Here is a 62,023-nt window from a genome sequence, read left to right as displayed (position 1 = left end):
GCGCGGTGCCGGGCCGGGCGCGGTGCTGGGCCGGGAGACGGGGGGCGCGGTGCCGAGCCGGGGGCGCAGTGCCGGGCCGGGAACCGGGGGCGCAGTGCCGGGCCGGGGGCGCAAGGCCGGGCTGGGGTCCGAGGTCCGGGGTCGCAGGGCCGGGCGGGTCCGGGGTCGTGGAGCCGGGGTCGCCGGGCCGGGAGCCAGGCCGGGGTCCAGGAGCCAGGCACGCGGGGCCGGGCGCGCAGTCCCAGGCCGGGCCAGGAACCGGGGGCGCAGTCCCAGGCCGGGCCGGGGGCCAGGCCGGGCCAGGAGCCAGGGTCGCAGTGCCGGGCCAGGCGTGGTGTTGGGCCGGGAGCCGGGGGCGCGTGGCCGAGCCGGGGTCACGGGGCCGGCCCGGGGTCGCGGGGCCAGGCCAGGAGCCAGTGCCCCAGGGCCCGAGCCAAGCCGGGCGGGAGACGCCGGGGCCAGAGCCTCTTGGCCTGGGCCGGCCAGCCGGCCGCCGAAGATAGCCGCTCGGCCAGGAGTGCCGGACTGAGCCGCACCGCACCCCGCCCCAGCCTACCTGCTGCCTCCCTGTTTCAGGCTTCCCGTGAACATTTGATTCGTGGGAAGCAGGGGAGGGGGAGGAGCAGAGGGCAGAGCGTTCAGGGGAGGGGGCAGTTGGGGCGGGGCTGAGGGCGGGAAGGGGCGGGGTTGGGGCGGGGCCAGGGCCCCATGGAGTGTCCTCCTTTTTAAAAACTAAAAGATGGTAACCCTAGTTCATCCCACCCTGAAATCCCTGTTCAACCATGTTAATTTATCCACAACAAATTTTCCATTGTATAACTATTAACAAATACTTCCCTCATTTAGGCCTGATCCTATTCACAGTGAAGTCAATAGTAAATGCTCATCGACTCAACTGGGAACAGGATTTGGCCCTTAATTATAATTTTTAGGAGATTGAAAAGGTATTTTTCCTTCTGAATGTTAGCAAGCCAAATGGAACACAAACATGTGCAATCACCTCCTAGGCCAACCCAGGCTACTCTATATCTCCTCTGTTTGAAATTACAGAGGTAAAAGACATCCTGTGTGTTTCAGAGATGAGTTTGTGGATGGTGTATGTTAGGGAAGTTCTTTCCTGCCTATTTCAGAGACAATATGATCTTTGGAGACTTTCATCTCCAGGAGTGATCTTATCTCTTTTAGATGATGATTAATCTCTCGTCTATGTCAAATGAGAACCTACCCCCCTTTGTTTCAGAATTTTGGTGCCATAGGAGCTTTAGAGGCAATACTGTCTCCTGCATGTTTCACTAAAGATCTCCTTTCCTCCATATGTCTCCTGGCTTGTCTGGATCCCACATTCTGTCTATTCTATAATCATTCCTCCTCCCAGTGCTGTATGATCCATGAGCCTTTCAATACAATCAGTCACAATCTATGGGACCATTATATTCCCCTTATATCAACTATGTCTCACATACCCTCCTGTGATATGATCCATACTATCTTCCCAAATGATCCAGAGATCTAATTTTTTTGCATTATGGTATAAGTACAAATATACATCTTGGCTCTAAGTAAGTGTGCTTTCCCTAATAACAGTTCCTGTTAGCCACATTCCAAATAGAATTGAATTCTATGTTTTGCAGGAGATTTTTACCTGTCTTCTGGGTTAAACCCATACACCACATTCCACATGTTGTCACTTTACTGTGTGATTATATGCTAGAATCAACAGCTAAGTCTGAATCTTTTGTCTTTATAGTAAAAAGCTACTAAAAACTGCTTTGTGTCTTTTCTTTCTCTCTCCCCTTGCATGTTCCAGCGTTCTGTGATTCACCAGCCTCTTTTATGTCTTAACAATGCCAGGCAGGCAGTTTCATGTGCACACATGTGCACTCATAGTAACTCAGCATGCTTCTGTGATTCCCAGAGACTGCATTCTTGTGTGCCCATGTCGGCTGTCAAACTGGTGCCTTGGACTCACATCCCCACTGCCAAAACCAATCTTAACCTAACTTGCAGCTCTCCACAGGTCTTCAGAATGATCCCACCATCAGTTTTCTTCTCTTTAGGCTCATGTTACACATGCTAAGGGAAACCTGGGTGGTATTTCTAGAGAACAGGCTTTCCCCTGAAGTAGTAGTGTGATTATGTGTCTTTTTTTCTACAACTTACTGATTGAGGCTCTGCTCCATCTCACATAGTTCAAATATCGCCTAACAGATTTCGAAGTGTGGACAGCCCTCCTGAGGTATTTAAAAGAAAATGGAGACAGAAGCCATTCAAAACAATCTTTCACACGCAGTGAAGATTGAAAAATAAAACCTAAACTTAAACCCATCTGCCTTTCCACTTGTTTTCTAATTTCCTTCCTAAAACTGCTAAATGATTTCTCTGAGTTCGTGTCTGTCACTCTCACTCTCCCTGGACCCAACTCTCCAGTGCCTTGCACCCCATACTCATTGGCACAGTTGCAAAGGTAGAGTAAAATGCTACCATTCTCATTATGTATCACTTTATATCCACTTTGTAGAAGTGTGAATGACGACACAAGGCATCACATTGTGGAGAATCAGTCTCTCTGTCTTTGTTGCCCCCCTTCTGAGCTGAATTCAGCAAAGATCAGGATGGGATGGCCAAAGTGGCTTTAGGCCACCTTTGCAGATCCCTGGATTATGAAGGCAGCTGGGGACCATTCCAGTCCTTGGTGTAAGTTAGGCTATGTCTACACTGGTAATTGAACGACAAAACTTTTGTCTTTCAGAAGTGTTAAAAAAACCAACCACTCCTGAAAGACAAGTTTTGCTGTGATAAGCGCCAGTGTTAACAGCACATTGTCAGCGGGAGCGCTCTCCTGCTGACAACGCTAACGCCACTCGGGTGAGGAAGTTGTTTGTCGCTAAAAGCTGTGTAGTGTAGACATAGCCTTAGAGTTGCCCAGGGAATTCTCTAACTTTTGCCAGCCTAACATGGCCCCCATATAGGCCATTACAGCATCCAGGAATAGCCAGAGCATAGTTCACTCTGACCTTGGCCTTCCCTCCCCCAACACACTCCCTGACCACAGCTTTGGCAAGCCCTTAAGCCAGGAGCTGCAAGGGGAAAGGAGCAGTGCAGAGCTGTTTCCACAGCTGTAGTCCAAGAGAGAAGCTCCCTCATACCAGGGGATTTCACTGTAGCTATTTCCATCCTCAACAGACCACACGTCACCCAGAATTGGGGCCTGTGTCACTTTCTAAAGTAAATTCTCTGGTTTGAAATCATTGTTGCCAAACTTTTTTGTGCCATCATAACCCGCCTGTATAACATCACATATCAGAAATGGTTCCACTGTGATCTATAAGAGAAACTGAAGGAGCAAGTGGTGGGAGATTAAAGTGAAAGTGCCTGTTCGAAACAACCTTGTCCTAAACAAGCAATTTGTGGGAGAGTAGAAAAAAATAACTGGCCACAAACAGACATGTCTATCCTACTGAAATGTTTGACTAATAAAAATATTCTGCGTTTACACAGGATCGTTCATGCAAGAATCTCAAAGGACTTTAGAAAAAGTGAGTCAAATTTTATTATCCCCATTTTATTGATGAGGAAATGGAACCACAGAGGTTCCTGACTTGCCCCAGCAAATTACTGATGGAGTCAAAATATGTTACGTGTCTTGATCCCGATTCCCTTGTTTATGTACATTATTTTACATCTAGCCCCTCAGTTTACTCGCACTAGAATGCAGGTTATGGGAAAGGCAGTTCTGAAACAGTCAGAAATGTGTGTTCTACAACATAAAGACAAGATGCTCCTTGTGGAATTCAAATGAAGAATACCATGAAGCCAGATGTTTTCTGTGTAGTTCTGAACCCTCCATTTCCTTGGCTCTGCTCTGCGAGAGAGGATAACTCTTACTCCATATACATTCACAGTGCGTGGAGTGGAGGGATATGATAACAAAAGCTGTGAAAGAACTCCATCAGGAAAGTCCTTTCAGTCCCCATTTCCATCAGCTCATAAAAGAAACTGCCAGTGCCCACATGCTGGTCTCTGCTAAGGCTGCTCCAGCTCTTCATTTGCAAGAGAAATGATCCATTCATTTCCCTCTGACCTCTTCAAACACTTCAGACTGCTGACCTCATCTGGGATGGCTCCCACAACTACTGCTTGCTGGGACGGCTCCCTCAAACAGGTGTTGCCAGACAAAACAGCCCAACCCTTCCCATCCACCTTAGTTGCTGCAATTTCAAATCCACTGTACTCAGGAGTGTACTTCCTTGAGGCCGTTCCATGAATATTCTGAGTGGGGCTGATTTTCAGTCCCTGAACTGTTTATTTCTAATCCAGAAAGGTGGAGGCAACCTGAGCAATGGGGTACAGATGAGATGGGACAGATGAGAGGAGGCAATTTGACTCTGTGGCAGATGAAGAAAAAGATATGTTTGGGAGGTTTTGTGCTGGACAACACATCTAATCTCTGATGCAAGTGCTGTTTGCAGTTGCCCCTCAAATCTATGTGTGGTTGAAGAAGAAAGTCTTGTGGTTCCGGGATGGGACTGGGGGGAGGGAGATCTGGGTTCTACTCTTGGCTCCGCCACAGGTTCTCTGCCTCACTTCCCTATCTGTGAAAGGGAGAGGAGTGTCATGAGCCTTAGTTCATTAATGCTGGTAACAAACTTTGAGAGGCCCAGGAAGGCAAAGTGTTACTACTGAGGGGCTTTGTCTTTATGGAGACACCAGCAAAGGAATGTACAAGGTTTTGTTCTGTGATCTGATTTACTCTGTTACCTTGAGATAGTCATGTAGCCTCTCAGTGCCTCGGTTCTAAATCTGCAAAATGGAGATGGGGTAGCAAAGTACCTCCACTGCATTCTGAGAATACATTTAAGTCCACATCTCCTCTTTACCAGCATCCATCCAGGTACTTACAAGGCCCTATCATGACAGGACCCAGAAATCTCACAGTGCTCAGTGGACTTTTACTCTCACAACACCTTTGTCAGGTAGGAAGTATTATCCCCATTTTACAGATGGGGAACTGAGGCACCAGGTCATTTAATTCACTTACCTAAAGTTTGTTGCTGAGCTGGGACTCTAAATCATGCCTCCTGGGGTCAAATCCCATGCTCTGTCTACTGGCCACCCTGTCTATGTGTACAATAACACTCCTCTGCCTCATAGGGGAACCTGGCAGCTTAATATATGTGTAGTGTTTTGGGCCCTCAAATGGAAGTCTGTAGATGTGCACAGTAAATCCAGCAGGTATAAGTGAATGGGTTAACCTGACTTAAAACAAAACTAGTATTAAACAAACACATAAAACTAACTCAGTTGGCTTAACCTGTGGTCCCCGGGGAGCACCTGCTCTGTTTGTGAGAACAAGCATAACCTTTCCCCATGGGAAGAAACCTAGTCTGGAAGCTGATCTCGTTCACTCCCAGTTGGCAGCATCATAAATGCAGCAGCTCAGCTGGAAGAGGAAGAAGAGGCCTCTGCAGAAACACTCTCCCAAGGTTCTGATACAAGAAAAACTTGGGTGTCTCAAACTGCTTTCCCTAGCAGAGAACAACACTCTTAGCTTGAGAAAGCCTCCTGCCTGCTTTCTCTCAGAGTAATTAAGAGTGAAATCCTCCTCTCGATGACCCCAATGCTCCCAGCCTGGACTGATTTACACATGAAAGGAGCCCTCTGAGGGGCTTTCTCCCTTTCACATTCACAAAGAGGCAGGGCCTATAAATAAAACCTTTCTGAAAACAAGAGCTTTTTAAAATGTCTGTGTGTGTGGGAAAGAGAATGGATGTGTGTGTGACAGAGAGAGAATGTGTGTGTGTGCATGAGAATGTATGTAAAGAAGAGTGAGAGCTTGTGTGAGGGAAGAGTGTGTATTCTTGGGTGTGCAGTGAGAGTGTACTCAAAACAGTATGTGTTTACATGTGAGTGTGTGTGCAGGTGTGAAAGTATGGGAACGTGTGTGTGAGAGAAAGAGAGACAGAGTGTGTGTGTAAAGGGGCTACATTCTGATCTTAGTTACCCCAGTGTAAACCCAGAATAAGTTCACTGAAGCCAGTGGAGTCACTCTGGAGTTACACAGGTGTAACTGAGATCAGAATCTGGCCCCACATGTATTTCTGAGTGTGTGAGAGACAGACAGAGGACCCGATTCACTCACTTGCAATGTAGTCATTTACACCTGTGCAACGTAGTTGAAATGGCAACATTTTACACTTGCATCAGACAGGCTTAAATAGCTACATAAAGTGCAAGGCCGTGGAGAATCAGACCCAGTGGTTTGTGTGCGTGTACATGTGTGAGAGTGACAGTGAATATGTGTGTGGTTTCAAAAAAGCACAATCTCCCCCTGAGATTCAGGAGTGAGCAAATGGTGCAGGGATTTACTGATTTGTCCTCGTTCGAAGGCCATTTTTACAGTTTGTTGATAAAAAAAAAAGGTTCACAAAACAAACTGTACAGCTGTTGTCACTTCTAGAATGGAAAATGAGCATCAGAAAGTCAGGCAGAAAAGAGTGTCCACGGATGTCTTGATGTGGACTTCTTTGTGTGAAATGCACAATTTGATTCTCCACTCACGGTCCCCGATATCCCCGGTCACCCATGTCTCTCGGATATTTCCCTTCACATGAAGCCTGAGAAGGACCCAACACAGTTTCCAGAAAACTGGCAGCTATTGTGACCCTGTCTCAATACAAAACAGGTGACACGGAACCCTGAGCCAAGCCAGGGCAGAGCAGACTGTAGGGATTCATAAAACAGGTACTGGACTCTGTCATTGTTCCTGATAAGAGAGGGCTTTTAAGAAGCTGGCTAAAGCGTGAGTTTGAGAAGTATAGAACTGTTTTACTCCATTGCTCCTGAACAGCTTAACCATTTGCTTACTGACACTGTCTATGAAGTGGTATATAAATGCCAACAGCCATCTACACTAGCACTCCCACAGCTGCTCACATAATAGGAGTTGCACCACTGTTAACAAATGGTGGGAGATTTTCAGGTAAAGTTCAATATAGACAAGGTGAGAGAAGGGAGACTGTGGAGGCTACACTAAAGTGTACAGATTTAACAACTTTTACATATGCCTTTTAGACTCCCCCAGATTCTCCTGCAAGAACAACAGGCAGCAGCAGAGAAACACACAGGACAGTTACACATGGGAATGAGAACAAATCCTCCCATGCATGCACAATGCATGAAATGTTTCTTCAGCCAGTGAAAAACAACAGCCCACTTCTTAGCTACTTGCACTGGGCAGGAGTGTGTGTTGTGTGACCAGAGATGCAGAGCTCCCCCTCCTCCAGAGTTTGCAGTTAAACTCCTCCCCCAGTTCCCAGGGTCTTCAAATGAAGATTTGCATAGTACTTCCAGATCATTCCTGAGAGAAGGGACAATGGCTTTCTGCCCTCCCCATTTTCCTCTCCTGCCTTACCATACAAAGCTGACAATGCTCTGGTGATGAGACAGACAAAGAATTTGGGGATGACTGAATATTTATTTCTGATCAGTCATTTTTCTGAGCTGTAGGGAGATTAAGTGCTCCCTGAAACTCTGTGCCTAAACGTCAAACTTCACAATCATTGTAGTATGGTCTCTGCACTGGTCAGGTCAGTATCCCTTCCCATAGCTGACTTTGGACAGGTTGGTTTTCTGGAAGTCTGGTCATTTCTCTCCAAACTTGAAAATGCACAAAACTGAGATTGCCACTTTGAAAATCCCACTGTGCCATTTGTGAGTGGCCTTGGAGTTCCAAAATCCCCACTGAATGCATAGGTTGCCACCATGTGGAACACGGACGTACTACACCCTGATAATACTACTTTGTACTTGTATAGTGCCTTCCATCTGAGGATTTTCAAAGTGGTTTTGGAATTTTAGTTTATTCTCACATTACACCAGTGAGGTATGGGAGTATCATTATCCCCACTTACAGGTAGGGAAAATAAGACACAGAAAGATCAAAGCCAACACTGTAAAATGTGATCTTTGATTCGGATAGTATCAGGGGGTAGCCATATTAATCTGTATCCACAAAAACAAGGAGTCCAATGGCACTTTAAAGACTAACAGATTAACAGATTTATTTGGGCATAAGCCACCAGACTCCTTGTTGTTTTTCTTTGATTCGGAGTTACTCAATGTTTGGATGACAAATTAAAGACACTTGAAGCCAGATTATCGAAAGAGCTCATGGGCATATTTTCCAGGACTCAGTATCCACAACTGGAACCAAATTTTCAAGCATGCTCAGCACCCAGAACTTCCCATGGTGATACTTATGGTCAGATTTTTAAGAGCTCAGCACCCAACATTCATCTGAATTGTGGGATTTTTGAAACACTAGCCCAATTTATGAGTAGCGAACCCTTCTGAAAAGGTGATCAGAAGCTCCCAGTAGCTCCCACATCAGACCCAAGATCTCATTTTGGATGCCCAAAAATGGAGGCACCCATAAGCAGGCCACTTGTGAGAATACTGGCCTAAGTGTCTTCTGCAAGGTCACGTAGCGTGCTAGGGAATCCAAATGGCAGTTCACACGCCACATTTCTCTAAGGTAGAAGAACCTAGTGAGTCAGTGGCAGAGCTGGAACCCCTTGTCCATTGATTCTCTGTCCTGTGCCTTTGAGGAACTCATGCAATATGAGGCACAGTCATGATGATGCTAATAATAATACCTTACACAACTATAGCACCTTTTATCCAACCATAATGCTCAGAATGCTTTTCCAAATTCAGGAATTTAGGTCCAGATATGCTATATAACAGAAGAATGGCCAGCCAGAGTCAGACCAATGGTCCATCTAGCCCAGCATCCTGTCCTCCAACAGTGGCCAGTGCCAAATGCATGAGAGAGAATTAACAGAACAGGGCAATTACGGAGCGATCCATCCCCTGCCATTCAGAGGTTAGGTTTAGGGACACCCAGAGCATGGGGTTATGTCCCTGACTATCTTGGCTAATGGCCATTGATAGACCTACTGTATCCTCCATGAACTTATCTAGTTCTTTTTTAAATCCAGTTATACTTTTGACCTTCACAATATCCGCTGGCAACAAGTTCCACGGATTGACTGTGTGTTGTGTGAAGAAGTACTTCCTTATGTTAGTTTTAAATCTGCTGCCTATTAATTTCATTGGATGACTCCTGGTTCTTTTGTTATGTGAAGGGGGTAAATAATGCTTCCTTATTCACTTTTTCCACTCACTTAGTTGTCTCTCTTTTCTAAGCTCTCACTTACAAGGGGTTTTACATTGACAGGTTTCCAGTGACTTCAGAGAAAAGCCACAAGAATGGTTAAAGAATCAGAGAAAATGCCTTATTGTAATAGCCTCAAGAGTTCAATTTAGCTTAACAAGGAAAAAGGTACCGGGGAATACTCACCATCAGTGTTGCCCAGTGGTCAGGCAGAGGTATGGCAAGTTGTCTTCCTCCCAGACATTCCCCTTTCTCATTGTAACTCCACTCGGTGGTAGGTTGTCATTTTAGTGACTCCATCCTCTGGCCAGGTCACACATTCAAGACCACCCTTCAGGATACATATAAAGAGTTAAATAATGTGGAAGTCCTCAGAAGTCAGCAAGGGATTCAGGGCTTTCCCCTTGGTTCGGGATCTTGGGGCCTGGACCCTTCAACCTTCAGGGTATTCCCCAACTTGGTTCCCTGTCAAGGTATAGACTTCTGTCATTGTCCCCTCTTTAGAGGTTGATAGGGGAGTCCAGGTCCACCCTCTCCACAAGGCTCTGATCCAGGGCCCAATGATAGGCAGCTAAGCCTTAGGGTGCTATGCAGCTGCCTCCCAGGAGCACTTCCTACCAGTGCCCCTCTTCCCACAAGGTAAAATAAAAACTGAACACGAAAATAATGTTTCTGACCTTCAAAAGTCACTAGTTCCTCCTTTGCAGCTGCAGGTTTGTTTAAGTCAGCACTACCAGACCTCAAACAACAAGAGCTCCTATGGTGCTCCTTCCCAGGAGCACAGGTCATCTTACCTCCCCGCTCTGCCTTCCAGCGAGCTACTCTGCTTCCCTTTTTAAGCTCTTCCCCTACCTTGCGCAGGCTTTACAGGTATGGTGGGTAGGGGCTGCCTGGGCCCAGAGCAGGTTCATAACCCTCCTTCTACAGTGTGGGATTTGTATACCCCACCACATCTGATCACTATGTGTAAGTACCTACATTGGGAACAAATATTTGATAACGGGCTCTTCAGTCTAGTAGACAAATGTATACTAAGATTCAAGGGCTAAAAATTGAAATTAGACAAATTCAGACTAGAAATAAGGTGTACATTTTTAACAGTGAGGGTTATTAACCACTGGAACAATCTACCAGGGGTCATGGTGGATTCTCCATTCCTGGCAATTTTTAAATCAAGATTGGATTTTTTTAAAGATACATTCTAGTTCAAAAGGAATTATTTTGGGGAAGTTTTATGCAGGAGGTCAGACTAGATGATCACACTGGTCTCTTCTGGCCTTGGAATCTATGAATCAGTGACATTTCTCTTGATTTATCCCACTGACCGTAAGTGAGAAGGGAATCAGGCCTTTGAGTCTCCCAACATCCCTAACAAATATGGATAAGAACTATCATCCTCATTTATACAGACAGGAGTGCTGATTCACCTCTACAGTACTTCAATTTTAAACCAATGTAATACACAGATTTCTATGGAGTCAAACCAGCACAATGCAGAGGAACACATGGTAGTGAATCAGATTCACGATAGCTAAGCCACAGAAGGCCAGATTCATATTTGGAAATTGGTATCCTAGGGCTATACTAGTCTATATCAGAGATGACAATCCCAAATAGCAAAGGGAGCTGATAGCAATCTGGCCCAGAATGACCTGCCCAAGATGACACAGAATCGGTGGTAGAGGTGGGAACAGAACCGCAAACTCTTACGTCTGTTCTCGAACCACTAGATGGAGCACACATCTATCCTTCCATTTTATGTTCTGGACTGGATAGATTACTTCCAGCATTAGAGAGATCAGTTTCCTTGTCCCTTGAGACTCTTAACCTGCTAGATTAATAAAGGTGCCAAGTACTATCAGTGCCAAGAGCAGGTTAGTTTTTGTGGTGTCGATACCTGTTCACTAGATAATGAACTGAAACCCATCAAACACGTCACACAAGCCACCCAACAGTCAAATGGTAACAATTTGTGGTCATTACAAATGTGGGCCATGTATGAACCACTGATATGGAAGTGAAAGAGTTCTTATTTCATGAGCAATTATTTGAGTTATTCAACTCAGATAATGCCAAGTGATTGAAACTGCCACCTAAAGAAAATGTGAACCCCAAAGTCTGGTAAAAAATTGTGACTAATGGGGGAAGATACCAATAATAATGAACAATGACTAATTACATTCTATTAACAAAGTGCCACTCTCCCCTTGCCAGGGATTGCTGTACATCAATAAAGAAATTAGAAAGCATAATTACATTTAAAAAACTCTCTAAACTAAAACCCCTAAAACCAAACATTGAGAGTAATATGAGAGGGAAGGGAAAAAGGAAGATTCTACCCCTAAGGTCAAAAGTGCCCATGATACACAAAAAAAAACAGCTTTGAAACAGAAAAGCATTCAAGTGTTTCTTAAAAGTGGGGAGGTATGACATCCACTCTAGATGTCAGTCTAATCGGGATTCAACATACATTACTGAAACCTGAGCACATTTAAGCCCTTGAATGTGTGATGAAATGGCCTAGGACTCTACCCAGAGCACTAAGATCTTCAAACTTTGGCTCATACAGCTACTTTGAATACTCCCATTTTATGCTTCTCCTCTGATCATGGTGGAGCAACTTGCTGTTGGTTTAGCTAATTCACCTGTCTCTCCTTTTTCTTTGCTCAACTGGTTCCATTTGTATGGCCAGCACTGATGTTATCCAGAGTCTGGTTTGAAAGGGTAGATGTCTGTGTCTGTTACTTCTTTACCTTCCTCTTCTCTGGCTGTAAATATAGGAGTGTAATGTCTATATGGAACTTGCTATACAAATGGTATTTTGTTTTATAACTATAATAAAGCACTTAATCTTGGTCTATTCATTTAAACAACACTATAAAATATGTACCTTCTGTTCATAAAAATATTAATTTCAAAACCTCTTATTAGAGCCTGATCCTGCAAGCTTGCCACATGCTGACCTCCATATGAAATCAAATGGGAGCTCTGTATTTGGAGGAGCTGCAATATCCAGGCCCCAAATCCGCAAAGAGTTTAAGAAGGTAATAATCCCATCCCGATTCAGCAAAGACTTAAGCATGTGCATAAATGCTTTGCTGAATCAGGGCCCAAGTCCTTAGTGTACAAATGTGTATTAATCAGGGGCATGCAACGTACTTTGAAGAATAATGGACAGGGTCTTACAACATAGCTAGTGAACTACTGTGTAATAAAATAATCTCGACAAAATTTGCCTATGTATTTGGGTCCTCACTGTTCTTTCTTTCTGCGCCCCATAATTTCTCACAGACTTTTTTCAGCAGATACCAGCACCTCTTTTTCTCTTAGGAAGTGGGCATCCCTTTTTTTCCATTTGAACTGTCAGGATGGATGGAAAATCTGGTTCCTTCTCCATCATTCACACACAGATCAAACCTTGCTGCTGTCCTTGGTTTGAACTCCCCAGCTTCTCTACTTTCCCTGTTCTCTGTTGCTATCTGTACTACCAAGAACAGGAATCCTCTCAGTTTACTGCAGAGTAGATGAGTCTTTGAAACTGTATCTGCTCTGTTTACATGGCTTCTCCCTGAGGTCACATGGGCATCAGTCAGACTCCACTAAATGGTACTCCCAGAAGAGAACTGAGGAACTGTGCTGGTTAAGCACACAAAACTGTGTTGGGGCCAAATTCAGACACTGGTAAGCAGGCACAACAGCCTTTGACTTCAATGGAAGCTGAATTCACTTACAGCAGGGCTAAATTTGGCCCTTGAAATTTAATACAAAGGATTAGTGATTCATTCAAGGGTGGACAGAGAAGAATGGGTTTTCTCTTTTAAATTTAGTTCTAAAATAGCAGCCAGCAAGGTAGAAAGCAGTGTTTGTGACTTTTTTTTCTTGTGATCCTCTATCCCAAAATCTTTTGCACTTTCAATCAATAAACCAACAAACCCCAAATGCTATACTTAAAAATCAAAATTGTGCCATATAGGGCCTGTAATACGGTGACTTGATGTATGGGCTGGAGCGCCTGGGGCTAAGTAAATCCTTCTTACAGGATGAGCCCCACCTGAGAGGAATCCAGTGATTCCAGTATACAAGAACCATGATGTTGCAGTTGAAAGGGTAGGAGGAGGTGCTCAGGAAGCTGTGGTAGAAACTACCAAGTGAAGAAAGCTCTCTAGGCAGGATGGGCTGGGAGAAAATCTGACTAAGTAGGAAAGTGACTGCAAAGGTCCCAGACAGGAAAGCCTGGGAGGAGGAAGAAAAACTTTGGGTTGTGTGGACTTAAATGGACTTTGTTCATGGAGTTTATTTGATATTAATAAACCCAATCCCCAAGGAGGAGTATTCTGACCAAGAAAAAGCCTTAAGTGAAGTTTATTTGAATAGTCCAAGAGGAGAAACTGAGTTGGACTGCCTCTAGCATGATCCTAGACCAAAAGGGGGCACGTGGGAGACAGCTGGGCAGGTTACAAGGCCTATGTAGACATTTACATTCCATGGTTCAAATTCTATTCTTGTTTACATCAGTGTAAACCTGAAGTAACTCCACTGACTTCAATGCAATTCCTTAGGATTTACCTCCATGTTGCAGAATGCAGCGTTTAGGCCAATATATATACAGCTGATAATTTCATATTGTACAAACAGTATCAGAATGTATAATTTATATATTCTTTAGGAAAATGTCATAAAATACACAGGTTCCAGCCCTATATATTCATTAGACTTAAGTGCTGCAGCTATTTGATTTCAGTATGTTTTCTTTGCAACCACAGGGGGTAGAATTTTTTTTAAATGAAAACACAGGATGTAGAAAATAAAACAAAAACCAGAAAAGTTTAATGATCCATGTCCACTCCAAAGACGAGAACCACTTCTTTACTTCTGTCTAGTTGTAAAAGGGGCAAAAGATTGCATACTTCTTTTAGACTGTAAATTTATTCTATTAATGTCATCAAATATACATTAGAACCAGCACATGGACCAATATATTAGAAATAAATCAATGGGGTCTGTAAGAGTACGTTCATTAAGAAAATGTACTTTTACTGCCATAGTCAGAGCAGTCTTCACATCCCAAAGTGAGGAGTTAGGGCCTAGCAGAGCAGTGGGTACAGAGGCAAATGCAGCAGCCATTCTGCACTCAGAAGTGGCTCACACAGAGCTGTGAGCATTGTGATCTCTTTCAATGGACTAGAACCAGGGCACCAGGATTTTCTTCTACTCTTCCAGAGTGCTTGAATAGACCAAAGTTCCACCTTGATTGCTAGAGACTGTCCGGTTTGGCCAATGTACATGGCAGAGGGGCATTGCTGGCACATGATGGCATATATCACATTGATAGATGTGCACGTGAACGAGCCCCTGATGGTATGGCTGATGTGATTAGGTCCTATGATGATGTCACTTGAATAGATATGTGGACAGAGTTGGCATCGGGCTTTGTTACAAGCATAGGTTCCTGGGTCAGTGTTTTTGTTCAGTGATGTGTGGTTGCTAGTGAGTATTTGCTTTAGGTTGGGGGGTTGTCTGTAAGCGAGGACAGGTCTGTCTCCCAAGATCTGTGAGAGTAAAGGATCATCTTTCAGGATAGGTTGTAGATCTCTGATGATGCGCTGGAGAGGTTTTAGTTGGGGGCTGAAGGTGACAGCTAGTGGTGTTCTGTTATTTTCTTTGTTGGGCCTGTCTTGTAGGAGGTGACTTCTGGGTACTCGTCTGGCTCTGTCAATCTGTTTTCTCACTTCAGCAGGTGGGTATTGTAGTTTTAAGAATGCTTGATAGAGATCTTGTAGGTGCTTGTCTCTATCTGAGGGATTGGAGCAAATGCGGTTATATCTTAGAGCTTGGCTGTAAACAATGGATCGTGTGGTGTGTCCTGGATGGAAGCTGGAGGCATGTAGGTAAGTGTAGCAGTCAGTAGGTTTCCGGTATAGGGTGGTATTTATGTGACCATCGCTTATTAGCACAGTTGTGTCCAGGAAATGGACCGCTTGTGTGGATTGATCTAGACTGAGGTTGATGGTGGGATGGAAATTATTTAAATCATGGTGGAATTCCTCAAGGGCTTCTTTTCCCTGGGTCCAGATGATGAAGATGTCATCAATGTAGCGCAAGTAGAGTAGGGGCGTTAGGGAACGAGAGCTAAGGAAGCGTTGTTCTAAGTCAGCCATAAAAATGTTGGCATACTGTGGGCCATGCGAGTACCCATAGCAGTGCCGCTGACTTGAAGGTATATATTGTCCCCAAATGTGAAATAGTTGTGGGTGAGGACAAAGTCACAAAGTTCAGCCACCAGCAGTAGCCCACGAAAGCTTATGCTCTAATAAATTTGTTAGTCTCTAAGGTGCCACAAGTGCTCCTGTTCTTTTTATTGATACCTGGAGTTCCAAGAGTCAGGCTCTTCTTCAGCTCCCGCGCCTCTAGAACCCCGCAGTGCTCTTCTGGAGCCATCTCCCGCCTCACTGCTCTCCCCCACGCTGCTCCAGAACACCCCCTCAGTCCCGCCCTTAGCAACCCGTTTCACTGCCCACAGCACCTTCCGCCCCAAGGCCTGCTGCTCTAGCGCCCGCCCTTCCCTGCTCTAGACCCTCCAGCCTGCTGCTCTAGAACCACCCCATGCTGCCTAGAGCCACCATCCTCGCGCTCCACGATCCTCTCCGGTTCCAGCCATGGCGCTCGGCGGCTATACACGCGGGGGCGCTCTCCGTCTAGCTGAGTACACCGCGCAGCGCAGGTCCCCCCTCAGCCGGTGCCGCGGACAGCTCGACGTCCAAACGTCCAAAACGTCTGTCAGCCAGGAAACGCGCCAAAAGGAACCACGTGACTGATGAGAGGCCTCCCATTAGCGCATGCGCAGTAAGGAGGCCTTTGACCACAGCAGATTGCAATCCTCAATGTCAGCCTCGAGGTAGAACCCGTTCGGAGCAGGGCGCATGCTCAGTACGAGTCTAGGGGCAATCCTCGCGTGGGTCCGGATGTGGTAGATGGCGCTCGGATTGGAGCACATGCGCATGGTGTGCCGGTGTGTCCCACGCAGGCCGCCGTCTTCCCGCCCATTTCCTGTCTGGTTATTGCCTCTTCCGGTGTTTGGTGAAGCTACCCCACCCACAGACTAGTCTGAGCGGTAGAGATGGCGGCGCTCGCAAGAGTCTCCCAGCTGCTTCTCGCCGGCGCTCCCCGGACCCCGTTGGGGCGGTTTATGTCAGCAGTGGCTCACGGGGAGGCCGGGGCAGGTAACGGGGGAGCCGCGACCGGGCGGGGCTGGCGATGACCCGGTGACCTTGCGCTGAGCGAACCCCCCCTCAGGCCAAGGGGAACGGGAACGGGCTTGAGGCCGTAAGCCGCCGTTCGAGCCAGTCCTTGGGCCGGGGGCATTTCCCCGTTGGCGGGGGAGACGCCGCTCCCCTGCCCCTCCCCAAGTCTGCGTCCCCCTCCTGCTGGGCTAGGGGAAGGGGTCTCTGAATGCCCCTTGTGTAAAAAATCACAAGGGTGTTAGTCCTCCTTGGTACGAGGGCCTGCCGCCATTAGGGACTCTGCAATGGTGTGCTTACATTGGTGCAAAGCCCTAATGCACCAGAGAAGTATTCCCTGGTGCAAGGGTTTGCACCGATTGGTGTAATCTCTGCTGTAATTGTCCTTACGTAGACAGGCCGTACTATATGTGCACTTGTGGGGTTATAGTATGTGTTTATAAGGTGCTGTGTACACCTGTGGAGACAGGAAAAAGGGAGTCAAGGGGCTACTTCACAAGAGATCCTAACTGCACCATACAACCACATCCAGTCCTCCTTAGCCACGTTCTGCATAGTTCTCTAAGTGCATCGATTTGCTGATAAGGAAAGTGTTTCTAGAACATTGATAGTACTGTTTGAAAACTATTGCATTAGAAGATATCTGTCCAGAGTGTTTGTCAGCTGAATTGGTGCAGCACAGATGTAGGAAATATTCAGGGAGCTAGTGCAGTATAAGAAGCTTGCTACGGTCTCAGAAACTGTTAATTAGAGCTGATCAGAAAATATTAATTACAAGTCTTCTGCCAAAACACTGTCGACTAAACCAACTTTTTTTCACAAAACTGAAGACTTTGAAAACATTTTGAAGGGAAGTTTCAACACAATTTGTTTTAGAAAACTTGTAAAATAGAATTTTTGAATATATTTGTTATTTTCTAGGTAATACCAGATGCTATATCATGTGAAATCATGTCCCTACTGCTTTCATATAAAAATTGAAAACAAATTTTGAAAAATTGTTCAAACAAATCTCAAATTATCCAAAACCACAGTATTTTCAGAATTGAGATTATGAAAACTTTTCATTCTAATTCAAAACAGATTTTGAAATGCATGACCACATAGAAATTCTCATTTTTTGACTAGCTGTACTGTTGACTATCTTCACTGTATTTTATTTCCTTCATTAGCTCGGACATGGAAGATCCTGTCTTTTGTGGTTGCTCTTCCTGGTGTTGCTGTATGCATGCTGAACTGCTACTTAAAGATGCAGCATGAACATGAAAGAGAAGAGTTTGTTCCTTATGCTCACCTCCGCATCAGGACCAAGGTATATGCAACAATGCTTTTAAAGATGCTCTTATCTTCTCCAATCACTGAATTATTTATTCCAAGATTACTACAGCTTTTTTTTTTTTTTTTTTTTTGCAGTAGGTATAAGTGATGGGAGATAGAACTGACTGATGGGAAAATATCTGTGCATTTGTAATGTCATGAATCAAAAGCTCACTTCTGTTGAGGCAGGGGGAGAGCTTTTAGGCTGTCAGATGTGGTATTTATATGTAGATGTTGAGTTCTCCTTCCATCTTAAAGTGTCTTACACTCAGGCATGTGTAAGAAACATTAAACATCAAGGTTTTGGTCATAAATAGTTTCCCCCTTAACTTACATTCACGCAGATCAAAGGGCGGCATTGTCATGAATGAAAGGGTAGAAGGAACTGGAGCATGGGTTCTCAGCCAAGGGGTCTCTCACAGGTGTCAGGTTGATATCACCCTGTCTTTCCAAAATTGCTAAATGGGAGGGGAGGGCTTGCTATGAAAACTATTGAGAATCCCTGAAGTGATGTCAAATAACTTATTCCTAGCAGAAGCGATTGATAAAAGAACCCTAATGGGGTGGAAGTAGTGGTGGGCTCTTTATAGTTCTTGAATCTACTGCTACTTATTTTTTAAGTAGAATGAATTTGTAATAAGCTGCCTCTAATATTTAATTCAAAGTACCATGGTTTAGTCTTGGGATACTGGTAAATCAAACTCACTTCTACACTTAAGTGTCTTTTTACCACAGTTACTTGTACACATTGCAAGAGGTGCAGTGCTGACTAGACTATCACATCTTTAGAATTGTAGATTTATCCAAGCGTTGAAGAAAGAGTTCTGCTGTCTTTCCACAAGTAGTGGGTGTAAATTCAGCTTCAACTTACTTACTCCAGGCTTCCAAATTCTGTAATACGTACAGACTCAAACATTGTTATAGGAGTTGACTTCTTGTGCTCTAGCAGATTTGTCAAGCAGTTACCAAGCAAACTTATCAATTACTTCTTTCAACAGCCCTTCCCATGGGGAGATGGGAACAAAACTCTGTTTCACAATCCTCATACTAATCCTCTCCCGACTGGCTATGAAGAGGATCACTGAACACTTGAATCACAGCAGCAATTTGGACCACTGCTCTATTTGGACCAGAACATTGTCTGGGACCCTCAAACTAAACAATATTCTGCATTCCTTGTACTGTCTACTTATAAATGGCATTCTGACCTTTAGCCCTGTACTTGAAGTGGAGGTCACTTAACATAAATAAATCCTTACTTACCATTTGTGTGTGGACCTTTGTAAAGAACTGGAAATCCTTGATCTAGTCTTTTCCCAATACTGTTTACAGATAGTTTATTGCTAACAAACTCTGCTTGAGTGGCTGGAAAGAGTTTTGTAGGCAATAGTGTAGTGAGAGGGATTTAATTGCTGCTTATCTCCTTTATGTAGCCATGACAGGTAGGAGTGTCTACTGCTTTATGGCCGATAACAGACTAATGGTAAGAATGCAAACTAGAAAACCAAACTCTTATGTAAGCAACAGAATTGGATCTAAACCATAATTTTTTTTCTCCCTAAGCCATTAATCATGTTGAAAGGAGCATAAGTGCTAGATAAAATTCTTGAAAGCTACTGAACTGAAGTTGTTTAATGGGAACTGCCATCCCATAGCAGAGTAGTGGTCCATCTAATATAGTGGGTGATCAGCAACTAACTACTGTTTTTAAAGGAAGATGCAAGAAATCCTACACTGGATAACTCTAGAACATTAATGCATCTAGAGGTCTACTCTAGTAGACATCACTGTCTTACCTACTGTAATGCTCCTGTAGTGTGACAGAGCGAAGTTCTACTCTTGCAGCATCCTGAAGAATTTGCACTGCTCCGCACCCCTGCCAGTACTTCTCGTGCCTTGTTTTCCCTGTGCAATTTTGCCAAATGGCTTTATAATCTAATACTGCTTCATACATATGTTACTACATAAGTTAGGGCCTAACGTACCCAAATAGGAGTGAGGTGCTGTGCATGTTCATAACTAAGCTGTCCATCATGGACAACAAAGCAGCAACACACCTGTGCAAGAAGCTGCCTTTTAATTCTAACTAGTGTGTTCTGAAGCAGCAGCATTTTCATATTCTACCATAAATACAAAGTGTTCTCCTACAGCAGTTGAAGATATTCAAAAATAAGTTCTAGGAGTGAGTTCTTTAGTTAAGACTGTGTAGTACTAACAATCTATGCTGTAATGCAGACAATTCAATTTAGCCAAAGCTCAATCCTTCTTGGCCTTACACCTTCCATGAATAGGTCCCACCCATTCATTGTGGCAAACTTAAAAAAAATAAAACAAGCTTAATTCAAAAATGAATGGTGGTACTACATAGATGATGCAATGGAGAAACAGCTTGTTTTCTACTACATTTCTGTACTTACCAGTCACTTTAGCAGAGTCTTATTTCACTACTGCTCCTTTAGAACATTAAAAGCTAAAGCACAGGTCAGGAGTATTCTAGCTGCAGAGTTTGACAGACAACTGTCTGACTACATATAGAACATAATATAGGCCAGAAACTTATTCTGCAGGGACTGAAGGCTTTGACCTCACCATGAGTAAGTTAATTATAAAAATAAGTTGTAGAAGTAAGTATATATTCCCCAATACAGTAAAAGGAAAAGCTAATTTATCCTGCTCAGGGATCAGTACTACCCTTCTCTAAAGAGTTTCAGCTATCCTATTCCTACTTATCTTCTAGCTGGAGGGAGAATGGCAAATGATCAGCCAATACAAGAAAAATTCTACAGTGAACATGACAAGACACTATTTCCCCCCATTTCACAATATTTATTTCATCCCCATTATCACAGCCCACACAGCATCTTAGCAGAATACATGTGGTGTTAAAGCAAGCTTCCCCCTATGTTAAAGCTCAGTATAAGGCACTTTCTGGCTTAATCGCATTAGCTGATGAAACTGTTTTTCCACAGTTGGGATAGTAATACTCTTAACACTAGCATGACCACCTCTTTCCTCCTACCGAAGACACTTCACGGAGGTGAAGTGCAAGCTGCAGCCAGGGACTAGAGTGCACATTATCCTTACAGAATGTTAAAAGTTATCTCTCAAACAGCATCCCCAACCAACATTCATTCTGCCTCAAACAATGCCACCCTACCACCTCCCTTTCTCTGCATGGAATGCTCCACAGAAAACTGTCTTTATAGCTTGTTTCATCTCTAAATGCCTGATATTTATTGGTGACTTTTACCATGCTATTTTTTTTTCATGTTAGCTCTCAGTCTGGGTGTATGAGGCTGAAATATAAGCTAGTGCTCTTTCTAATAATACTTGGAGAACAGGGTGCTAGCCCCTTACAGGATCAAACTGATTCCATCTACGTTTTTGCTGTAGGAAGCTGAATGCCCTCAGCAGCTAGCAGAATCAGGCCCATACTGAAGACAGTGGGAATGATTGGCTCCCATATGCTATGCTTAATTTTTTGGGGTGCTATGTATGGCCATAGCACCCTTAAGGTATTCTAAATGTTATGGTCACTGGGCTAATGAAACTTTTGAATACATAATATCATAGGAGTTCCCTATTCTGAGAGCATCACTAAGGCAGTTAAGGTAGAAAAGGGACTTTGAGAACTGCAACCTTAACTGTATTTTCTGGAGGTTTTTTAATGGTAGTATGTACTTACAGCAATTAAATAGCTGAAATATTAACTCCATCTTACTGAAGTTATGGAAATTTCTTTGTTTTTTTAAATTGTTATGAGGATTAGTAAATAAACTCAGTTTCTGCAAACTCTAGTGACCTACAATAGTAGGCACACTGCAGCCTCCAGAAAGTCCAGAAGATAAGTCTGCTTTAATCTGTTGGTCAAAAGTCTCATGTATCATCTTCTGCACCACAGTATGGTAGCTGCAGTTCTCCTCTAGTCTGTAATAAAGAAGCTCGAATTCTTACAAAAAGTCTCATTAAGATAAAGGTTTTTCCCCATGTTTAGAACCTAGAAGGTGCCTAGGAACAGAGCTCCTGTCCTATTAACTAACTCCTTTCCAAAGGACTGAAACCCTCCTATGGTCCAACAGAATGGCAACAGTTTTTAACACATCTGGTGGAGAGGAGACTCCTTTTCTCACTCCTTCAACTGCTCCCTTTGCTCATGATGGGTTCATGGGGAGGAAACTCCCTCCCTCAACTCTTTCATAAGGTTCTGGGGAGGATTTTCTCTTTTTGCAAACCTTAGGTTCAGAGAAGGGGAAACTGCTGTTCTGAATCACCCACACCTCTTGCTTTCTCCAGTTACATTAAGGTCTAGAGAAAAAAAGATCCATTCTTGAAGACCTCCAGAGGGATTTAGAAAGGAAGGGCTGGGGGCAGGAGGGGAAGCTTTGTTTTTCATAGACTTCAGGTTGACTTGAGTTAAAACGCACCATCAGGAGCTTCCTTATGGAAAAATCTTTTTCAGTAGGAAGGCTAGAGGCAAGATGCATTGCTGTAAGGAAGAAGGCTAAACAAAAAAGTCTCTAAAGAAATTTGGAAAGCAAGTTAGTTCTTGACTAATCCTTTACATGCTACACTAAGATCACCATTCAACAGTTCCTGATATTACTAAATCAAAAATGTAAATAACTCTTGACTTCAGCCAGCTAAATTTTGGTTTAGGACATTAGTTTTCATGCAGGGATATATCAAAGTTGCATTTCTCCCTCTCCTTTCAGATTTCTTATTATTACAAAGCGGGAAGACAAACTTCCAACTGACTGTTGGGTACTGTTTTAGGGCATCATAAGGCAGGAACCCCTTAGATATTTGAATTAGACAACTTAAGCTGACATCTAACTTCATGATTTTGAGGCTAATCTGTGGAGGATTTTTGGGCACCTCGGGGGTGCCTGTTGGAGAAGGACAACTGAAGTGTAATTGAATTGCTGTTGAAGCTTTATTTATGGGGCAACAGCCATTCAGTAGCAGAGTTAAATTCAAGGTTGTGTCAGTGCCTTTCAAATCCGCATAGACTGCCTGAGGCTGTTGAAAGTACCTTCTGAAAGCAGTTGCTCCTGTTCATTTCTGGGACAGGCTAGCCCCTTTCCATCTTAAAGGGCACAGGCAGGTTTAATTGGACAGTTGTCTCATTTAGTCAAGCATAACTTTACTTAACAGATGCGTATTCTATATTAAAACAACACCTTGTGTATTCAAACAAAAATCATTGCAACTCCAGCAGTGGTATTTCTATGACACCACTACAGTTGCACAATAAGAAGCAAAGCTGTAGCACATCAGTTTTCAGGAAAACTGAAACCAACTCTATCCCCATAAAAATCCAGCAGCACACTCCCATAAGTAAATTAACGCCTTTCACATTAATTTCAGCATTTAAAATTGTCTATTATAATATAAATAAAAAAGCAACTGATCATAGACCAGCTAATATCTAAACCCATTTCAATAAATATTCCCCTGTTCAGAGTACATTCACTTATGATCATAGATTGATAAAAAGGCTTTTCACACACCGCATGATGCCAGACCACCAACAACATTCATTTAAGATGAAACAGTAATTGCCACACAACCTAGCTGAAAGGAACTGCAGAAAAGACTTCTTGCTTCTTAAAAAGCCAGGCAGAAATAACAGCTAATCCAAGGCAATCTTCTTGTCTTTGTGAGGTTCTTTTTCCAAGTCCAAAAGGTCATTGTAATGGCACAATATGCCTAAACAAGGTCAGGAGGAGTTTTCAGCTTTTCCTTTACTGGGACCCATGAATTCCAGTCCTTCAATGGGTATGTCTTTCTCCTTAATAGCTTTCTAGGAGAAAAGAAAAAAAAAAAAAAAGGCAAATTTGTTTTAATAATGTTTTGTGGTTCTACATGAAGACATGTTCCCTGCCTGATATAATTTAAGACCAATCAAGGTTGCTATTAAGGTTTCCATCAAAATATACCATCAGACATGCTCAAAGAGATACTGCGAACATAGTATGAATTGTAGCCAACACTCCATCAGATAAATTTATTCAAGCCCTTGACCAAACACTTCTCATCCATATGTTAGAGGAATTACACCTGATGCGATGAGTGAAAGAGAAGCTAGAGGGACCTGAAGACCATGTTTCAGTGCTGTAAGCAGAACCACCAAGGCAACAGATCAAGTTTTCATTGGGTACTGCATTGTGAAGGGAATTGACAGGATGACTGTTACAAAAGCACCGACGGCCTGTTCTTCCAACTTGAATATCAATAATAGTCTGTAAAGCTTCATGTAGGAGGGACGTGGAAGAAAGGGAGAAAAGAACTATTACGTTAAAAATATGTATATATGGAGAAAAAACACAAGTAAAGGTGACTGCAATTAAGCTTTATAGGAGAGGTTAAGGAACGTACAGACTGTTTTATATCACAGAAATGTAGGACTGGAAGGAACTTTGAGATGTCATGAAGTCCAGCGCCTTGCGCTGCACCAGGACCAAGTAAACCAACATCTCTAACAAGTGTTTGTCAGACTGTTCTTAAAAAAAAATCTTCAGTAATGTGGATTCCATAATCCCCCTTTGAAGCCTATTCCACAGTTTAAATGGCTGACAGAAAGTCTCCACACCCCCACCCCCCAATATCTATTCTAGATCTCCTTTGCTGCAGATTAAGTCCATTATTTCTTGCCCTACCTTCAGTGGACATGGAGAACAATTCATCACCATCCTTTTTATAAGAGCCCTTAACATATCGAAGTTTTATCAGGCCACCCTTCCCCCTCTTTCAAGAAGACACACACACACAGTTTTTTTAACCTTTCCTCATAGGTCAGATTTTCTAGGTATTTTATCATTTTTGTTACACTCCTCCTGATGAAGCCATATTGGCCTCTTACTATTCTTATCGTTCCTTCCCATGGGGATAGTTTGTCTCCTGGAGAAACTGCCAGGACTCCTGATCGATCACACACACACACTTTAGATTTTCTTCCCATGGGACCTTACCTATCAGTTCTTTGAGTTTGTTAAAGTCTGCTTTTTAAAATCCTTTTTCCTTATTCTGCTGCTCTCACTCCTTCCTTGCCTTAGGATCAAGAAATCCATAATTTCATGATCATTTTCACCCAAATTGCATTTCATTTTCAGATTCACTACCAATTCCTCCCCATTAAATCAGAATCAAATCTAAAATGGCTGTCCTCCTGCTTTACTTCCTCTGCTTTCTGGGGAAAAAAAGTTGTCCCCAATACTTTCCAGTAACTAATTGGAAGTTTTGTATTTTGTCATATTACTTTTCCAACAGATGTCCACATAGTTCAAGTCCCAGGATACTACTAGGTATTTTGGATATGGAGATGTCTGCTTCATTTATAAATGTCTTATTCCACCTTCTCTTCCTGATTTAGAGGTCTATAGTAGACCTCTACCATGTCGTTCATGTCCCTCTCTCCCCCCCCCTTTTTTTTTTAAACACACACACACCTTTTTTCTTTACCCAGAGATTCTCAAGTGAGCTGCCTCCCATTTTCTTTTAGACCTCAGAACACGTGTGTGTAATACATATACTGTAAGACAATGAAAGTACGAAAAGCTGCGCACTCCGGTGGATCAAAGCAAGTTCGATATAACGCGGTTTCACCTATAACGCGATAAGATTTTTTGGCTCCCGAGGACAGTGTTATATCGAGGTAGAGGTATATATCGGAATTGGAAGATGTTCAGAAAAGGGCAACAAAAATGATTAGGGGTATGGAACAGCTGCTGTAAGAAAAGACAATAATAAGACTGACTTTTCAGCTTGGAAAAAAGACGACTAAGAGGGGATATGATGATAGAGGTCTATCAAATTATGACAGTGTGGAGAAAGTGAATAAGGAAGTGTTATTTACTCCTTCTCGTAACACAAGAACTAGGGTGTTGTGAAGGCCAAGACTGTAAAAGGGTTTAAAAAAGAACTAGATAACTTAATGGAGGATAGGTCCATCAGTGGCTATTAGCCCAGATGGGTAGGGATAGCGTCCCTAGCCTCTGTTTGCCAGAAGCTGGGAATGGGCAACAAGGGATGGATCACTTGATACCTGTTCTGTTCATTCCCTCTGGTGCATCTGGCATTAGCCACTGTCAGAAGACAGGATACTGGGCTAGATCAACCTTTGGTCTGAACCCATAGGGCCATTCTTATGTCTGAAAGTTAAATTCCCCCTGCATGAGAAGCAATTAAAGAGAGGGGAAAGAGAGGTCATCACTAATGTTTGAGAATTTAATACTGTATGAGTGAGTGAAATATTCTATCAGTACTGACAGTAATAAAACAGGATACACACACACTGTGGTAATTATGAATAGAGTCTCTATAACATCAAGTCTCTCCGATTAACGTGGGTCTCAAATGAAGGGAAGTTTTGAAGAAAATGAGTCAAATCTGACTGATGCTTGTCCCCAAGAAGCCTTGAAAATTATGAACATTTTAATAAGATTTTAAATTTCTCATCACAAGTGATTTTCTTCAAAATGATACTTAATACTTAGACCTACTGTAATACCTGGATCTCAAAACATTAAGGAATTTATCTTCATAACACTAACTTTCTGAGGTGTGTAAGTTTATCCCCATTTCACAGATAGTTTATCTGAGTGCTGGTTTTGCTAAACGATTTCACCAGGGGAACACAGCAAGCCATCCTCTTCCCTCTATTGTACTCCCCAGTCACTTTGCCCCAGTAATGCCCAACGTAACCAAGCCATCGCAGCCTGCTCAAGGGCAGGCGGGGCCTGAGCGCCGCCGGCTGAGACACCAACTTGCCCAATGCAGCGCTTGGCTGGGCAGGGTTTGTGCGGGGGAGGGGGCCCCTTACCCCAGTGATGGAAGAGGAAGCCCGATGACCCCCCCCCCACTCGGCCCGCCCCCACGGCAGCTCGCTGCCCCCCCACCTGCACGCAGAGCTGGTAGCGCTTGAAGAGCTGCACGCAGGGGTCCCCCGCGTTGTCCCCCTTCAGGAACTTCTCGGCGAACCAGCGGTTGAAGCACTGGTCATACTCGCGCTTCAGCTCCGTGCAGGCCTCCCCCACGCTGTTCATGACGGAGCCGCGGGCCCGGGGAAGCGACCGGGCCTCACGTCGCCCTTCCCCAGAACGGAGCCGCCGCTGCTGCTAAGAAATGCGGCGTTCCCAACTGACGTGTTTCCCGTTCTCTTAGGACGCTGGTAAGCGCAGCACGATGACGCACATCCGCTCAGCTGCGTCCCCGGATGCGGAAGTCGGGGGGGGAGGAGAATGTGGAGTCTGCGGTTCGGCCGCTCCATTAGGGGCGCTGCCTCGGGAGGAGCCTCGCACTGGGGCGGCCTTTCCCCGGGAAGCCGCTTCACGCAGGCTGGTGCGGGAGGGAGTGACGGCCGGCAGGAAGCGGCGGGGGACCCACGGCGGAGGGGCTGGGTGAGACCCCGGAGCCACACAGGAGGGGCTTCGGTTCGCTCCCATGATGTATCCGATGGGAGTCGCGCATCCAGGGGCTTCATCCATTGCAGGCTTTATAGCAAGACACTTGGGACTATCAGCCACCCGCGCCAGGAGGGAAGAAGAATCGGGGATCCTGTCATGAATGGGATGTTTAATCGACTGCCCCCATCCAACCTCCCTCCAGGCGGTGACAGTAGCGAAGAGACGCCTTGTAGGAGTAGTGGGCAATGGGTGACAGTTACAAGCGGGAGCCTAGCATTATGACAGCAGAATACATAACACTGGATATGTCTGTCTACCAGAGCGACTCCCAAAGCTACATACAGGAATCAGGATCCATTCAAGGGGCTACACTTAGTGTATTGTCACATACAAATACAGCAAGGAGACTGTAGCTAGAAGACAGAGTTTATAATGTATCTAATTTTCAAAACTTTTATTAGTCAAATTAAAAGCTGCAAAACAATAGATTACAAAATATAATCCACTTTTTACATTAATCAGGAGTAAGAGGAACACGAGTAATAAATCAGCTAGCAAGTTCCAGGCAGCAAATATTGTTTAATGTTTAAAGCATGAGACTAGGAATTAGACTCCTGGATTCTGTACCACAATCTTATTTGTCCCTTTGGCAAATCACAATGTCAGTAGGCTTCCCTGTCCTTAAAGCATTCGGACATGCCCTGAGGTGCAAAAGTGCAAAGTATATTTTGTTTTGCATCAACTGATTCATCACTACAGCCAATCTTTCCACTTTATTTCTTGGTACATGTGGGTTTGGTTTCATTCTCCTCTCTAGGGCTAATTTCCCCTACAAAATATAATCCATTTATAAGTATTTTAGACAATGTGTCTATGATCTGAGATTATTCACCCTAAATATTCAAACTGCTGTTGCATATTTATCACTGCTGACCTTTTCCACTTTAGGTCTACCAGAATCCAACATGGCAGCATGCAGAACAGAGACCACTCCCTGAGGTATGGTGAATTCAGCAAAACATTTAAACAGACCTGGTCAACGTAACTTTCCTCTGTTAGCTAGTAACTGCAAATTTGAGAGTAAATAATGATACAATTAATTACATCCCTCCAAATCAAAACTCAGGACAGTTTCTCTAAACCCTATACCCAACAGTGCTGCCATGTTAGTGCAAATTGAAACTTGGAAGACAGAGCTACACAAAATAAGTTGTCATTAATTTTCATATTAAACTGAAATAATTAAACTAACCCTACGGTGTTCTGGGGCAGCATTTGTTTAAATCAAGTGTTCTTGTGATAGCATTAAAGTTCATAGGTCACTCAAACTTACAGAGGCAGATCTCAGCTGCTATAAATTGTCAGGCTCCACTGAAGTCAACAGAACAATGACAATTTACTCAAGTTGAGGATCTCCCCCACATTGCTAGATCTATGGAGAGAAGACCAATGGCTGCGATAATGCATTCTTTGGCTCCTCTAGCCCAGTGGTTCTCAACCAGGGGTACGTAGAGGTCTTCCAAGAGGTACATCAACTCATCTAGTTATTTGCCTAGTTTTACAACAGGCTACTTAAAAAGCACTGTCAAAGTTAGCATAAACTAAAATTTCACACAGACAATGACTTGTTTATGTTGCTCTATATACACTATAAACTAAAATGTAAGTACAATATTTATATTCCAATGGATTTATAAGGTTAAAATGAGAAAGTAAGCAATTTTTCAGTAATAGTGTGGTGTGACACTTTTGTATTTTTATGTCTGATTTTGTAGGCAAGTAGTTTTTAAGTGAGGTGAATCTTGGGGGTACTCAAGACAAATCAGACTCCTGAAAGTGGTACAGTGTTCTGGAAAGGTTGAGAGCCATTGCTGTAGTCAGTTGGAGTTGTGTGTATTGGTTATAAGAGTAACAGGTCTTTTGACTTACCTCTGCTAAACACCAAATGAGGAGAGGAAAGACACCAAATGAGGAGGGGAATCTGATTCATACAAACAGCTGGGCACTCGTGCTACTTTGTTGTATCCATTCGGCAGTGTGCTTTTTAGGAGCTTCTAATCTGGTTTCACTAAAAAGATGAGGAAATATAAAATACAGCAAAATATCAAGATGCTCAAATATAATACAATAGTTATTTCTTGAACAAGAAATGCTTTTACTCTAAAGAATTTTAGCAGCAATATTTATAGCTTACTCATCTCTGCCCACACCAACTCATCAGTATGTGGCAGTCTCCTTCTAGGACCTAGATCTGTGACTTTGTTTCCTTCTTTTTGCAGAAAAAAGTAACTGTAGAGGTGCTTGATCACCTGGAACGTCTGGCACTAGTTGACTTCCGCAACTGGGAGGGTGTACAACGGCTGGAGAAAGCAATCCAATTTGCTGATCAACTTCATGCTGTTAACACAGAAGGGGTAGAACCAATGGATTCAGTACTAGAGGACAGGTAACAAATCATGGCTAGTGACCTGCTTATCTGTTAACTTACCAAGTTGTTTATTACACCCATAGTCTCAACAGAAACACTGTTTTCACTAATCATCCCAGCTATGAAACTGGTCCCTTTTCCACAAAAACTTTATCTAGTGTTCTACATCAATGTGGTTCTATGTAGGAAAAACGTCTGTGTGATGTCCCTGATCTAGGCACAGAAGCATAACAAAGATGTACTCCAATTCCTTTATGTATCTTGCACGGAGTCTTCATATCACAACATGCTGTCCCCCAAATGCCCTGGAACAAGATCCCGAGTCACTTCAAAATGTGTTTATCCCTGCTGCTCTTGATACACAGGCTGCCTGCTTTGTATTGCTGTCACTTCTTCTGCAGCTTTACTTGGTCAAGAAGTCAGCTTGACTGTACACTTTCATATAGGGTTTGTCTCACTCAGCTTTTAACAAAGTAGTGCCAATAATCTTGAGCAGTAAGTCCAATGCAGCGCTTCTGTGCTTGTGGCCATGTACAGCTCAGTGCTGAAGGTCCTGCTGATTTGAAGACATTGGGAAATTTCCCAAGGTTTCACTGTAGTTTACAATAGATCATTTGTATGGTTATATGTGGAGCCTGGTCGGCTAACTGAGCTATAGGACAGGCAGGAGGGAAGTTGAGATTGCTCACCTATGTAAGATATGCTAATAGCATTTTGAACTGGAACAAGCTTAGAAAATTAATGTTAATTGTTTGAGAACCAGGCAATCTCCCCCTGGCTCTAGGGGCATGACTTTATAGCCAGTACCAGATGCTCCTGTACTTAGTTGGCAAAGAAGGTAGTCTCAGAAATTGCTAGTCGTCTCCTGTGCTCCTCAGATGTCTGTATCTCAGAGAAGATAACATCACAGAAGGCAACTGCACTGAGGAGCTGCTGCAAAATGCCAGAGAAACAGTTGAGGAATATTTCATAGCCCCACCAGGTACCATCTTTTTATATATAACTCATTTGGACTTGATAAAGCCCAGGTAGATGGCTTGAGCTGGTTTGAGAGATGTAACCTGCCACAGTTGAATGCACTGGCCAGTAGCAGAAAGATACTGAAGTAGGGCAATGATAGCAAGTAAAGGGTTTTATCCTACCCTAATGTTATTGCACACATTTGACTTGTTCTAAGAGATAACTGTCTGTAAATTAAAGTGGAGCTTGTTTGCAGGGGAAAAGCTAGTCAGCTGTAAGTTTTTAAAGCGAGCCACATGGGCAAGTGTATGTTTAGTAGTAGGAATGACTAAATAACGAGCAGTTTGTCTCATGCTATCATTGTTTGTTTTGTTTGCTAATAGGTAACATCCCTTTACCAAAGCTAGAGGAGCGAGATACTTTTCTGCAAGTATCCGAGTGAAAGTCAAGGTCTGGAATGCCACTTCAGCTTTTAAGTCATCTGTGACAATTGACATATATGCAACCATGGCTGTGGAATATCTTGATGCAAGTGTCTAATCCCAAGAATAACACCCTCACATAATTATTTGATTTTTCTTCCTTCTTTTCTTCTGTAAAATTACTTTGAAGTTAAAGGTTTGGAGTATTTTTCTAGTATATACAAAGGTGGAAGGCTATGGGCCAATTACAAATCTAGAAATTTGGCCTCAGTGCCTCTGATTAGTCTGTATTTGGTGAAGCTTTCCAAATGTCAACCTTGAAAATATCATGCACAGTTAGCACTCTAGACACAACAGCTGCCTCCATCAACCCTGCTGATTGGGGGAGGGAAACTGGTATTATTTTACTGTCAAATTACTTAAGCAGAATGAGTAGAACGTTGCAGTACTTAGATTAATTTGGAGCTTCTCTCATCTTGTCACTCAGTGATCTGATACTTACCCAAAGTCCCACATAGGAGAATGTTACATAAAACTGCTTTTTGCCACTACTCACTTTTCCCTACAGACTAAGAAAGCACTTGATTTATTAGATGCTGCAATCTTTATGAACATTTTTGCCTCTACCAAGTACCTCCATGTCAATGCTGTATCTTGTTCCATATTTATATACACTGCACTCTATCCAGTGCTTCGTCCAGTTTTGTGCTTGTAAATTAGTTACCTAAAATTCTATTTAGGTTGTATAGGAAACGTGCCGGTTCCTTAAGTGAAATAATGGCTTTAAGCTGGAGATCCTTGCTCAGACAGAAAATTAGAAAGATTCTAGGGCCATTATGAAAGTGTATTCAAAAGACCAGTTGCCCTGGTACAAATGAAGTCCCACTGCTTTCTGTCCACATTGATAGCATGGTGAGCTGGTGCAGGATGCAACCATTGTGGGCTTTGCTCAGAGTGAGTGTAACTGCAGTAATGCTGCTAGTGTCTGTCCACCACTAAAAGCACTTCTATGGGATACAAAAGGTGTTAAGCATCACAATTGCTTGCACTGCTGAAATGCTCTAGCATAGCTTAGCCTTCCTATCACAGGCTGAGGCAGCAAAACTGTCATTTATGTTAAATAACTCCACTACATGGAAGCTAGACATCACGTGAAGTCAGGTGTGAAATAAAGATGCACAGTAACTTTTTTGGTCACACATCAGAGCAGATTTTAGAAAATTAAGCAGTCTATCAAGCTTCTGTAGCCCAGGTAGACACTGAGCCACGAGCTCAAAGAGAAGTCTCCGCTAGAAGCAGTGTGCTCGTGGTTAGAGCCATGGACTGGGATTCATTGGACCTAGGTTCTATTCCCAGCTCTACTACTACTCTCCTGGATGACCCTTGGCAAGTCACTTCACCTCTGTGCCTCACATATGCTATCTGTAAAATGGGGATAATGATACCAGCCTCCTCTGTAAAGCACTTTGAGATCTGTGGATGAAAAGTACTCCTAGTATTATTATTTAGAGGAAATTTTAGTAGAACAGCCATGGCTCCTGGACTTTATTTGTCCTATCATTGACTCCTGACTTCATATAAATCACTCTGGCTGCATTGTGATTTTAGGCATTTGTAAAACAAGCAGTACTTTTGCATAAGAGTAGAGATGCTTGATAAATACATACAGCACTTTGAGAAGGTGCTATAGCACAATTTTATTTTCCCTTTTTTTCTCACTAAGTTATTGTAAAGGGGAGAAAGCCAGCTCATTAAGAGTAACACCTTCCCGTGTGAAAATGCCCTCGGGCAGTTCAGCCCTCCTCCACCTGCCATTCTAGAGTGACTGTTCTGATGCTGCAAGGGAAAACCACTCTCTCAGTACATATTTAGGCACCTACCAGCCCACGACCTCAGAGTTGCTTGCACCTGCTCCCACCTCCTCTTAATGCAATGATCTTCCTCTAATTGTACAAAAGACAACCACTGCTTGTGAGTTACTAAAACATTTAAATATATTTCTACACAACAGGCTAAGTCATACAGTCACTCCATTGCTTTTTATCACCGTCCTGCAGACAAGCCACCAATAGTTACTGCGCTAATTCTCAAGCTTATTTTTCCTCAGTTAGGAGGGAAAAAAGTACACTTGACATTTTCCAAACCAAAAACAAGACTGAACTGCAGAGGTTCAAAATATTTCATTACCAACATTTCCCTAGTAAAAACTGGAAGTCGTTAAAAAAAAGATTTTTATTGAATAAAAAGGAAAAACAAAGAGCTCCTACGAAAGACTATATCCATCAGTTTTGGAATGTAAATTCCGAGCAAAAAAGAGGCTCAGTTCACATTTTTAAAAAGTCCCTGTTGGATGCAATCAGTATGGCCTGAAGGGGGATGAGTAGCGTGGTGATCCCCTGCTTTGGTAGGGAGAATCGCGACCCCTTGAACCAGAACGGGACCGCGAGTAGCCATAGCTGGTACTTCTTTCGGGACAGACTCTGATATAGGAAGTTTCACCCTGAAATTTAAACAAAGAAGAAAACCCAAACATTTACATAGCATCCTGATTAACAGTCCTCCACTAATATGAATAACACCAAATGGAGTTTAAGACCAAAGCATAAATAACCAAAGACTGGAGTTTCCACAAAGAGGGCAGTATAAATCCATCTACTGCTGCTCGGGTCAAACTCTGCGCTGGCACTTGATGCCTTGAAGAGGTTCGTTACAAAACAGTATTGTGCATGTACTAGTGAGAAATACCTTGCTAGCCATCATCATCTGCAAGGGCAGAGGCGCAGCAGCCAGAAGAGGACCGTGGACAAGTGCCTCCCACATCCAACCACAAAGGAAGAGGCTGTGGCAACCAGTATAGCCAGAGGGTGAAGGTCCCAATGGTCTGACTCCATCCTTAACTGCTGGAGGGAAATAACTATAGATACTAGTACAGTCCTTCAGCACAGTAAGGAGAGGCCAAACTCTCAGGTCACGATCATATATCAGCACCTCAAGTTCTGTAAGGAAATCTCCACAGCAAGCACACTCAGCCTTCAGCTGAGGGGATGGTTGGAGCAGAACAGCTCAGCCACTGGAAGGTGGTTGCAATGAAGTAGCACAGCTCCAAGAATGAAAAAGCTGTGGTTTACTGGCTCAGACACCAGGAGACCACCAGAAGAAGAGGCTCCATGCTGGGGCATGGGAAAAACAGCTATAGAAACCAACACAGCTGTTCACCAGCTTGTTCTTTGGGAGAGTACTGTAGTTTGCTGACAAAGCCCCCAGCTGGCACAGGCAACATGAGTTGGCTTAGTTGAAAGGAGAAGGCTGTGAGCCACTGTGGCCAAAGGGAGAATGCCACAGCAAGCTAGCTTACCCTGTAGAAGTCAGAGGCAAGCAGTCCAAATTCTTGGCTTCCAGGTAATGAAGGGTGCAGCCAACAGTACAGCTCTCAGCTAGGACAAACGGGCTTGTCTGAGCCCCGCCCCTTCCAAATGTTATATTTTTAAAACATCCAATATTAGTTACTTCACGCACTGAGCCAAGACCCTAACATGCCAAGCCACAGTGGGGTATGTGTCACAAAAGGTAAGAAGGACCCTTTATATTATTGTAATAGGTCACTATTAACCACCAACTCCAACGTTATCACTAGGTTCTGTTCTTATGCCTCCTGAGAGCAGCATGACAAGGAAAGAAACTGTATGCTCCTCCATGACTGTGCACACAACATGCTCTTCCCTTGAAGGCACGAACCCACCTCATGAGAGCGGAATTTGGTGTCATCCAGTTTACGCAGTGCGTATTCCATATCTTCCTTGCGGAGAAACTCAACTACACCCATTCCATCTTTCTGTACATCTGCATAACAAACATCACCAGCTTCACGCATATGATCCTTCAGGTCCTGCCAGCTGCCTGACGGAGGAAGCCCTGAGCATGGAGAACACAAAACATAAGACACCATATAAACAAAAAGGCCATCTACTCAGGCTGTCCAAGGGATGCTGACCCTGCCAGGCCCAGGGCTCCATCACTTCCATGTGCTTTGTGATTTTTCCATAGGATCAGAACTGCAATAAGAACGGAGGGATCCAAAAAATAGCACTAAGTTCCATTCCAGAAAACCAGCAGCTGAGCCTTCCATGGAAGGTACAAAATTTGGGCCTCCTGTCAGTAAGATAGTCCCTGGGTCTCTCTGGAATTCAACGTGCTGAGATTTCAGAGGAATCTGCTATTTGTGCTGTTGCAAAGTAATTCAGAACCACCCCTCAAACCCTGTACGTCTGTAATGAAGATTTTGCTCTCAAAGCAGGACATTTTTTTTCCTTAAGGTTCCTCAAGCTCAGCTCCCCATCCAAGATTGGCTTGTCCCATTCATATCAGTTGTATTAATTTGGGTCCTGAGATTCCAGCAGTTCATCCTCTGGTAGTGAGCAAAACCACATGCGTTTAGCTGGTAATTATCAGCATGTTTACCTAAAGGAAGGCAAAGGGTTGAGTTTCCCTGCCCCACAGCACGCTGGAGACTCTAATGTACTGTTGGTCCTGGCAATTTTCAAGAAGGCTTCACAATACCCTTTACCAATGCAGGTTTTCATGCTCATGTCAAAAAAAAAATCAGATGATTTTCAGTTATTCTCCCCCAGCCCTCCCAGGCTCCTGAAGAGGAGATGTACTCCTGTTTCAATGGATAGCGTTCAGATCCTGCTGCAATGCTGAAGATATTTTATTGCTACAGTAGAGTGGCTTCCTTACAGGGAACATTTTATTTTTTTAGCCATAAAGTCACAGGAGCATGCAGAGAAATGGAGATGTGGGTATTTTAAGGTGATGCATGGAGATAAACATGTTTTCGGGAGAGACATATAGGTATGTTTTTTTTATGGACTGTTTCAAGCATCCGCGGTCAGGGAGTACTGAATTTCCTCCTGGGATTTCATATGCATTGCAGAACTTCCAAACATACTTTCATTTCTCTCCCACAAAGGGCCCCCTCCACCCCTATTTCCTAATGTCAACTCACTGAATGGCTCACAGTTTGTTTCTTTGTTTTTTGGTACGAAGTCCCACCTCAGGAATCCATTGGTTGATTGAGGGGGCTCCCTTCCATGGTGCCTTAGTCATTCTTTCCCATAGTGAGTAGATCATGCACCTATGAGTAGATCACGTGGAGCTGCTGAGGCACAGAGCACTCTTTTTTTTTTTTTTTTACAAACAAAATGTCAACACCTATCAGAGCATATTACATCACAGGAGATCTCTAACAAATCCTTTCTAATTATGATGAAATGTTAGGTACCATTCCATCTAGTGCCCAACTGTTTTCATCGTGCAAGAATGGTGCCCAAGTTCTCCCTCCTTCTACCCACCTGCCCACTCACACAACGCTGGTACATTTCAGAATCCAAGGCTGAGTTCACATCTGGCTGCTATGAAGACATTTCTGCTCACCGTTCATCAAGATGCACTCCAAAAAGCAACAAGACTCCTCCTTGAGTCAAACTGGAAAGGGAACTGCACCGGGATACTCCTTTACAGGAAGAGGTTTCAAGTTACAGGAGAAACCTTAAACTATTTCAGTGATATGAGAAGCTCCTTTTTCGTGAGACAAGGACACAATACAATGAGGCACAGCATTAGGATGAGTCCTAGCCAGACTGAAGTGTGGAAGGTAACATACCTGAAACAAGGACTCGAAATTCAGAACGTCGTGACGGAGGGCCATTCCTCCCACGCAGCCCCCCACCAAAGCCTCCACCCCGACCTCGGGAGGATCTGGGGAACTCAACACGCAGTCGGCATTGACCATAATCATAACCATTTCTCCCATAAACTGCATCTTCTGCATCTCTGCAAACAAATAACATGAATCAGTGATTAATGATACTCAGTCAGTGATTCCCAACATCTCAGTGGGCCATCAAGTGTGTTAGAAATATTGCAGTTTTAAAGTAGCTGCAAAAATATTTTAGGATATTTTGGACTGAGTTTGAAATGGGTTCATCAGCCAACAGTGTATCACATCTGTAAATTATTAAAAGCTTTTTCCAAGCTCTTACGTTCCTTTGCATCATGTATTTCAGGTTACAGCCATGTTCACTGCAAAGAACACAGGAGAGTCACATTATCTATCTTGCATTCACTGACAGGTTCAGCCTATCCACTATGCTTAGAAGCAGGGGCCATTTTCCACTTAATTTCTCAGAAAGGCTGATTGAACTCTGATCCGCATGGAACAAAGCTCTTTCATAATCTGGCAGGCAGTGAGGGCGAATACTTTACCTTCACTTATAAGCCACTTATTAGAAACTGCCTCATTATGGTGTTTTGCCTTGCATAATTATATACAAGGGATATTTGTTTTCCTGAGAGAGTTCTGATGTTGTATTATAGCCTAGACCTAATCTCTCTTTCCATCCCAGCAAGTCTATGCTAACGCATGCAGAAGGGCATGAACTGAAAACTAAACCTTGAAACTAGTTGCAAAGTTATATACAACCACAGAATAACTATTCATTTAAATATAAATCTTTTCAAAATTCAGACCTTGCAAGCTGAACTTTACAAGTGTGCAAACTCGCTCTAAAATTAATTTAAAAAAGCATTGCGGAAGGTAGAAATAACACTGGAAGATCATTAGCAGAGCATCCCAATCCTAAGAAGTTTAGCATCTATTGTTATTAGTTATTATTTGTATTACCATAGGCGTAGGAGCTCTAGTCGTGGACCAGACCCTCATTGTTGTCACCTTTATCAAGGTGTGGCTTTCTCTTTAGATTGTCACAGGGGATGGGAGAGAGGGTTATTTATATGTTTGTTTGTTTGTTTGTTTTTAAAAAGGCAGGAGGGACTACAGATTTAAACTCCTGTGAACCATCAACAAAATATCTGTACACAAAACAATCTACCCAATAACCTAGATAAAGAACACCCCTTCCTCTTAGATTGACTGAGTGTTGCATGGATTTACTTTAGAAGTGTAGTTCCCAAATTGGGTCTGATCCACCAGTGGTCCATAACACACTGGCTCATGGTCCATGGAGAAATGGTTGGTCACATAGTTCTGACTCTTATGCCACCCGCACCCCCCAAAATGTTAATATACATTGAAGGAGCCAAAAAAAAACAAAACAAAACATTGTTTTCTCAGTTAAATGTTTTCTTTTCCCTGAAAATAAATGTTGTAACTGCCTAAGAGAAGTTACTTTCCCTGTCACTGGCAATCTGTGATGATGTGTCTCTGCTAAGCCAAAAATGGTTACAAGAGATAATGTCTCTGTAATGTCTGAGGATGCATCTACAATATGTCCATAAACCCTGATTAAAAAATAATGAATGCAGACATGTTATTCACTGTCATGGGTGATATTTTAAACACAATATTAGGAAATTCAGATGCATTTCACCAGTAATAACTGTGCTTAGCCACAGTATGCTCATATTAGAGACCATATACCTGCATGATAAATAGGGGTGGGGGTGAATAGTTACACTTGCTGCAGGAAAGCATCTGTTTGAGTTTGAGTTGTGCTGAAGTATCAACTTTTTAAAAAGGGAAGAGACAAAGAAGATGATAACACCTTGATGTGTATAGTCAGACGAACAGAAATTCAGAGTCTGGGGCTATGTGTACATTACAAATTGTTTGTAACTGCTGGTACTAGAACCTTGTGAAAACATTCCCCAGGCTTGCCAAAGCCCCTTTGATGCTACCTGAAAAAGGTAAAATATGGAGAATTCAGAAGACAGTTACCTAGACCGCTGCAATCAGCTAAACTCATTAAAGAGGACAATAATGAGCATGTATTCTTCCCTCACACTTGTCCGTTATTTATTTATTAATGGTGTTGTGCAAAGCACTATTTACGTTGCTGAGGACTACAGCCATACTGGGTTTAAAGTTTTCAAACCCAATCCATCTGTGCTCTCACACACACAATAATTTACATGGCCAAAGTGAATCAATTCATTTCTCCTGCTAGCTCAAACCTTGGTGTCTGTAATATTACAATTGCTTCCATGCAGACAAAATAGTGACATTATACACTGGACTGTAACATCTTGCATTAGAAGTGGAAAATCTACACATTTTAATTAATACAAAGGGGAAACTAAACGACTTGGGAAGTATCAGGACAGACTGATGGGGCCGTTTCGGGGTGTTCTTTTAAGAGATGATGTAACGGTGTCACTTAGGCAGAGTTCCGTCAGCTCGGAGGGGGGAGAGCAGGTTTGCTGTGCGCGTCACTGTCACTTATTCCTAGGGAAGATTGCGGGGAGGGGGGGGGAGATGTCCGGGAGTGGGGCGCACACACAGGCACGGAGTGATGCATAGGGCAGGAAGCGTGCATGGAGGAACTGGGGGAGGAGGGCTCTGACTATGGTCGGCTTTGCCCGCTAGGAGAGAACAGGCCGGTAGGCTCCTTCTCCGGGGGAGGGACGTCCGGCCAGGCCGGGGCCGAGGGTGGGGAGGTGCAGGCAGGTCCTCCCCTGGGGATCGGGGGGTGCGCGCCCGGGCTCTGGTGCAGAGGACTTTCCCGTGGAGGGGCCGGGGCGGGAAGCGGATGTAACTGCCCGGGCGGGCCGTCTCCAGGGCTCCGTGCCCCGGGGGAGGGATTCCACCCGCCTCGGGCCGGGCTGGCTCTCCCGGGGGCCCTCTCCCCCGTCCCGCTCACCGCGGGTCCTCGAAGCGCACGAAGGCGAAGGGCACCAGGCCGCGCTTGCTCTTGAGCTCGATGTCTCGGATGCGGCCGTACTTGTAGAAAAGCTCCTCCAGGTCCTTCTCCCGCACGTCGGCCGGCAGGTTCCCCACGTAGATCCGCCCGTCCCCCGCGCCGCCCCGACCCGAGCCCCCGGGCCCGAAGCCCATCTCCCGGTCCCAGCCAGACATCCTCGCCGCGCCGCCCGTGCACACACCGGTTAGGAACAAACGAGCGAGCCGAGCCGCACACCCCGTCGTCACCTCCTGCCGGAGGAGGCTAAACAACCCGCTTAAAGGGGAGGAGGGGTCGGCAACCGCACACAGCTTTCGTTACGCATGCGTTGTGCTCTGCGCCCCAGCACTGCGCATGCTCGCAGTTCCTCCGGGGGCGTAGCTCTTACGCCTATCTTACTGCGATTGCGCAAACTTCCAGTTCAGACGGACAGAGCCACTCGTCCTGAGGGCGCAGACGCGAGTTTCAGTCCCCCGGGCTGTGATGGTTGTAGGCCTTCCTCGTGCACACGTGCAACTTTCTCTACTCATTTCATTTCCCTTTTTCCTTAAAGTGACAGAAACAATTCAAAACTTAATGTTTCTGATTTGTCCAATACCACGTCAAAAAATATTTTCTCTCTCCTCCTCTGCAAAAGGGAAAGACTACAGGGAAACTGACTCAACACAAAATACTGACAAACAAATTAAGGGAGCAAACAAACAAAAATAGAAATACACTTTTCCCATAATCCCAGGCCCTCATCCTGCATTTATGTGCTTATAACATTTTATAGTAGAGCCTCCGAATTAGGAACACCAGAGTTATGAACTAACCAGTCAACCAGACACTTCATTTGGAACCGGAAGTACACAATCAGGCAACAGCAGAGAGAGAGGGGGAAAAAGCAAATACAGTACAGTATCATGTTAAATGTAAACTACTAAAAACATAAAGGGAAAGCAGTATTTTTCTTCTGCATAGTAAAGTTTCAAAACTGTATTAAGTCAATGTTCAGATGTAAACTTTTTAAATAACAACCATAATGCCCTGTTCAGAGTTACGAACAACCTCCATTCCCAAGGTGTTCATAACTCTAAGGTTCTACTGTATGTATGTAAATCCTATTGCAGATCAGATCATTGGTCCATCTAGACTAGTACCCTGTCTCCAGCAGTGGCCTGTACCATATGCTTTAGAGAAGCAAGGTGCAAGAAACCTTAGTATAGTTAGTTATTAAATAACATTTACAAAAGGAAAGTTTCTTCCTAATCCCATCACGTAAAGGCTGGTTTCTGTCCTAAAAAATTAGGGTTTATATCTATTCCAAACTTTTTGAATAAAATCCTATGATTGTGACTTTGGATATTCTCATTATCTATATAAATGTCCTATCTTTTTTCTTTTTTAAGCCTGTCGAGGTCTTGTGCATAATGTGAAAACAAATATTTCCCTTTTTCAGTTTAAAATATGTTATCTTTCAATTTTAACAAATATCAGACAGAAAAGTGATTTTAAAACTATTAGTTTTGCAAAAATTTTAATTCACAGTTTGAGAAGCAACTTGGTCTAGTCTGTACTCCTGAATTCTTTTCCAACTCCCAGCTCTACTGCATACTCAGGGTTTATCTACACTTGAAAGCAGGGCCGGCTTTAGGACGATTCCCCTGAATCGGGCCCCGCGCCCTAAAGAAGAGCACCTAACTTAGGCGTCTTTTTAATTTTTTTACTCATCCGGCGGTGGTTTGGGTCTTTGGCGGCACTTCGGCGGCGGGTCCTTCACTCGCTCTGGGTCTTCGGCGGCATTTCAGCGGCAGGTCCTTCAGTGCCGCGGAAGACCCGGAGTGAGTGAAGGACCCGCCACCGAAGTGCCGCCAAAGACCCGGACTGCCGCCGGGTATTCGAATCGGGACCCGCACTTCCTAAAGCCGGCCCTGCTTGAAAGACTGCAGCAGAGTGAAGACACTACTTATCTTCATGGGAGGGCTTCTCCAGTCAGCATAGGTAATCCACTTCCCTGAAAGGCGGTAGCTATGTTGACAGGAGAAGCCCTCCAGTCAGCATAGCACTGTCTATACTGGGAGTTAGGTCAGGATAACTGTGTCACTGCACAATTCCTACCAGGCCACAAAAGAGCAGGGCCAGCTACAGCACAATACAACAACACACACTACTCTGGTTCACTATAAAAATGGTCTTTCAAAGCTTCCCTGAGCCATTTAGCTCCGTACTGAGCTCTTCTAATAGCTCCAAATTCAGCAGTAAGCCACTCCACCTCCGCCCTCCATCCTGGAGGAAACTTTTCCCTCTTTGCTTCACATAGATTATGTAGGACACAGCAGGCAGCTATAACCATTGGGATATTTTTCTCACTGAAGTCCAATCTTGTGAGCAAACAACACCAGCATTCCTTTCAATTACCAAAAGCATATTCAACTCTCATTCTGCACCTACTGAGCCAATAGCAGAATCATACTTTGGTGCTGTTGAGGTGGCCAATGTACAGCTTCATAAGCCAGGGGAGGAAGGGGTAGACTGGGTCCCCAAGGATCACTACTAGCATTTCAACATTCCCAATGATAATCCACCAGTTGGGAAAGAAAGTCCCTGCGTGTAGCTTTCTGAACAGTCCTATGTTTTTAAGATGTGTCATCCACCTTCCCTGACCAGCCCACACTGATGTTGAAGTATCCCAGGTGATCCACCAGTGCTTGCATAATCATAGAAAAGTAGCCCTTTCTGTTGATGTACCCAGTGGCAATGTGGTCTGGTGCCAAAATAGGGATATGCATGCCATCTGTTGCTCCACCATTGTTCGGGAAATCCCATTACTGCAAATCTATCCACTAAGTCCTGCACATTACTGAAAGTCACAGTCCTGCGCAGCAGGAGGCAATTAATGGCACTGCACACTTGCATCGCAACGTCCCCCAAAGTCGGTTTCCTGACTCCAAATTGATTGTTGACTGACAGGTAGCAATCTGACTTTGCAAGTTTCCACACTGTGATCGCCACTCGCTTCTCCACTGTTAGTGCAGCTCTCATTTTGGTGTCCCTGCACTGGACAGCTGAGGCAAGCTCAGCGCACAGATTGAAGAATGTGTCTTTGCACATCTGAAAGTTCTGCAGCCACTCCTCATCATCCCAAACCTGCATTATGATGCAATCTCACTAGCCAAGGCTTATTTCTTAGCCCCAGAAGCAGTGTTCCACCATCCGCAACTGTTCCGTGAATGCCACCAACAACCTTTAATTGGTTCTCGCTATGTCCCACAGTAATCTGTCCTCCACGGCATCATCTGGTTCCCCACTCATTTGGTTCTTCTTGTGGCTCTGCAAATACTTCAGGATTGTGCGCCCTGAGCTTCCAATGCTCCGGACAACAGTGCTAAGCTGTGCAGGCTCCATGCTTCTGTCAGATATGGGAGACAGCAAGGAGGATCACATAGGTTTATGAGATTTTTTTAAAAGGCATGAAAATTATGGGCCACAGAGACCATTATGGGATGGAGACAGTTGCAAACTGGGAAATTGACCCCATGCTCCCAGTCACTCCTGCGCAACTCATTCTGTGGCCCTACCATTGCTAAAACTTCCAAAAGACAGTTTTCTGGACGGTGGTGAGCTGCACCATAGGCGCCGACTCCGTGGGTGCTCTGCACCCACCGGCAACTCCCCGCCCAGCTCACCTCCGCCTCTGTCAGCTCCAGGCACCACTGAGCAAGCAGGTGCTTGGGGAGGCCAAGGGAAAGGGGCAGCACGTCGGGCTCTTCGGCGGAGGGTCCCTGTCCCTCTTGGAGGGAAGGACCTGCTGCCGAATTGCTGCCAAAGAAGAAAGTGGCGTGGTGGAGCTGCCACCCATCGCGATTGCGGCTTTTTTTTTTTCCCGCCATTTGGGGTGGCAAAAACCCTGGAGCTGGCCCTGGCAGTTAAATTCCCCTCTGTTTAGTAATAAAAAGAGACACCCCCACCCCACCCCTACAGACCTCCATGGCAAGGCTGAGCAGAATCTGTGCCATGTAGGCTGAGGGGTTTTTTGGGAATTCAGAGAATGATATAGCAAACACAGGAGGAGCTAGGACATAGATTAATGGAGCTGTGTGTGTCTGTGTATTTGAGAGAAGCAGGAGAAAACACCAGAGAGCAAGGGCAAAAAAGCCAAGCACATATAGTCAGACCAGGACTGGGATCATAGCCCTGAGAAAAGCAAAGAGAGAGAGATTTTTCATAAAAGCTCAGTTCCCATGTTTGAAGTGGCAACATTTTCAAAAGTGCTCGGCAGCACACAGCAGCTCCTGTTAAAAGTTTGATACTTCATCTAGGAGTCGAAAGGGGAAATGCTGGGTGCTAATCTCTTACAAATCTGATTCTTAAAGTGTTTAGATACTAGTGATAAGCATAGTATAAAAACCTAGACAGATGCATAAATGTAGTTCTAATCTGTAAAAAAAACTATGTAAAATGGTACCGTCTTTCTCCACAGATCTCAACCTTGTGTATGTTCAGAGTCATATCTACTTACTTTAGTGACAAAAATGTTTTTTACTACTTTTGTACTTTTGTTAAGCTCATCAGAGAAAACGCAGTGTTTGCTGGTAGAATGACTAAGCAGAAGAAAAACATGGTTACAGTAAGCAAGGTCTTTTCTTCAGTGGTGAGCACTCACAACAAAAAAGCAAAATATGCTTGTTGGCTTGTTACTTAAAGATTATGGGTCATATTCTCAGCTGATATATGTTGACATAGTCAATGGAACTACACTGATTTAAACCAGCAGAGAATCTCCCCAAATTGTGCATAAAAGTTGTAGGCTCACAAAATTGTACTAGAATTGTAATGTGTATGTCCTGGATTTCCTACAAATTCTCAAAAGGGATAATTAAATTCTATGTAATAAATCTTTACTATTATATTATAATATACTCATGATTAATACTAACAATATATTATATTAATAACTGCTGGAATACTGTGTCTAGTTCTGGTGCCAATAATTCAAGAAGCATGTTGATAAATTGGAGAGGGTTCAGAAAAGAGTCATGAAAATGATTAAACGATTAGAAAACGTGCCTCATAGTGACAGACTCAAGGAGCTAAATTTATTTAATTTAACAAAGAGAAAGCTAAGGGGTGTCTTGATTACAATCTATAAGTAACTACATAGGGAACAATTATTTATCAATGAGCTCTTCAATCTAGCAAAGAAAGATATAAGACAATTCAATGGCTGGAAGCTGAAGCTAGACAAATTCAGACTGGAAATAAGGCATAATTTTTTAATGGTGAGAATAATTAATCTCTGGAACAATTTGCCAAGGCTTGGGGTGGATTCTCCATCACTGACAATTTTTAAATTAAAATTGGATTTTTTGTAAAGATATGCTCTATTAATTATTTTGCAGAAGTTTTATGGCCTTTGATAAACAGGAGGTCAGACTAGATCTGGGTTTCTCAACACATGGGTCAGGACTCAAAATTGGATTGCCAGAATGTTTCAAAGGGTTGTGTGGCAGTTGACAACTCCTGAGGCTCCTATCCCATGGGGCTGGCTGGGCTTGCCTTCCTGCTCCAGGCACTGCAACCTCTGGGGTCCCAGAACCACTCAGGTTTGGCCCAGCTGTCATGATGATGGAAGTCCAAGATAGGCCAAATTTGAGTGAGTGGCACTGCAACCCCATGAGCCAGGTGACAACTCCACTCACGCAAATTTGGTCCTGTCAGGGGTGCAGGTGGCAATGCAATCCCAGAGGTTGCAACACCCAGAGTGGAGATCCAAGCCCAGCCCACAGGAGCTGAAGGAGCCATCACTGTGGGGTGAGTGGACATGACCCAATCCAGGGCTGTCCTTACCCATATGCAAACTATGCAGCTGCGTAAGGCACCAGGAAATGTAGGGCACCAAATTTCCTGGTGCCATATACAGCTGCATGCTACTCCAGCAGCCAGCCCTATCCCCCGAACGGCTGAGCCAGCCAGGAAAGCTGCCCTCGCACGTCCTCCACCTCTTCCCCAAAGCCCCCGCCCCTGCCCCACCTCTTCCCACCAGAGGCTTGGGGACCACGGGGGAGCTGCGTAGGGCACCAAAATGTCTAGGGATAGCCCTGACCCAATCCCCCAGTGGGGCAGGATCTGACTGAAACCAGTCCAGGGCCTCCACCACAGACTATTTATGGGTTGTGACAGGCCATAAACATTTACAAATGGGTCCTGAGGCCAAAAAGGTTGAGAATCACTGGACTAGATCACCATGGTCCCATCTGGCCTTCGAATCTATGACTAGTAGCACCACAAGGACCCAGCACAGATCAGGCCCCATTGTGTGTGGCACAGTACATACATATAGCAAAAATCAGCCTTTGTCCCAAAGATATTACAATTTAAATCAATTCCATTTATGGTTTGAATCCCATGACACCTCACTACACAATTTTCTTTTATGACACCTACCTTACTCTAGCTATCATCTTCACCTTTCCCTGCAGCTCTCTGCTGAGGGTGAGGTGTACTTTTATGTTGTTGATTAACAAGCAATGCTTTCATGTTTTTGTTTAAAGCCCTCATATCTCATATACATTGGTGTTTCCCGCAGTCATCATCAAAGCCTTTTTTTCCAGCTCGCTATTGTTTAAGGAATGCTTAGAAATTTGCTGCAGCCAGCAAGCTCAACCTCTCCCTGTCACCACTTATTTATGGGCATTTCTAAAGATTGCAGTATGTGCTGATCAAACTGCAGGCTGCTGAATGGTTTATTTCTACAATTCCAGCATTCTGTCTACTGTTGGAAGAGGCACTGATTACACTGCAGATGCCACACCTACCCAGTGTCCACCCCAAGACTATCCATAGCAAAGGGAGGTTCTTCCTGGTAGATACAGAACCCCTGCTCACCGTGAGAGCCCAGAGCTAGGGGATGTGGCCAGGCATCCCCTGTGCCTGGCTATTCGCCACTGCTTCAATATCCGTAGGGTCATGGCACCTCAGAACTGCCCTAACTGGCATTGGGTGCCAAAGCAATCTCCAGCAGCCCAAGAATTCTGATGATACATTGAGGAATTCATGCCATGGTTCAAAATTGATCCAGAGCAGACAGGACCCAGACAAGATTCCTCACTGACTTACAATCCTCCCTGGACAGGGCAATAGTGAAGATAGAGAGTCAGTTCCTGTTTCAATGGTTTTGTTGTGGATCAGGGAAGCATATTTTGCTTTTTCAAGTTACAAGCAACAAAAAAAGTGGGTATCCGAAGAAGTGGATATTCACCCACGAAAGCTCATGCTCCCATACGTCTGTTAGGGCACGTCTATACTTACTTCCTGGTCCGGATGTAAGCGATCGATCTTCTGGGATCGATTTATCGCGTCTTGTCTAGATGCGATAAATCGATCCTGGATAGATCCCGGAAGTGCTTGCCGTTGACGCCGGTACTCCAGCTCAGCGAGAGGAGTACGCGGCATCGACGGGGGAGCCTGCCTGCCGCGTCTGAACCCGCGGTAAGTTCGGACTAAGGTACTTCGAATTCAGCTACGTTATTAACATAGCTGAATTTGCGTACCTTAGTCCGAAGTGGGAGGTTAGTGTGGACCAGGCCTCAGTCTATAAGGTGCCAAAGGACTCTATGCTGCTTTTACAGATCCAGACTAACACAGCTACCCCTCTGATAAGCAACAAAAAGTCTTTCTTGACCCTTTAACTGTTGCGTTACATCATATTGTTTGTTAGGCAGGATTCCTTAGTTGACTTTATGATTTGCAGAGCCCCAAACTGCTAGTGGAAGTGAAGGGAGATCAAGCTGTAAGTGCTTTTGAGAGACTCTAAAGTAATCTCTGCAATCCTTTTCCTTTTTCTGTCATAAGAATAGCCATGCTTTACTGAGGTTACCTTCACCCTAGAGCTCACAAGAGCATGGAGTTGTAAGCAGTTGTGTTGCTTATGGGTGACACTGAGCCTATATCTGGATTTGATTAGCATGAAAAAATATTTGTATTTCAGAGTGAGGTGGATGAATATTCTTGAAACTCTTTATGTAGCTTTTAATTTCTGCAGAGAACTTCCCATCAAACAACTTTTGAAAGGACTCTCTCACATGCTGTCCCCTATGCTATTTGCTATTTTTGGTCAGACACGGGGGAGCCAGGGCAGGGCAGGGCTCAGATCTGGGAACAAAGAGATTCCTAACCATGGGACTCTCACAGCAACACTAGCTGTTGTTGGGCACTTAAGCAGAGAGTGCCCCAGGGAGAGTGGAACAAGGTAAAGCAGAAAGCCTTGGGCCTGGCAGAGATACTTCCTTCGTGTTGCAACAGCAAAGATGAGACTAGACATCCCAAGAGATCAGACAGGAAGGAGAAGCCCTTATGCAGCTTTGCATGAACTCCCACTATGAATAGGTGAACTTCAGGTCTGTGTCAGATAAGCTTCCAAATGTGCCGAGGCTTATCTGGAACCTTATCCTATATTGACTACACGAACCTCTTGTGCCTGACTATACACTACCTTGGACCTTGTGTAGTCATTTACATGTGTGCAAAGAGGAGTAAAATGCTACCAAATCAGAATTCTCCACTCATCCCAGTGATAACAGTTTATATCCACTTTGCATTCACTGGGACAAATCCATCCGTAGTGTAGCTCCATACTACTCCAGGTGTGGATCTGGAGCAATGTGCGCAAAATGGGTGCAGAAAGCTACAAATAGTGTGAATGGAGAATCAGGCCCATTGAGTCTGCAAATACGGCCTGGAAAACTCTGACTCCTAGCACTTCTGATTCCAGGAGGAAAGACATTGTTAAATCTTGTGATGTATCTGTTGTAAACTGATAAAATTCCAACCAGCAATCATTGCCTGTGTTCAGTTCAGTAGCTCTTTCCCAAATGCACATGTATCAGCCAATTCAAAAGATAACAAATGTAACAATGGTTGAATCTCACTAATCTGCACTTTGCTGAATTGCCAAAAAAAACTGTCCATCTCTCGCCACCTCTCAGGAAAGATTTAAATACAGAGGGTGTCATGAGCTGTCACATTACTAAGATTTAATTTGTTTTACAAACAACACAAGAGAACATTTACTAGAGCATTATGATGTACATAATTAAAACCAAATTGCCATTGTCAAAATAAATGAACTAAGCACATTTTGTGATATATCATCCTTTATTATTGTTTATGTACTTACCTGTTAATTCACAACATTCAGTAATTTTCAGTGATTTTCTCTTCCATTAGTGTTAATTAATCATGTTCTAATCTGCAGCTGACCTGCTGAATGGATGACCTGAATAAAAAGAACTTTGAAATACTAACCCCTTCTCCCACTTCTGTGCTGCTATAGTGTTTCAGTGTAGCTTCTCGGCTCTATGAGCTAAGATGTGAAAAAATTACCTATGCTGATGGGAGGGGTTCTCCTGTTGCTGTAATTAATTCACCTCTCCGAGAGGGGGATAGCGAGGTCAATGAAAGATTTCTTCCATCAACCTAGTGCTGTCTACACTGGGGTTAGGCCAGCTTAACTATGCCTCTTGGGGGGTATGATTTTTCACACCCCTGAGTGACGCAGTTAAGCTGACAATTTTCTAGTGTAGCCTTAGTTTTCCAAGACTGGGGCCTGGTCTACAGTAGAAAATTAAGTCATCTTAACTACTTTACTCAGGGGTGTGAAAAATCCACACACTCTGAGCAGCATAGTTAAGCCAACCTAACCCCCAGTGCAGTCAGCACTAGGTTGGCAGATTCTGTTGACATAGCTACCTCTTCTTGGAGAGGTGGATTACCTATGCCAATGGGAGAACACCTCCCGTCAGTGTAGGGTAGTGTCTACACCAGTGGTTCTCAAAGCCGGTCCGCTGCTTGTTCAGGGAAAGCCACTGGCAGGCAGGGACGGTTTGTTTACCTGCTGCGTCCGCAGGTTCGGCCGATCATGGCTCCCACTGGCCGCAGTTTGCCGCTTCAGGCCAATGGGGGCTGTGGAAAGGGCGTCCAGCACGTCCCTCGGCCCGCACCACTTCCCGCAGCTCCATTGGCCTGGAGCGGCGAACCGTGGCCAGTGAGAGCCGCAATCGGCCAAACCTGCGGACGCAGCAGGTAAACAAACCGGCCCGGACTGCCAGGGGCTTTCCCTGAACAAGCGGCAGACTGGCTTTGAGAACCCCTGGTCTACACTGCAGCAGCGCAGCTGTGCCGCTGTAGCATTTTAAGTATAGACATGTCTCTGGTTTTCTTTTCAGTTTCAATGCCACAAAATTTAATGGTCTACCATTGTCTTTCCCTAGGTTGTACAATGTCTGGAGCTTGCAGTTAGTTTTATGTAAGCAATTCTCTAGGGAGGTGACCCTCCCGACTGATTATTTCACAGCCTTTTGTGAGGTGATGCCATGGTTGCATCCTACTTACAATTACAATGTTGTACACATATATACATGCATCCAATCATAACTATAACCTCTCTATATATCTCCTAATGACCATCAAGTTCAGAACAATTCATAAAAGACTTTATTTGGCATATATATTTCTACACAATAACATTGTGTACAACCAGTTGATTCAAATGCTTATTCTTTGGGATTCAAACCCATTGTTCTCTGATGAGGGTGTCTGGAGCCTGATTGTCACAAGCAGCAATAATTTAAAAAAATCAAGATATAACAAATGGAAAAATGTAAAAGCTGATGGTAAGGACAACAAATTAACAGTTAGGAAATGCAGACAATTAATAAGGCAGACTAAAGATGTAAATGAAAAACCAATCGCCACTAGGATTAAGGACAATAAGAAGAAATTATTTAAATATATCAGGAACAAATTAAATCCCAATAATGGCATATATCCAACGGCATATAGATAAGCATGGTAAAAGCGTCAATTGTGATATAGAAAAACCATGAGTATTCAATAAATATTTCTGTTCTATATTTAGAAAAAAGCAGGATGATGTATTAATATCTTCCAATGATAATGAAATACTTTCTATTCCATCAGTAACTAGGGAGGATGTTAAACAGCAATTATTACAGTTAAATATTTTTATGTCTGCTTGACCAGATAACTTGCACCCAAGAGTATTAAAATAATTGACCGAGGAGCATTCTGAAACACTGTTGTTGATTTTTAACAAATCTTGAGACACTGAAGTTCCAGAGGACTAGAAAAAAAGCTACAGTAATCTCAGTATTTAAAAGGGGTTAACACATTGACCCAGGTAATAGGCTGGTTAGCCTGACATCAATCCCAGGCAAAATCATGGAAAGGCTGATTTGGGACCCAATCAGTAAAGAATTAAAGGACAAAGAATTTTTATCAAAAATAGTCCTTTGTCAAACAAACTTGCTATAATTTGAATTTAGATTACAAATTTGGTCGATAAAGATAACTGTTCACATAATAGACTTCTGTAAGGCCTTTGACTTAGTCCTGTATGACATTCTAATAAAAAAAAATAGCACTATACAAAATCAAGGTAGCCCATATTAAAAGGGTTAAAATTGTTTAATATGAAGATTGCAAAAAAGCAATTGTAAATGAAGAATTGTAATCCAGTGTGAGTATTTCTAGTGGGGTCCTGCAGTAATTTGTTCAAAGATATTCAATGTCTTTATCAATAATTTAGAAGAATACATAACATCATTCCTGGTGAAATTTGAGGATGACACACAAATTGGTGCAGTGGTAAATAATAATAGAGACAAGTCACTTATATAGGTTGATTTTAATTTCTTGGTAAGGTGAGTTCATTTGAACAACATGCATTTTAATAAAATCTAATACAAGATCATACATCTAGGAACAAAAAATGTAGGTCACAACTGCAAAATGGAGAACTGTATCCTAAAATGAAGTGACAATGGAAAGGGTTTAGGAGTCATGGTAGATAACCAACTGAACATGAGCTCCCAGTGTGATGCTGTGGCTCAGAGGGCGAATGGTACCTTTGGATGTATAATCAAGAGAAGATCAAGTATGACTAGGAAGGTAGTATTATATCTGTACACAGCTTTAGTGAGACCATTACTGGAATACTGAGTCCAAGTCTGGTGCCTACATGTAAAGTTTGTGCTGAAAAATTGGAAAGGGTAGAGAAAAGAGATGCAATTATTTGAGGTCTGGAAAACATGCCTTATAGTGATAGATTTAAGCTTGATCTATGTTGTTTTCCAAAGAGAAGGTTAAGAGATGACTTGGTCCCAGGCTACAAATACCGACTTGGGGAAAAGATTTCTGATAGTAGATGGCTCTTTATCACAAAGACACATGAGATTAAACGGTTGGAAACTGAAATTAGACAAACTGAGATTAGAAATAAGGTGCAAATAGGTAGCACTGAGGGTAATTAACTATTGGAACAACTTACTGAGGAATACGGTGGCTTCTCCATAGCTTGAAGGCTTTACATTAGGACTGGATATCTTTCTACAAAGATATGCAATACTTCAAACAGATGTTATGGTCTTGATGCAGAGATTACTGGATGAGTTTCTTTGGCCTATATTATGCCCGAGGTCAGACTAAATGATCATAATGCCTCTTTCTGCTCTTATCTCCTGCATTTGTTTCAAGCTGCAGTCACACTGTTTTCACACTGAGTCAATGTGTCTGATAGTTATTAGAAAGTAATATCTGATCCTTGGTCTTCCATTGTATCTCCAAGGCAACTTAATACATATGTGGTATGCTAATTAATTCATACCAACACAGACATGCCAACTGTACATGAATCTTACCCAGATTCCTGTTCCAAGAAATAAATTAATCGCCTCATATCCAGTGGATAACAATACAAAGTGAGTTGAGAAACTGAATTACACATATTTTGTCATAACAATATTACAGAAATTCCTCACATTCGGTTCTGGGTATTTTCTCATTCTTTAAGCTCCCATAGGGATTTCAGCAGATGCCATTAGCCACCTTCAGATCAGAGAATGAGGTAAAGCTTAAAAGCATTCCATGGTCTATTCTTGTCTACTACCTATTGAGCTTCATTCCTGCAGCAAATTCAGTTCTCATTCGCTAGTGACTGCTGGAGGAAGGCAACTGGTCCCTGAACACTGTTACACTGTTGGGGTCTGTCCAAAAGAGTCAGATCTGATTCCCACCACAATTGCACAAGATGATGATCCAAGGCACAGAGTCTCTGCAGCATCTGTTTCCATTCCTGCTCTTTGTTCATCTTGTCTACTTTGTCTCTAAGCTCTTTGGGCCAGGGACTCTTTCTCACTTTGCGTGTGCACAATTTCAGATGGGGTCTCTAGGTGCTCCTAAATATAAATACCACTCTTAACCAGTGGCACCTTTTTTCCAAGGAAGGGGCCACAACCCTGGACGCCTGTTCCTGGGAAGATGGAGCACCACATGCCAGTCTCCGGGGGAGGCTTCTGTATTCCCGGGCCCTTGTATCCCTGCGGGGATTTGAGCCTAGCCCTCGCCATGCCTCTGAACACGGGGTGTGTGGGGGGGGATCCTGACCTCAGCAACAGTCTCCATAGCCCCGTCAATGGGAGCCGCCCTCATCGCTGCTCCTGAGTGGGATCTCCCATCCCTTTTATCGCGCTACGGGAGGGATCCTTGAACCCTGGGGGCTCCGCAGGCTCCTCACTCCCGGGGGCAGGCCTCGAGCCTGGGCCCCAGCGGCACGCATCCTGTCGCTATGGGAACAGACGCCAGCGCGATGCATGCCGGGTTGAAACAAAACGCAACAGTAAGAAGCTGCGGTAAGCGGTAGATGTCGGCCAATGACATGCGCCTGAGATTGTTGCAGAGGCCAATGATTGGTGCACGCGGGCGTGTCTTAGTCGGAAGGGGCGTGGCTAGCAGCATTAGGCTACGGGGGTGGCGCCGCGCGGTTTCAGTCACATCGGAGAGCTGGCTGCGTGAGCGCTGGTTGAGAACCTGCCTGCCCGCCCCATCCATCCCTTCCCTCCGCGCTCGGAGCCGCCCAGCACACGGTGAGTTCCCGACCGGGGCAGGACCCTAGAGCCGGTCAGAGGGCGCTGGGAGAGGTGGGGCCGCACGGCCCGCGAGGAGGGAGAAGGCAGCTGCCTCTGGTCATCCCGCCGGCGGAGGGAGAAGGCGCGGATCAGAGGAGGGCGCCCCGGGGGCGTGGGTTCTTGTGAGCCCTGGCTGGGGGGGGAGCCATTGGGCAGGGGGGAGGGGTCTGAGTATACGGGGGTGGGCGGCGGAAGTACCGATTGGGCGAGGGTACCCGGGGTGGTCGTGGGGGTGGGGGGGGAGACTAGCGAGGGGGAGGAGGGTGCCCTGGTTGGGGGGGGATGGGGGTGGGAAGACCACCGATTGGCCAAGAGGGGGTAGCGATGGAAGTATTCTGGCTTCTTCGGTGCTTTAACCCCCCGCCCCCAAGACTAAGATTTGTCTGGCAAAATGAGCATGAGGACGCATGGCAGGACTGTCAATGGACACTCCCAAAGAGCAAGTATCTATGGGAATGCTACTCAATAGCTTATCTGTGCCAGGGAAATTACATAGAAATTTCTAGCATCTCTAGCTTCACAAAGTATTCCAAGCTCTGAATTTAATTTCTTGAAACTGTATAGTATTTTAAACTACTCGGGGTCTCTATTTGCACTCAAATTATGATTAAGGGCTACTAGGAGGCGTCCACCCCATGACTGTACTGGCTATCCCAGGGGTTCTCAAACAGAGGGTTGGAACCCCTTAGGGGGTCACGAGGTGTCCGCTTCCTCACCAAACCCTGCTTTGCCTCTAGTATATATAATTGTGTTAAATATATAAAACAGTGTTTTTAATTTATAAGGGTGGTTGCACTCAGAGGCTTGCTATGTGAAAGGGGGGTTCCCCGTACAAAAGTTTGAGAACCACTGGGCTATACAGACTATCAGTTTAAACTGATAAGCTTTTTTTTTTTAGCTGAAAAGCCAAAAAGTGATTCTACAGATTCTCTCTCGGGAAAGAGATCATGATCAGTGAAACTGAAAATGCTCCTAACTATGCTTTCAAACCAGTTACTTCAGCTGAAAGGGAGGGAGGAAAGTACTACAGCTGAAAAATTACATCTAGTTTACTTCACTGTCTGTATAACGTATGTCACTGGCTGTAGAGCTGACGACCGACCGCATGCTTTGAGGAGACGTGTTTTACATTAAGGCTTGGCCAATGGTCTTAAGCTACTAGATAGTGACCATAAAAATCATGCATTGTACAAGACCAAGCCTATTAAACAGACTGTCTGTGGGAGTTTTGGGTGGTGGATGCTCCTACTGCCATGTCAAATTATTTCATGTGCGCATGCGTGCTCCCTAGGTAACCATGTGTGATCGAAAGGCTGTGATCAAGAATGCGGATATGTCTGAAGAGATGCAGCAAGATTCAGTGGAGTGTGCCACTCAGGCCCTGGAAAAATATAACATTGAGAAGGATATTGCAGCTCATATAAAAAAGGTAAATCCCTGTTGTAATAGCTTTTTCCCTCTGTTGCTGGAGCTGCACGTTTTACTGCCTAGTATGATGGGAGTACTGCCAGAAGGGAACTCTAGAAGAAAAGATGCTTTACTAGGTGCTCAGATCAACTGAAGTTGTATATACAAAGGCCTTCATTTGCAAGCTAATTTTGTTGTATAATTTTTGTGAAGATTTGTCATACACAACAACTGTTCTTGGGTTTGGTAACATTTTTCTTTCCTTTGGTTATTTTTTTCATATCCTAGCCATATGCTTGTTCTAACAGCAGGGGAGCTGTTGGGAGAAGCTGCATGTGGATGTTGCCATCTGAGCCCAGTTGGGAGAGGAAACTATAGTTTACCATTTTTCGTACTTCTGCAGTTTGCTGATTTGGCAGTGCTAATGGAAGACGCTGGCCTGCCATAAGAGTGGGAAGGTTGAATTGAATTGAGACTACGTTGAGTGGAACAGACTTATAAGCAGCAATCATTGACAACGTATAAAACCTAATGTCAGTCAAGGGCTCTCTTTAAACTGTCCTTTTGAGTTCAGCTTATTGCTAGCAATTTCCAGTGAGAATAGCAAACTTACTTAAAAAAAAAAAAACCCTCCTGCTTGAGATGTAGAAACAAGTATAGATTTTCTTCTCTATAGGGAATGCATCACTTAAAAATCAATGAAGCAGAAACATCAGTTTAACTTACTACAAAACAATTCTATAGCTCATTGTCAAACTTCAGTGTAACTTCCCCATATCAGTGGAGAGGGAGGGGATGTGATGACACACATTGGAAATAGAAACAATTAGCCAAGAGGCTTAATATAATAATCAAATACATAATAGCTGGATAGCTTTGCTTGGCCCAAAGCTCTAAATTTCAGGACTGCTGGGCATGGATTTGTGTAAAGCACTTTTTAACAAGTCTGACTTTTTGTGGTAATCACATTGGCTAGCAAAACTTGGAGTCAGACTAAAGTGTCTAACTGTAAAATACTACTCATTTGTGAATAAATTTGGTCTATAAAATGAAGTGAGGGCTTTTCTTTTAAGAATAGAGTATTGGGGCTTATGCTCTGATCTTTCCCTCTGTGGATCAACTCACTATCTTCACTTATGATCTTATGAACTAGGATGATTCAAACTAGCATAATGGACTCACCGGAATGCCTCCGAAGCACTTTGCACTTTCATTGTGTGCGCCTGTTTGTGAGATCCTGTCACTCCTCCTCCATACCCATTCCCTCTACTGCTTGACTTTCAAAATTCTTTTTGCAGATCACTAGCAAGGGCTTTGCCCTATTGCTGGTTGAGAAACCATAGCTTGAAAGCTATTGTGCTAAAGATCTACTAGGATGCGCTAGCTTCTCGGATGGAAGGAGAGAATGCTTACACCTAGTAAACTAGCTTGATTTCTGCAAGACTTGGCAGGTGGGCAGTTGTAACATTAACCAGAGTACAATCTGGACTGATGGACAACTCTGTCCCCTCATTCCCTAGCCTGGGTTGCCTTTTGTAAACTCTGCTTCGCTGTGAGAGCAACCACTCCTGATCTGCTCTCTATCAGCCTCCACTATGTAAATCACTCCCAGCCATACCGTCTGAGTGCTATAGGCAGCCACTCATGAACTACACTGCATAACAAGACCAGCAAACTCCCAGTCCCAGAAATGTGTGTTGTACTGCCCAGCACCCTCCTGGACGATACAAACTTGTATCAGGTCTGTCACTTTATTAATAGAAAATGATATGCACAAATCTTGTTATCCCAAATGGAGTTTCCCAAATACTTCAATCCAAACACACTGGTTTAGATAAAACAAAAAATGTATTAAGTGACAAATATAAGTCAGGATTGGTTCCATGGAAATAAAAGGTAAAACACAACTACAGCTAACTTGAGCAAAGGTCTCTCTCACCACAAGTTCCAGCAGTCTTCCTGGCTGAACCTCTGTCAGGATTTCCAGCCCCCAGTCCAGTGCTGCTTCCTTTGTTCTTCAGGGGTTGATGCTGTGGGTAGAGAGTGATGATTTGGGATGTCTGCCTTCTTCTTACAGCCCTTTCTCTTGTGCAAGTGTCATCACCAGCTGATATAAGGTTTCTGGCCACCTACTACTACCTTACCAAAATATATATTTCTTCTTTCTCTCTTCCCCACCCCCGCCCTGGAAGAGTGGCCACTTAATCAGGTCAGTGGTCTATTTGACACCTGGCTGAGGCATTGGCTAACCTTTTATCTCTTGGGAACTTGTTTGTGACTGCCTCCTGGAACATGTCTTTGGTAATATTGTATGGTGAAATTTTCTTTTACAGTCTTGCCACATTTTACTAGGACAATCAGGAAATGAGTTTTCAAATTAAACCTTACATAGTATGCTTTGTACAAAATTTCACAGCCTTGTGAAAGGGGTGAATATAAGGGTATAGACTATCACAGCAGTAAGATACTACCTGTACTCCTGCAGCTACCTAGTAAGACCGTGATTTCTGGTGTCTCATGATATAATAGCCAGCAATTGTGCAATAAAGGTAAGTCAGCGATTCAACCTCTCCCTTATCAAAGCTGTGGTCTTTGTGCACAGCAAAGGATATGCTGTTCTTACCCCGCCACATGCCTCAATGTTTGAACACTTAATATAAAGATGTAGGTGAGAATATGGCAGTTCAAAAAATCTGCAACTTTTGTGTGCCTAAGAAAGGTAGTTCTGCTGTGATAATATTGTGCATTTTGTTTTTTTTCTTCCAGGAGTTTGACAAGAAGTACAACCCCACTTGGCACTGCATTGTGGGAAGGAACTTTGGCAGCTATGTGACTCATGAGACTAAGCACTTCATCTATTTCTACCTAGGCCAAGTTGCTATTCTCCTCTTCAAATCTGGTTAGAGCACAGACTGTGCTATCCAAACTTGCATCCAGTTCCAGGACTGCACACTAACTCCAAATAGAGACTGAAATCTTAAGCCTTCCCTGGGGAACACACTTTGCTCTTCAAGCCTTTTGTTGTGGTGGTAATGGACAGGGACTCCTCTGTACCAGTTTGTTTTCATTGTTGCTATAAAAAATAGCAAAAGAGTCTTTCTTGTATTTATTTTCTTTCCAAAAACCTGCTTCCCTTTTTAATAAAACTGTTGGATATACTCAACCTTTAAGAGTTTATTCTAATAGTTTTATAGCCATCTATCCCACTGAGCCCTATATAGATTCTGGTAGTAAGCTCTAAATTTGTACTAAGCTCCATGAAAATAAGTGAAAAGTATTTCATAAAGTGAGTATTTTCTCTAACCCAAAAGTTGATGTAAAGCTGTTAATATAGAAAAGTTCACTGCTGGCATAGACCGGTACAACTGCCTTTACAAAAGTTAAGTTGGAGCTGTAATTCTTGTGAGGTTAGCCTCTACTTTTATCCATCTGAAGTTCATATTTTTCTTATTCACTCACCTATAGCCTTTATCAACCAGCAATAGCTCCATGTAGTTCTGGTCCAAGGCTGTGAGTGGCTGTACACTTTCCTTTATTTTATGGAACATATTTGTAATATTGTCCACTAGAACAGTGAGTCTTAATCCATTTCTAGGTCACTTACAAAAAGTCAGATTCTATGATGCTAGATACTACCTAGATCCTTTAGGGCTGTGCTGGCTGAGGCTGCTATAGTCCCAGTAAGCAGGACCAGTTCTAAGGATGTTAGTGAGGAGGACAAGTAGTTCTTCATGTTTAAGCACTTCCCTGGGGCTAGCACTAGCTTTGAGCTGGGAACTAGATCTTTTCAAATGATGAGGGTAAAGCCCCAGTGTATAAAACTTATGGATGTTCACCAGCTTCAGTACAAAGACTCCTTAGCCATCATGGTGCTGTGGCTCTAAACTTGAAAGTTACAGCAGCTTCTGGAGAAGGTGTGCCAGCCTCATTTGGTACTAAGGCAGGAAAAGGGGCAGACAGCATAGTGCTTTCAGCTGCTAATATCGCTTTGGTTTAAAAGTCTTGATACAGCAGGGAGAGTTGCTACCTTCCCATTTGAAGTAGCACTTAGTACAACTCAGCTATGATGAGGCTTTCTGATGCTTTTCTGCATTAGAAGTAATGTTCAATTACCTTATGCTTCCATGTTTAACACTTAAGCAAGATTCATAACCGTAGAACAATTAATCACTCAATACTTGTTTGAAAACCTTGCCTTTATTTTTATTGGAGGTGGAAGAGTAAAATCTCTACTTACCTGTGGCTCTGATCTAGATTCCAGTTGAGGTAGTTTAGAATTCAGGACACTGTCTGTCAAATGATCAGATTGTGTCCTGCTGTACCATGAACCACTTAACTTAGTGAATTAAGTGGTAGTCCTACAATAAATGATGCACCAAGAGTTGATTAATGTGATTCATCTAAGGGCATCTGAAGTCACATTGCATCCAAGCTTCTTTAATAGATATTTTATACTACTACAGTGATTGTTTACTAGTTTGCAAGCTACCAGCAGGTTACAATAACTTATGTATCAAGCCTGCTTATTATGATTTTTTTCTATCAACTATGCATTCTGAGCTAGACAAGGCTGTGCCTATTTTTCCCCTCTGGTACTTACCACATTTCAGTCCTACACTCTCATTCTGGTATAGAAACACAGATTACTAAACCTCCAGGCAGCTAGTAAGAACTGAATTAAATTACTCACTTTAAACTTTACTAAACAAACTACCAGAATGCAGCTCAAATAAGGGGTAAATAAAGACATAAGATTTTAATACAATATTTTTAGCTTTTTCATATTCACTACTGCAGACGTTTCCTTGGATCTTGGTAACTTGTCAGTCTTCTCAGGATACAGAGGTAAACTAGTGGAAGATTTCTCCAAAGACAGGGTGCAAGGTGATGGGTAGGGTATTTCACAATTACAGCACTATTTCAGGATAACAGTTAAAGTGAGGACAGTGAATAGATTCTTTCAGAACTTTGTCCCCATCACTGAAGAAATACATTAACAGTAACTTGCTACTTCTGCAGATAAGTCTTCAGGAATCAGTGACACTTTCCACGCAAAAGTGAAAGATTGATATATAAAATTTAATAAGATCTTTAAAATAAATACACAAATCCTACATGTCACACACACTTGTCATGTCCATACCCACCCTGAACTAGAGTCATTACTTCAATACAATATAGGGTGATATCTTGTTTGAAGGCTAGTTGGTCCATGTTTACCTTCCATCAGTTCTATTACTGGTGTATGGAGTATATGCTGTCAAGCTTACATAAGTCTTAAATGTGATTTTTGCCATATCCTCACCACTGTACTTTAGAAGATGAACATGGTTAGTACATATATTTAATACTTGAGTCACTGTCTGAGGTTTTGGGAAAGTGGTAATCAGTTCAGAGTGAGTACAGGCCAGGCATCAAGCAATCACTTGATCCATAAATACCTAATTGGCAGAGGGATTCCAGATCCTGACCTGGTTGTAAGAACATAATTTCAGCTTTTCAGAAACCCAAAATCTGAAGCTTTAGCTTATGCAGAGAGACCAGGTCTTTCCCCCCAGTCTATCTTGGCAGTGAAGTTTTTGGAGTTGGATAGCTTTTAGCTTCCTCAGGGGAAATACCCTTTATCCTTCAAGAGCTTTGTAAAGTAGGAGGGTCACAGTTTGAAACCTGAGTGAATGGCTACAATGCCTGATGATAGATTTCGATATTCCACTTTCAGAAAACCTGCATCTTCAACCATTGCCTTGAATTCTTCCTGAAATACAGTAATAAAGAATATAAGAATAGCCATACTAGGTCAGACCAATGCTCCATCTAGCCCCGTATCTTGGCTTCTGATAGTGGCTAGGGCCAGGTGCTTTGGACGGAATGAACAGAACACAGCAATTACTGGGTGATCCATCCCCTGTCATCCAGTCCCACCTTCTGGCAGGGACACCTAGAGCAGTGGTCTCCAAACTTTGATTGTGTATTCTTATCAGTACAAAATTTGAGTATGCAGCCCCTACCATGCAAAAAAACAACTCCCCCCAACCGAACTGCTGAAGCAAGGGGGGGGGCGGGAGAGTCGGACTCCCGCCTGGCGAAGCAAAAAAAACCAACAACGCTCCTCCTACCACGTACCCCAAGGATCCTCTTGCACACCCCACTTTGGAGACCACGGACCTAGAGCATAGGGTTGCATACCTAACCATCTTGGCTAATAGTTATTGCTGGACATAGCCTCCATAAACTTAATTATTTTTTGAACCCAGTTATAATTTTGGTATTTACAACATCCCTGCCAACAAGTTCCAAAGGTTGACTGCGTTGTATGAAGAAGTACTTTCTTATGTTTGTTTTAAACTTGCTGCTATTAATTTTGTTGAGTGAGCCCTGGTTCTTGTATTATGTGAAGGGGCAAAAAAACACTTCCTGATTTACTTTCTCCACACCATTCATAATTGTGTAGACCTTTCTCATATCCCCTTTAGTCATCGGAGGGGGAGGAGAAGAGGGGTAATTGTGCAATTAGCAGAAGTAAACTAGCATATGCCTTCTTAAAGGCCTAGTCTCTACCCATAACCCAGCTGACCCTGTGGTGACAATCTGTACACTAAATGTTCAAGCAGAGCACCTTGTTACCTGGGCTGGAAAGCGTCGGATGCTTTCCACAAGGTACTGGTAGGACTTCCAATCTCCCGCAATAATCTCACCCAGAACAGGGATAACCTGGAAACTGTACAAATCATAGAGCCTGCCCAAAGAGACGAAGCGCAGATTAACATGCAGACACCAACATAAAATCTCCTAGGACTAACTTTTTCCTAAAAAGGAATTAGTCTCTGTATATCACCTTTGCTGTGGACTTCTACAGAGTTTGGATTTAAGTGTGTGATAGTGTTTCAAGGGCTTAGGACTCTTCCACGTGTTTTTGTCCCAGCTCAAGAAAAACCCTCATGTGTGAGATAAAAATAAAGAGAAAAGAAAAAAATTGACATATTCCAACCTGGAAATAAGGGGGTTGTTGACT

The 62,023-nt window shown here is 43.6% G+C and overlaps 6 protein-coding genes across 8 annotated transcripts in view; 3 read left to right on the top strand and 3 right to left on the bottom strand.

The window, feature by feature from the left end:
• Positions 1–16,222: 16,222 nt before the first annotated feature.
• On the top strand, positions 16,223–19,005 carry LOC117888290 (cytochrome c oxidase subunit 6A1, mitochondrial). The gene is made up of 3 exons (XM_034791554.1): positions 16,223–16,395; positions 17,586–17,725; positions 18,729–19,005. Exons 1-3 carry the CDS (start codon positions 16,293–16,295, stop codon positions 18,813–18,815), a joined length of 330 nt encoding a protein of 109 aa, XP_034647445.1. The 5' UTR covers positions 16,223–16,292; the 3' UTR covers positions 18,816–19,005.
• A 1,530-nt stretch (positions 19,006–20,535) lies between these two features.
• TRIAP1 (TP53 regulated inhibitor of apoptosis 1) lies at positions 20,536–26,896 on the bottom strand. The gene is made up of 2 exons (XM_034791555.1): positions 26,628–26,896; positions 20,536–23,533 (listed from the first exon to the last, which is right to left on the bottom strand). The coding sequence occupies exons 1-2, from the start codon at positions 26,772–26,774 to the stop codon at positions 23,450–23,452; spliced, it is 231 nt and encodes a 76-aa protein (XP_034647446.1). The 5' UTR covers positions 26,775–26,896; the 3' UTR covers positions 20,536–23,449.
• Positions 26,897–26,937: 41 nt separating this feature from the next.
• GATC (glutamyl-tRNA amidotransferase subunit C) lies at positions 26,938–31,095 on the top strand. 2 transcript variants are annotated; one of them, XM_034791553.1, is made up of 5 exons: positions 26,938–27,065; positions 28,083–28,133; positions 29,414–29,580; positions 30,441–30,544; positions 30,906–31,095. In XM_034791553.1, the coding sequence occupies exons 1-5, from the start codon at positions 26,970–26,972 to the stop codon at positions 30,962–30,964; spliced, it is 477 nt and encodes a 158-aa protein (XP_034647444.1). In that variant the 5' UTR covers positions 26,938–26,969; the 3' UTR covers positions 30,965–31,095. The 2 variants fall into 2 exon arrangements, with proteins under 2 accessions (XP_034647444.1, XP_034647443.1); XM_034791552.1 differs by having other exon boundaries at positions 26,938–27,128.
• A 1,821-nt stretch (positions 31,096–32,916) lies between these two features.
• SRSF9 (serine and arginine rich splicing factor 9) lies at positions 32,917–39,976 on the bottom strand. The gene is made up of 4 exons (XM_034791551.1): positions 39,602–39,976; positions 36,607–36,776; positions 34,684–34,856; positions 32,917–33,444 (listed from the first exon to the last, which is right to left on the bottom strand). Exons 1-4 carry the CDS (start codon positions 39,814–39,816, stop codon positions 33,301–33,303), a joined length of 702 nt encoding a protein of 233 aa, XP_034647442.1. The 5' UTR covers positions 39,817–39,976; the 3' UTR covers positions 32,917–33,300.
• A 13,433-nt stretch (positions 39,977–53,409) lies between these two features.
• Positions 53,410–58,107, top strand: DYNLL1 (dynein light chain LC8-type 1). Its single transcript, XM_034791151.1, has 3 exons — positions 53,410–53,562; positions 54,896–55,033; positions 57,778–58,107. Exons 2-3 carry the CDS (start codon positions 54,902–54,904, stop codon positions 57,913–57,915), a joined length of 270 nt encoding a protein of 89 aa, XP_034647042.1. The 5' UTR covers positions 53,410–53,562; positions 54,896–54,901; the 3' UTR covers positions 57,916–58,107.
• Positions 58,108–58,845: 738 nt separating this feature from the next.
• COQ5 (coenzyme Q5, methyltransferase) overlaps positions 58,846–62,023 on the bottom strand; it is a 12,565-nt gene continuing 9,387 nt past the window's right edge. The window contains exons 4-6 of one of the 2 annotated variants that reach the window (XM_034791150.1): positions 62,000–62,023; positions 61,636–61,747; positions 58,846–60,766 (exon numbers count right to left, since the gene is read on the bottom strand). The exon at positions 62,000–62,023 is cut by the window's right edge and continues 65 nt beyond it. In XM_034791150.1, coding sequence (XP_034647041.1) covers positions 60,665–60,766; positions 61,636–61,747; positions 62,000–62,023 — 238 coding nt within the window. In that variant the 3' untranslated portion in view covers positions 58,846–60,664. The remainder of the gene's footprint in view (positions 60,767–61,635; positions 61,748–61,999) is intronic. The other variant, XM_034791149.1, reaches the window with a different exon arrangement.

The sequence above is a fragment of the Trachemys scripta genome, chromosome 15 (assembly GCF_013100865.1).
Source record: "Trachemys scripta elegans isolate TJP31775 chromosome 15, CAS_Tse_1.0, whole genome shotgun sequence".
Lineage (NCBI taxonomy): Eukaryota > Metazoa > Chordata > Testudines > Emydidae > Trachemys > Trachemys scripta.
The sequence above is the reverse complement of the archived record's forward strand: the minus strand, read 5'-3'. Positions and strand labels throughout refer to the sequence as shown.

Excerpts from the sequence above, each read along its gene's own strand:
- LOC117888290 (XM_034791554.1), top strand. The coding sequence starts at position 16,293 with ATGGCGGCGCTCGCAAGAGTCTCCCAGCTGCTTCTCGCCGGCGCTCCC. Across the intron at positions 16,396-17,585 it reads TCACGGGGAGGCCGGGGCAG|CTCGGACATGGAAGATCCTG; the intron begins GTAACGGGGGAG and ends TTCCTTCATTAG. Across the intron at positions 17,726-18,728 it reads ACCTCCGCATCAGGACCAAG|CCCTTCCCATGGGGAGATGG; the intron begins GTATATGCAACA and ends TTCTTTCAACAG.
- TRIAP1 (XM_034791555.1), bottom strand. The coding sequence starts at position 26,774 with ATGAACAGCGTGGGGGAGGCCTGCACGGAGCTGAAGCGCGAGTATGAC. Across the intron at positions 23,534-26,627 it reads GCTACCAGCTCTGCGTGCAG|AAAGCTATTAAGGAGAAAGA; the intron begins GTGGGGGGGCAG and ends CTTTTCTCCTAG.
- GATC (XM_034791552.1), top strand. The coding sequence starts at position 26,970 with ATGTGGAGTCTGCGGTTCGGCCGCTCCATTAGGGGCGCTGCCTCGGGA. Across the intron at positions 29,581-30,440 it reads GATTCAGTACTAGAGGACAG|ATGTCTGTATCTCAGAGAAG; the intron begins GTAACAAATCAT and ends TGTGCTCCTCAG. Across the intron at positions 30,545-30,905 it reads ATATTTCATAGCCCCACCAG|GTAACATCCCTTTACCAAAG; the intron begins GTACCATCTTTT and ends GTTTGCTAATAG.
- SRSF9 (XM_034791551.1), bottom strand. The coding sequence starts at position 39,816 with ATGTCTGGCTGGGACCGGGAGATGGGCTTCGGGCCCGGGGGCTCGGGT. Across the intron at positions 36,777-39,601 it reads GTGCGCTTCGAGGACCCGCG|AGATGCAGAAGATGCAGTTT; the intron begins GTGAGCGGGACG and ends ATTTGTTTGCAG. Across the intron at positions 34,857-36,606 it reads ATTTCGAGTCCTTGTTTCAG|GGCTTCCTCCGTCAGGCAGC; the intron begins GTATGTTACCTT and ends CTCCATGCTCAG.
- DYNLL1 (XM_034791151.1), top strand. The coding sequence starts at position 54,902 with ATGTGTGATCGAAAGGCTGTGATCAAGAATGCGGATATGTCTGAAGAG. Across the intron at positions 55,034-57,777 it reads TTGCAGCTCATATAAAAAAG|GAGTTTGACAAGAAGTACAA; the intron begins GTAAATCCCTGT and ends TTTTTCTTCCAG.